This window comes from Columba livia, chromosome 1 (genome assembly GCF_036013475.1).
Source record: "Columba livia isolate bColLiv1 breed racing homer chromosome 1, bColLiv1.pat.W.v2, whole genome shotgun sequence".
Lineage (NCBI taxonomy): Eukaryota > Metazoa > Chordata > Aves > Columbiformes > Columbidae > Columba > Columba livia.
In genome coordinates this window covers 56,008,311-56,063,198 of record NC_088602.1, presented here as the reverse complement: position 1 = coordinate 56,063,198, position 54,888 = coordinate 56,008,311, and the positions used below count along the sequence as shown (strand labels likewise).

Genomic DNA, 54,888 nt, shown 5'->3' with positions numbered 1-54,888 from the left:
GCAGACAATGTTACATGGTGGTTTCTTATACTGAAAAATATGCCTTTTTTTTTTAGCAAGCCAGACCCACAGACTCCAAATGTCTCTGTAATGTAATGGTTTGCCATTGTTTTTCTGTGCCTTTCTTTGCATTGGCATGTGCTTTGTGATCCCATTCTCCTCTGACTCTGACACCTGGGGAAACACGGCAGCAGGAGGGAGGCACCACAGGCAGGATGCACAGACAGGGATGTGGCTACTGGGGCATCAGCATCTTGGGCTATACACAATGCAACAAGATGGAAGAGCATCAAGTGGCACGGCCTTTGTGTCAGGCCCCAGTAGGGCAAACTTTGGCCTTTTCAAGCAATTGCTAGGGAAAATCCTGTGGGAAAGGGTACTTGAAGGTAAAGGGACCCAAGATATTTGGTTAGCATTCAGGGACTGCTTCTACCAGGCTCAAGGTCAGAGCATCCTGACACATAGGAAGTCAAGGAAGGGAGCCGGGAGACCTGCATGGTTAAACAGGGAACTGCTGGGCAAACTGAAGTGGAAGAGGAGAGTTTATAGATCATGAAAGGAGGGGCTGGCCACTTGGGAAGAATATAAGGCTGTTGTCAGAGAATGTAGGGAGGCAACTAGGAAAGCTAAGGCCTCCTTAGAATTAAACCTTGCGAGAGTGGTCAAGGACAACAGGAAAAGCTTTTTCAAATACAAGGCAGATAAAACTAACACCAGAGACAATGTAGGCCCACTGATGAGTGAGGTGGGTTCCCTGGTGACAGAAGATACAGAGAAGGCAGAGTTACTGAATGCCTTCTTTGTCTCTATTGACTCTGCCGGAGGCTGTCCTGAAGAGCCCTGTACCCCTGACGCCCCAGAGGAAGTCAGGACAATGGAGGAGATTGCCTCGGTTGATGAGGACTGGGTTAGGGAGCAATTAGGCAATCTGGACATCCATAAATCCATGGGTCCGGATGTGACGCAACCACGGGTGCTGAGGGAGCTGGCTAAGCCATTGTTGGACCACTCTCCATCATCTTTGCCAAGTCTTGGGAAATGGAAGAGGTGCCTGAGGACTGGAGGAAAGCAAATGTCACTCCAGTCTTCAAAAAGGGCAAGAAGGAGGACCCGGGTAACTATAGACAGGTCAACCTCACCTCCATCCCTGGGAAACTGATGGAACAACTTATCCTTGGTGCCATATCAAGACATATCAAGGATAAGAGGGTCATTAGGGGCAGTCAACATGGTTTTGCCAAGGGGAAGTCATGATTAACCAACCTCATAGCCTTTTATGAGGACATAACCAGGTGGACAGATGATGGTAAAGCAGTGGATGTGGTCTATCCTGATTTCAGTAAAGCATTTAACATGGTCTTCCACAGCATCCTTGCAGCTAAACTGAGGAAGTGTGGTCTGGATGATCAGGTAGTGAGGTAGACTGTGAACTGGCTGAAGGAAAGAAGCCAGAGAGTTGTGGTCAATGGGGCAGAGTCTAGCTGGAGGCCTGTATCTAGTGGAGCTCCTCAAGGGCTGGTACTGGGACCAGTGTTATTCAATATATTCATCAGTGACTAAGATGAGGGAATAGAGTGTACTATCAGCAAGTTTGCTGATGACACTAAGCTGGGAGGAGTGGCTGACATGCCAGAGTCCAACTCCTGTCCCTGCACAGGACAACCCCGCAGTTCACCATGTGTCTGAGGGCATTGTCCAGTCTCTTCTTGAACACTGTCAGGCTTGGGGCCGTGACACCTCCCTGGGGAGCCTGTTCCAGTGCTCCACCACCCTCTGGGGGAAGAACTTTTTCCTCATGCCCAACCTAAACCTCCCTGGCACATCTTCCTGCTGTTCCCTTGGGTTCTGTCACTGGTCACCAGAGAGCAGAGATCAGCACCTGCCCTATCTACTCCCCTTGTGAGGAAGCTGCAGCTGCCAGGAGGTCTCCTCTTGGTCTCCTCTTCTCCAGGCTGAACAAATCAAGTGACCTTAGCTACTCCTCATATGGCTTATCCTCCAAACCCTTCACCAACGTAGTGACCCTCCTCTGGATACTCTCCAGTAGCTTTCTATCCTTTTAATACTGTGGTGCCCAGAACTGCACACCATACCAAATGAAACCTCTGTCCTCCAGCTCAGCCACTGCTGCTGATGGGCATTGGCAAGGGCACTGGCTGGCTGTGAGGGCTGTATGAAGGCAGGCATGGTGCACGCAGCCAGCACCGCACCAATCTGCTCACGAGAAACTTCTCTTTTAGTCAGCAGAACTAGCAGTCTGTCCTCTGGCTGGGTCCTCTGAGAAAGTTCCCAACAAGGAGATGGCTTTGGTGCTGGAGCCAGCTTGGAGCGGGTGCTGTACGGAGATCTGACTCAGACGCACAGGTCACCAGATACCCGCCAGCTGGCGGAGTATTTAGATCATTAATAATATCAGGATTAAAAGCAAAGCAGCAACTGCCTTTCCAGAATGAGCCAGGGCTCTCTGCCTTACTGCCTCTGAAAACAAGTTGCTTTTCCTTAAAGGATCCAGACCCATCAGGTTTTAGTGATCCTGGAAGGACTTAGGCTCTCCTTTATGTTCTGTTCATCACATTTGTACCATACCTGTGCTGTCACTGGGCAAGGAGGTCACCAGAAAGGGTCAGGTATTATTCCTGGCATCATCCTGTGATGCTCATTTGATTGACTCCACTGGACCATCCTACCCGAGGCAGAGCATTTGATGCACTTTGCCTTTTCCCCTGTTTTCAGCAGTGGCTACTAAAGTTTCAAAAGACATCGGTGTGGGCAACTCTGGAGTGTTTTAAGTGTTGCCATGCTTTTATTTTCTCCCTCCAACTTTCTTAACTGAATTATACTCTGAAGTGCTATGTTATATATTTTACCAAATTTGTGTGTTCTCACTATCTGTTTCAGCATTATCAGTTTCTTGACTGTGGTTACCATGTGCAATAAACTCCACTGCCTTGTATTTAATATGCCTTCAGATGTTTTCCCTTGTGGTGTTGCTATGAGAGGGTGCATGGACTCTGCTGTACAACTCGGTGGCTGTCACATCTTCCCCTCTTAGTCTCATCTTTAACTTGAACAATTCTCATTTTCTCACAGCTGACTGCAGAAGTTTTGTGTATTGCTAATCCTTCTCGTTCTTGTCTCTGGTTTGCTTTGCTATTTCTCATGTATGCTGGGAAATGGCATGTTATTCGTGCTCTACAGTATTTCAAGTGGTGGGTACAATAAATGTATAAAGCAGCTCAACACTTCATCAGTTCTCAGATTTTCTCTCTTTTGTGAGGCTAGGTTATTGAACATGACTAAATGCAATGATGCCTGCATCAAAGTGACTTGAATTAGTCTGGGACATAAGGTCTGTATATAATGAAAACTTTCAAATAATCCCTTTCCATGTGCATCTCAAAAAGGATTTCCACCCATCATTGTGCTAGGTATCTAGTTTTCCACCAGAGCCCCCAGGTCTTCCCTGGTATTTATGAAGCTAGCTGTATATTTTGCTAACAGCCAGTTCTGCCCCCGCACTGCTGTTCCAGGTAATTAACAGCTCTATTAATCACTGTTGCCAGTTTGGAAGAGCATAGTCGATTCCTCACCTCTCGCTGCATTAATATGAGCAATTTTCCCCTCTTCCTTTGTCTCCTGCCAGTTTCACTTGATAATCAGAAACACCTTTTGCCTGTTCTAGCCATTTTGGTGCCTTGAGTACCTTTAATAAGCCAGTGGGAATGACAGGTTTGACAGTGCCAGTGAGTTCTTCTGCTGGGTGCTTTTTGCTGACCAAGTCCCAAAGGTGTTTAAACTAAAGGAGGGGAGATTCAGGCTAGACATGAGAAACAAGTTTTTTACAATGTGGGTGGTAAAACACTGCCCCAGGTTGCCCAGAGGGGTGGTAGATGTCCCATCCCTGGAGACATTCAGGTCCAGGCTGGACAGGGCTCTGAGAAACCTGATCTAGTTGATGATGTCCTTGCTTATTGCAGGGGGGTTGGACTAGATGGCCTTTGAAGGTCCTTTCCAACACAAACTATTCTATGATCCTACAGCACCCAGGAAGGCAACCAGCAAGAAGGTTCACAAAACAGTGAATTTCAAACGTCTACAGCACAGGTATTGAAAGTGAATTTCAAATTAATGTCAAGCCCCAACAGAAGGAAGTTGATTCTAAAAGCTGTGCTCAGTGGGGGAATAGATACACCTGCAACCTTGTATCCCATCAACACCACCTCGGTGCTGTGAATCTCAATTAGCATCGGCAATGCCCACAGCAAACATTAAACGAACATCTTCTGGGCTGGAACAACTCATTCAAAAGCCATTGGGCGGGGAAAGATGAGAGCATGTTGTCACTAAAACTTATCAGCTGTCAAAACAGGAGATAGTGACAGAGTCTTGTGAGAGCTTTGATGAAAGCTGCTTTTAGCTTGAAAATATGAGGAGAAAAGGAATGTAGTGAAATAGAAAGCACAGCTCCTGTTGTCCACTTAGAGATACACCTGCTGACTCTGTTTGAGGAAAGATCAAACAGGGAGGCCATGTTTTGCTCCTTCCAGTTTCTCATAATGCCAATTTCTAGTAATTCCAGTTTTGGGCTGAGAGAGTTGGGGGTTGTTCAGCCTGGAGAAGAGAAGGCTCCAGGGGGACCTTATTGCAGCATTTCAGTACTTAAAAGGGACCTGTAAGAAAGATGAGGACAGACTTTTTAACAGGGCCTCTTATGATAGGACAAGGGGTAATGGTTTTAAACTAAAGGAGGGGAGATTCAGGCTAGACAGGAGGAATAACTTTTTTACAGTGAGGGTGGTGAAACACTGGCCCAGGTTGCCCAGAGAGGTGGTAGATGCCCCATCCCTGGAGACATTCAGGTCCAGGCTGGACGGAGCTCTGAGCAACCTGATCTAGTTGATGATGTCCCCGCTCATTGCAGGGGGTTGGACTAGATGACCTTCGAAGGTCCCTTCCAACCCAAATGATTCTATGATTCTATAATTATTGCCCGGGTGATGGGTGCAGACTTTGTGTGTGGCTGCAGAGGAACTTGTACCCACTTTCTCACCTGAAAAGTGAAGGTCTGTCTTCACTGAAGAAGAAGAAAGCGAGGACATACTGGCACACTTTTCAAAAGACGGGGTCACTTGCTTAGGCTTCAGGTACAAGAGCCTCCCTGACCACAACCTTCATTTAACAAGTCACAAACAAAGCTACATCTGGCAGATGAGACTTTCATCACAATGCGGCACATGTGCGTCCCACAAAAGGGCTGAGCGCTGTTGTGGATGGAGGAACAGAGCTCTGATCATTAATCTTCCACCAGCAGAAAGATGTCCCTCACAGCTATGGTTTGGTGAAGGGACAGTCCTAGTACCCCTGCTCCCAGCTCCACACCATGGCTGGAGGCCTCCATCCATGCACCAGATCTGCCGTGGTGCTCACCCACACCAGCCAGCTGGGACCTTGCAGCTCCTTGGGTGTTTTCTCCCCTTTATCTCTTTATCTTCTCTGCTCAGCCCAGGGGCAAACCTTTCCTTGGGAGAGTCAGCGACGTCACACCAGGCCTGGCTTGATAACATCTAAACTTTTTGATGGCCTCATCTGGGAAGACACTTTTGTGTCTGCCTACCTGCCCCTGGCCCAACTCAAAGGCATGTGGGTCCAAAGCGAGATTGATTATTTTTTTTCCCTTGGAGCCCATTTTAGGCAAACTGATTTTACTGGGAGATGTCAACTGGACTCAGCCTGTAAATTTTTTTCTGAAAAATTTGTTTTTAGGAGCTCTAAGAAAGTGTTTCCCTATAGGTATGTGCCAGTGGAAACTGCCTGTTTGAATTGCCTTACAAGGAGCCTTCAGAGCAGCTCTAAGACACAGGCACTTTTAATGGTGAGAACAGGCATTTCAGCTATCACTTCTGCTTTCCTCTTTAGGAAAGACCATCCAGAGAGTTTTTTTGGTGAGTTTTGTCGAATTGCCAATGTTTCTGCAGGGGAAGTTCACATGCTGACTCCTCCTGTAGCCATTTTCTTATCGCTGTCTCTCCAGTTACAAATTTCTCTATTAGCACAAGCAGTTACTATTACTACAAACTTTTCTCCACATTTCTTCTGGGTTTTGTGTGATGATCAAGTCTGTTTGTGGAATCACTCTTTCCTCAGTCCATTCAGGGCTTCCCCTGCACTCATAAGCCAGAGTGCACCATGCTTGTTGCTTAAATAGTTGGCTGTAGGAAGATCTACCTCCCAAAGGTAAGGGCTGGAGAGTCCCCAGAGGGGCTCACTATTCATCACCACGCTGCCAAACAAACTAGTAAGTTTGCTTTTATGTATGTAGCCTCTGAGATCAGGTTCACAAAGCATTGCTCTGTTTTTCATCTCCCCCACCACTTAAGGATCAGGATAAGTATTCGGCATCTAGAACCAAGACATGTGCAATAGATGAGTTCCCTCCTCACTTCCATCTTTCCCATCCACTAAGCCAGAACGTGAAGACCCCTCCCAAAAAAAAAACCATCTTGTCTTCCCTCTAGCCATTACAGTTGTGAGCAGAAATGTGCTATTACACAAAAATGCACCCTTCTCAGTTTAAACCAGTTCTCTTCAAATAACTCCTGCCAATTTACTAAGCCTGACCTTGTGTTCCCCTGGCATCACAAAAGTCTCTCTATTCAGGCCATCCCTTTCCAGCAGATTCCCCATTTGAGCGCTTGAAATGCTTTTTTTGTCTCTTTTGCCACATACAGCACTAAGAGGACTGGAGTAGAATTTATGTTTACACAGACTATTTTTATAAGCGCAAGACCTACAGAGCTACTTCTTCATCAGTTTTTTTGTATAAGAATGAGTAAAGCTCAAAGTTTTATATCAAACAAAACCAATACAAACCGCTGCCTTAAACTCTGTATTTGTTGATGCATTTAGAAACAGGGTGGTTCCAAAACCAATGGGTTCTGAAGTTCCTTTGGTTTCAGAGTTTAATTTTTATTGTCGCTCATTGTTACTACAGAGTAGTAACTCTCAGAGACAGGTGTTTCGGGATCTGTTGTGCCACAGAGCACTCCTTTGGGTGAATGTCTCTACAACTTCCTTTTCGTAAGTGTGAAAGGATGATATAACACATCCATTTTAATCAAGAGTTTAAAGATCATTGCCTGAGAGCATAACATACGTATGAACTCAGCAAAGAAAAAAAACAAAAAATCATGTTTTTTAAAACAAATTTCACTGCAAGAGATTGTTAGACCATTAAAACAAAGGACTGCTGATAAAGGTTACGTGCATGTCTGGGTAAATGGTAAATTACCGGTAAAGGGTCTGTGAAGTATCAGCAGAGGAAAGTATTTCTTATTCCCAGACTTGAACATAGTGAGCATACAAATATATGTCCCTGCCACAACAGGAAAAAGCTGGGAAGGACAAGTCATTTGAGATCCTCTGACCCTGAGGTCCCAAATTTAATTCACCTTTGAGGCATTCATCTAATGGAAAAGCAAGTGCTCGCTTTTTCCAACGGTTGTGCAGAAGAAAGCAGTTGGAAAAATCAGTCTTACCTAGAAACTAACTTTGCTTTAACTGAGGATCAACTCTTACCTCCTTCAAAACATTCAACAGACGTTGCAAGGTTATTTTATTTTTTACAGACTTTTAAGATAGGCCTTCAAAAGCCTGCTTTTACCATCAGCATCTGACTGGTCCTGGCAGAACATTTTAAATGCTGTTGTACTGTCATCACTGGATGAGGAGCCTTGCCAGGTTTCACTTGATTTGAATCCAGCTCTTCTGTAGGAGCCTCAGAAACCTGCCAGTCTTCATAGCTTTTCCATTAACTAAAGGAAAAGCTCCTGTCCCACGCTCTCAGTTAATTGCTTTGGTCAGTGTTAGAATAGCCCAAACTGAGTGTTTTGCCAGTGACAGCAGTAAGTTGTGCCTGGTGAGGGACAGGCAGGTAAAAAAGTACTCTGTCCTTTGAAGAACCTGAGATGTGCTAGTAGAGAGATGTTCAGAGAGGGAAAACATCCTACACGCTACCCTGACGCATGGCGTCCTATCACCTCCTGTGCCTTCAGTGACTTGCAGGTGGCCAAGTCCTCTTCTCATGCCCTGAACATATCCGAGTCGAGAACCGGCATCTGTGTCTCACTTGGTGTGTCTCTCTGGAGAGGGTCACAGAACCACAGGGTGTCAGGGATTGGAAGGGACGTCGAAAGATCATCTAGTCCAATCCCCCCACCAGAGCAGGAACACCTAGATGAGGTTACACAGGAATGTCTCCAGAGAAGGAGACTCCACAACCTCCCTGGGCAGCCTGTTCCAGTGCTCTGGCACCCTCACTGAGAAGAAGTTTCTTCTCAAATTTAAGTGGACCTTTTGTGTTCCGGTTTGAACCCATCACCCCTTGTCCTACCATTGGTTGTCACCGAGAAGAGCCTGGCTCCATCCTCATGACACTCACCCTTTATATATCTGTAAACATTAATAAGGTCACCCCTCAGTCTCCTTTTCTCCAAGCTAAAGAGACCCAGCTCCCTCAGCCTTTCCTGGGACTGCGACATACCATTCCCAGCACTTCAGTTCTGGCTTGGACACAGGGTGGACGTGCCAAGGGCCAGGGCCTGAGCCACCCTGCCAGGTGACGTGGTCTGAGTTCAACCATAGGTAGCAGCACCCGTGTTTTGTTTAGGCTGTCATCAAGATGGAGTGTAGGAGGCACATCCTGGAGAAAGCCAGCTAGAAATGCACCTGCAGTGCAGCATTCTGGGCATTTCATGGCACTAGAAACTAACAGGACATCACACTCTCGGGCATCAAGCTACTCTGCTCTTGGCACAACTCAGCAAAATTAATGCATCCAAGCATCCTAACAACTCTGACAGCACAGATGCTGAATTACTCCACAGATACACCTTTGGCAGGATGTTTATCTCAGCCAGTACACAGTTGCTTCATCAGTCGGGCAATAGCCCGAACTTTTGTGGAGTCTGTCCACAATGGGAGGTCTGCTCTAAGGGGATTAGAGGGAATCTCTACTTAATTAATCTAAGAGGGTTAATCTCAAAGATTATTTCTTAAACAGAGCAAAAAGAGCTAGCAGGTGATCTTTGGACCTGTCAGTTACTGTACGTATCAGACAACATGGCAGAAAACAGCACCGGTTAAGACTTTTGATCCATAAGAAATCCAGTAGCAGAGAGATTTCGGGACCATCCCGACTCACAGCTGGTCAGGAGCTGGCATAGACCATACCTCTCTCATGGGGTGGCAGAGCAGTGACCTCTGAAATCACAGCAGCCTGATTAGCCCAGCTTATCTGGAAACATCCTCTGTAGCAGCTTCTGAAGGCAGAGCAAGTATTCAACATGCTCTGGTCGTGGGGTTCCTGACCAACACCTTCAAGAGATGGGTGGCACCTCACCTTTCTTGTGATGGACAGCACCTGAAGGTTGCTTTTTATGGAAGACATAGGTTTAAGAGCCATTATGTGATCAGTTAAAGCAGCTGTGTATTTCTAAACATGCCTAAGCACCAGCTGTGGTCTGCAGGGAAGCTTTGCTAAAGAAGGTGAATCCAGCAGCTGCTGCCCTGCTAATCTTGCTTTTTTGGTACTCACAGCACCAGTGTTGGAACATGCTGCTCATCACCCAGTGCGTGCACCATGTGTCTGTCCTTACTGGGAGACTTGTATGGTTAGAGAACAGTGAACTTTCTTTTTTCTTGAACTTTTCTTATCATTACTACCATCCAGCCCAGAGCGATCACCTGCTTCCACCTCTTTTGTACTTGACCAGAGATCTTTACGGATTATTTTGAGACTGCCATACAAACTCAGTGAGCAGTCAGAACCCTTCCCCCCTCCCCCAAGTCTTTTTGCTACTATTTATTTAAATGTGTAGGTTTCTGGACACACATGAGTAAGAAAGAGTATCTGAAGCTTTTTTGTTGGAGTTACCAAGATGAGGATTCTGAATCGGGTTTGGATTATTTTCTATGCTGTTTGCTTTGTTTTTACTGTTGGGGGCTGGGGAGATGTGTGTGATTGTGTTTTAAACTTTAGACAAACATACCAAAATTTGGAACAGGAAAAGAAATTGAATGAGGAAGCTGCATTGCAAACTTTAAATAAGTCTGGCCTTCATAATTTATAAGGAAACAAACTAGCATTATAGTTTTAGTGATACATAGGCTCTGCACATTTCTGAGTCAGAATGTCTCCTGAGAGCAAGGGGTAAGCGGCTTCTGCCATGAACTATTGATTCAAGAACACAGTGGCTGCTACGTGCAAAGACCAGATTAATAAAAAATAAAGGCGAGGAGGGAGAAGAATCTCTCTTGTCTGATGTGAAACAAGCTGTCTTCCACGTAGAAAAAAGCTGAACATGAGAAGAAGATGCTCACCCAACAGCAGAGGTGACTTGCCTCAGGTGAAGAGCCATGTAGCTTGATGAGCAGTAAATCTCCTGTCACTATCCTTCCTTCACACTGACAAAATGTGAAGTTTTTATCAATATATGTTTCTGGACAAACCAACAAGCTCTGAAGCTGGGCCTGCCTGCTCCTGATGTGGAGAAAACACAGTTTTTTACTCCGCGTATTTCTTGTAACCATGACAAGCGACCTGGAAAATGAGCATTTTGCTTTAGATCTGAAGCAGAGATGAGAGCCCCCTCCCCACTGCCATCCCATACAGCTCGTCTCCAGGTGGATGTTGTCTTCCTGGATTAAGGATGTTCACCTGATAGGTTAACTCTCACTTCAAATAAGAGATTAGGGATCATCTGGGTAAATATCACGCATGTCACACACAGCACTCCCCTGTTGAAAAGGGGAACTGGTAGATAACACACTGTAAATGCACACCCACACTTCGTAGTCTCTGTTTGAATAAGCACGTTCCCAGAAATAACCACAACTGCCACCTTCATCAAGAAAGGGTGCTTGAGTTCACCTAATAAAGAGGTGCCAACTCTTACGAAGACTTCTGTAACGCCTTGAATCTTCACAGCCATTATCTCTCCCTGAAAAACCAGGCAGAAGTAGCAGAGTTTCTGGTTATCTCCCTCCATCTTAAAACACAAAGCTAAATATGAAATCAATACTGCATCTGACTCACTTTCAGGGTTGCCTTCCCCAAAACACATTTACAATAGAGCCAGACAGGAAAAACATAAACTTTAAGTAAAAAGCAGTTACAGAAATCCACAGCTCTGGAAAGAATCCTACCCTGTTACAGCAGCACCAGATACAACTCTTGAGGCTTCATGGATAATTTGAGAAGTGTATTAATAAATATTGCACTGAGAGTCCTCACCCATTTACTTTTTATCAATAGGGCACTTATGTGTCATCTGTTCTGCTTGCAGAATCCCATCTTCTTTGGATTAATAAATTACTTGTGTTCCTGTAATTAAAGTCTCACACAGCAAATGCCATAAAGGTTAACTTGTTATTGCCTTAAAGAAAGACTTCAAAGTGAAATTACGCTAACATTTTTGGAAAGCTTTTCCTGCGTCACTGCGCTGGTCATGAGCCGTCAGGCAGGTTGTGCTGTTCATGGGTTCATTGCAGTCCTTTGCTACTGGTGTTAATGGTCAGCCTCTGAGTCTGCTCCTGGAGGACCTGTCAGCAAAGCTGATTTCTGTTTCCTGAATAAGATACATCACGATCTACAGCTGGAAATCCTCGCTGCTAAACAGTCTCATCCTACTCTTTCCCATTTTGTTTCTCAGCTCCTACCCAGTGTGTACATATATACATATATACATGCACAAGGACTGTGCCTTGCACCCAGCAGTTACTGTATATGAACTGCAAAGGGCCAAAAGCATATCCGGTGGCAGCTGAAGAGATTGGATGCAGTCTTCTAGCCCTCTTCATACTGGATAAATAATCTTTTCAGAGGCCCATAACTTGGCCATGTCCTGAGATAGTGGGTTTTTTTTTGTTTGTTTGTTAATTTGTGTGTGTTTTCATAGAATCACAGAATCGATTGGGTTGGAAAAGATCTCAGAGATCATCAAGTCCAACCCTTGGTCCAACTCTAGTCCATTTACTAGATCATGGCACTAAGTGCCATGTCCAATCTCAGTTTAAAAACCTCCAGGGACGGCGAGTCCACCACCTCCCTGGGCAGGCCATTCCAATGCCTGACCACTCTCTGTAAAGAATTTATTTTTGTTTTTGTTTTGTCTTGGGTTTGTTTTTTTTTTTAGGGCAATTTCCCAATGATTCAAACCAAAAAGGTGCCAGGTTTTAACAGAAAGCTTTCAAGAATGTATATGTATCTGCCATTGTTTAACCATTAGAAGCAGCTGAACCATTAAAAAGGAGACCAACCAACCACCCCCAAACCTGGGACAGATAGATCACGCTGAAAAAAATGGAGACAGTTTGGAAAGCAATGAAAAGACCTGATCACCTTGTCTCATATTGGAAAGCGCCAGGTGACCTTCATTCAGTTTGATTATCTATTCCATCTGCAAGAACAGAAAAGGAAGAGTAAAAAGAAGCCACTGTAATAACCAGAGGAGCCGTAACCCAGAGTATATTCTCAGCTGTAGGATGAAAGCTGGTTTTGTTTTTCTGAACCATGTTGTACAACTGGAAAGCTGAGGTGCCATGTCTCAAGTACTTGGGGATGAGGCCTTTCAGTTATTAAACTGTACAGGGATTCTAAAAGAAGAAAAAAACACAATCCATATTTTTCAGAACCTTTCCCTTCAAAATATCCAGAAGCAGCTTTATACTTCTTTTCAACTAAAAGAAATATCTTGTCAAAGTCTGCTTCCAAGACCCAGTTCTCTGATTTACCTCCTAACTTCAGTTTGTAAGTGCTTCTGTGTAGGAATACTCTTAATTTTGGTCTGTGACAAACACTGTATTTCTCTCACTCAACATAATGTGCTCTCAGTCTACCTAGCGGTTGCTCTTGAACAGTCTTTCAGACTTCTATTCTCACCTCCTTACCTAGGTGCATCCCAAACCCTCTCCGCTCCTGCCAGTTAACCACCCCACTGTCCCATTCTTCAGGGAGATGCCTATGTGGTCGTCTGACCCCACAAACACTCCTAAGAGCAGCGAGCAGGCATCTTACCCAGTTGCCTACAGAAGTCATCACCGCACCGCAAAAAGTTTGAAACAAATCCTCAGTGCTGCCCAAACTATTTAATATTCAAGTCAAGCCAAAATGTGCAAGCTTGAAAGTACACAAAAAACCAAACCCACAAACAGTTCCAGCAGAGTGGGATGAAGATTTGCTGTTAGCAATTCTGGTATCACGTGGCGCCTGGTTCACAGCAACGTGTTGTTTCTTTTTCTTTTCCTTCCACCCACCTGCAATTGAGCCTGTAAATGCAAAGCCACCATCTGAACGTCTGTGTGGGGTCTGCCTTGTCCCTACCTCCCAGGGCAGCCCCAGCTCCTGAAGTGCCATCCGAAAATATTCAGAGACCATAGGATGAGTGTAATGACAGGAGCTGAAGCAAAAACAACAACGACATTATAAATGTTGAACTAACTCAATACTTTTTATCTCCAATGTGAGAAGGTAAGAAAAACATGTTGTGGTGACTAGATGACCAAAGGCCAAACCAGTACCAACTAGATTCAACATGCAGATGTATTCACACCGACCTCTTTACGAAGAAACACGCAGCTCAAAAATGTCTGCAAATTCAGTGACTGCCATCAGCACAGAAAAACAGAAAAGGCCCTTCTGCAGGTTTTATGGCAAAACAGGAATTATGCATAATAAGATGACTGACTAGGGCGCTAGAGCACCCAAACAGACCCAGTAGAATCTGGAAATTTCTGTTTGCTAAAAGAGAATGATCAAATAGATGCCTGCAAAGGGAAGACATGACTACATACCAAGTACACTCGTGTGAGCCAGACAGAGCAATAAAACCAATTGTCAGCAACTTCAGAATAATTATTCCTGCTCCCTGGAAGAGGATGATGTTTCAATGGAGAAGAAAGCACAAGGCAGCAGGTAAACAGCAAGGGAGAGAACGCTACTGAAGGGAACCTGGGATAGAAGATGTAGTCCAGAGACCACCTGGTCAAGCAACAGAAGTGAACAAAGACTGGTGATCCAGTAAGATTGATACCCATGGAGGATAACATTTATTTCCAAGTTTCCTGCAGTAACTACAACCAACCAACCAACAGTTTTCTGGTTGTTCAGTATTTGAAAAGAGCCCATGTTGCACACCAGCCTTTTTTTTTTTTTTTTTTAACTCTTCAAAAAACCCAATGAATTCCTGTTGTCCCACCACCTTCTGGGGTGAAACAAAAGGATATTACTAAATTAACAGGATTGCAAGAACCCATCAGCAAAAGTTCCCCTGGTGCTGGTCTATAGGATGAAAGGGCAAATCAAAACCACAAAATCAGCAGTATGTGTCAGCCTTGTACATCATCCATAGAACTAGGGGCTTTTAAGATGTGCCAGCCTCGGGCTTCTTTTTCCTTATGGCATGCACAACATAACAAGAGACGACCAAGCGCCCACCGTTACTGAAAACAGGGTGTTTTAGTGATACTGGTGTGACTAAAATGTAACTGCTGATCAGTGCAAATTAGCTAGAATAATCCTGTTAGCATTAGCTCAACTGCTCATTTATAAATCTCTACCACACTAATTGTATTTGAAGTTCTTTCTAACACTAGCTCCCTTTGTATGGTGCTGAAAGCCTGCAAAACACTCATCAATTGAACAGCTGATATAACAAACAATCCTTTCTGTAACCCTTTGCAAGCGCAGTATTACAGAAGTAGTTCTATGTATTAATTATACAATATATTGACCAAGTTTGTACATAATTTATTTTATTTTACAGTAAGCTTTATTCTCTAGGCATAGCAAGAGTCGTATCTCATCAAATACTAAGACTTACTGATTTTTGTCAAGGTATACCCCTCTATGAAGAGAAGTAAATGAGAAAAACCTTTGCTATGGTTCTTGATCAAGCTTATAACTTAAATCACAATCCAGAAAAAATGAAAGTATATTTGCTTTTCACTGGTTGCTATTTAATTTGTACCAGAAGAGTATTTTGGTGAGAAATACTTAGGTGAACCGCAAACAGTTGACAGTGTTGTTTGAAATTCTTGGGTAGCCCTAGACAGCTCTGGATGAACTTTTTGACGAAACCAAAATGGACAATACAGGAAATGCAAGGGAGGTTTCATTAAATAAATTTATTTGTTAAAATAATTTAACTCCAAATACAACTGCTGAGTTTGCATTGAGTTCTATGTACAATTCTTGTTTTACTTGAAACATCAAGGTTTAAACAACTGACATTGTTACAAAACAAATTGTTGCCCCATTTTAAGTTGCCAGTTGTATTACAGCTCGACAATTAACTGTGAAACACATTAATTCACCCCTGGGAAACTCCAAATCAACAGTGTTAAGCCTGATTTCAGAACCCACTTCAGTCTTTTCTTCAAACCCTGATCAAGAATTAACAGATGCACAACAATGCAGATAAAGCCTCCTGCAGTTGTCAAACATTTGCTTTTGTTGCGGAGTTTCACAATTAAAGCCTAACCAGTGCTTTGATGGCACACTGGTTAAAAAAAAAAAAAAAAAAAAAAAAAAAAAAAATTAAAAAAAAAAACATGCACAAAACCCCCCAACCAAATGGCTGACATCTTTAGGCAACATTCTATACAAGAAAGCAAATACCAGTAGTTTTCCCACAGAGAAGTAATGGCAACTGTAGCACTGGGGTTAGGGAGAGGCTAGAAACAGAACAGAAAGCGTCACCAAAAGTTTTGCTGATGCTCTGAAAGGGCAGGCCGGGAGAAACACATGACGGGGGGAAAAATCGAAACAAAACCCAATGCAATTATGTTTAATACTCTTGATCTGATCCTGGTTTGTTTGCTTTTGACTAGTTTTTCTGTGTATTTTTAACAGAAAGAGGAAACAGTTGCTCTCACTAGCATAGCTTAAAAGAATAAAAGTTGCAACTTTTTTAAAAAAAAAAAAAAAACAAAAAACAACACAACAAATTTGGAGAAATGCTGTCTTTGTAGAAAAGTACCAAGCTCTACAAGAACAGCCAAAGGAAGAGTGGGTCTTTGGAACAAATCATAATATTTTAAGGCATGTTATAAGAAACTTTCAAATGCTATAATTGGTATAATCCTACCAGGGTACAAATGAAACAGTGACCCAAGACCAATGACTCCTGGAGGGCAACCACACGGCTGCTCTATGGGTCACTGGCCTCCTTTTCCACTACCCCCAATAATTTGAAAAAATCTCTGCCGAGTGCAACTGTCATTGATTCAAGCTCCACTACCTTCACATTAGTGGAAATACAAATAGTGCATAACTACTCCCTCAGAACTATACAACGAAAAACAACACTTACGCTTTCCCCCCGCCGCGTTGTGTGGTAGCTTACTTACGGCCTATAGTTTTGAAAATGTAAGAGCGTAATGAAGAACAAGACTGGGAGATATTTCCATTAGTATTTTCTGTTTAAAAATTTACTGTGCAATTTTCTCTATATTAAAAGCCCATCTGTTTTGTATTCTGAACTTAATGTTAGTCTGTTCATATTGTACTTCATGCCATTTTCTTGGTTGATGAACAATCTGTGAGGTAAGATTTTAACATCTCTGTAAACAACATTGCATAACACGCACTTCCAACTCAGTTTCAAATTTGGGGTTGTTTTGGGGATTTTCTTTGAGTGCTTATGCAGTGGATCTCGCACTGACAAGCTGTTTTACAGATAGGTTGTACTTGCTCAATAAACCGTTTCCCAGTCTAGATATTTTATACATCAAAATATCATTAATTCTGCATCTTGCATCTTGATTAAGCGTGGTGGTTGACACACTAGGCGGGCGGAGGGGAAGAGAACATTCATACCATCTAGTTTAGGCATATCAGTTGTGTGACTCAGAGAACCGAAGTTAAAAGCCTAAGTTTGCTATATAGTCAACGGAAAGAGGTAGGTGCCTCTAAGGAGGGCGATTCAGAGCACCCAAAAAGGGCATTAAGATGCCAGAAATAAAGGGTGTGCCTATCTCCCTACGAGAACAACGTAGAGTAACGAAAGCTCTGCCAGGTAGGAGGGAAACGGGCTACACTGATGTTCTAGTAAGGCTTAATGTTTTGTGACATCTAATGCCCTTGGATACATTGGTTGTGGAAAGGTCTTGAAAGACTAAGGGCAGAGATGGCCCGTTCTCTTCCATTAATGTGATTTCCTTTAGCAATCATCCACTGAACGAGAATTCAAAATGTTAAGGATACTTAAGGATGAAAATCTGCGAGGCGTTTTGTACTCAAGTTTCCTTTGTGGCAGATGAGAGCGTTTTTAGGAAGTTCTGCAGATGGAGGCAAAACTCTCGAACCTAACTCCAATTACAGCATTTCTAAGGGCCATATACACACACATACACGCTCAACACACACACACCCCAGCACCTCGGTTTTCACTCATTTAAACACAAGGAACTACACTGTTACTGCACAAGATTGAAAAACTAATAAACACATGGTGTTATTTAGACCACAGGCTCAGTGACTCTGTATTTTTATGGCCAATTTTAGCTATAAAAGACCCAGCTCAAGACAATCTCTCCAGCATTTAAAATCTAAACATTGTGATTGAAAACTCTTCTATACTTTGATTGTAAGACTTCGGAATAGGTATTTCTGTGCCATTAGTCATGCAAATGATAAATACTTCACTGCTATGAAACTAGCAAGTCAGAGCTCGAGCATCCTTTCAAAACAAAATATTTGCTCCCACCATTTAACACTCCAATAATTGGGGCAACCTTTGAATAGTGTGTCAGGCAATTAAAGAGCCATTTCCACACTCACCTAAGGAATTACAACCGTAACTATTTCACCTCTGAACCAAATGATTTCACATGGTTATTCAGTGTAAGTTTTCAACATTAAAGCTATCAAATAGCAAACTTGATTTTCAAAGGTTAGTTAGGGATCACACCAGAGAACGTAGCCCTTCAAGGCAAGAAAAACTGTTGTCTTTAACAAACTTAAAAATGCAGGATGTTCATACTGTCCCACGAGGTTTCTGCAGAAGGGAATATATGGATGCAACATGGCTTAATTTTCCTTACAAGATGGTACTAGTTAATCTATTAAAGTGTTCCTTGTTAGTAAGGCTCAGCAATTTTTTTTCATCACAGTTGCTTCCTCCTGGTTCAGTAAAGTGATAAATAAAGATGCTTCCTGCTTTGTAAACAGAGGGTTTGTTTGGCTTTTTGCAGACCAAAACCTGAAGCGATCCTCCATTTCTGAGCAGCAAAATGAAAGATTTAAAACATTCCAATGCCAGACTCTTTCTTCACCTGTCATTTGTTTTCAGATCTTGCCCCTCATTTCACACACTGGTGCAATGTTTTCTATTTCAAGATGTGGGATAAAGTGTAGAAATAATAGCATCAATTTTGAGAAAAATCCAAAATAGATAGGTCTCTGGTAGCCTCTTACTCTAACACTGTCGGAAGTTCTGGTGAAATCAACATATTTGACTCAACAAACTTGGCCACAAGCAATAGGGCATGTCCTGAAGCATGGGAATTGGACACTGAAAGACTTGGCTCTTCTTCCACGCTTATGCCAGTTGTGAATGGTCTTCAGAGATATTCTCTCCACTGTGTTTGTTTCCCACCTCCAAAAGCTGTCCAGCTTCTTCGGAAATAGTTGCTGTGGTGCTGTCTGACGTGACAACACACATACGCTTGACCGGAACGACCCTGTAGATCAACTGGCTACGCCATAAAATCACAGGTGCTCAAAGGGAAAAACGGGTGAGATGTGGTCATTTAACCCAATTATATTCAGAGTCAGTGATTGACTTCCAATGCTCAGCTCTGAGTTAATGTTGCTACTTCACTACAGATGTATTTCAAGTGACCCACAAACCAGGAAGTGAAGTAGACGGTTTTACCACCTTACAAAACTTCTGCAAATCAAGTCCAGGTTAGGTCATTTTTAATGCTATTGTATATTACACGCAGAACAGCATGGATCATCTTTGTCTGGCTGTGCTGCATAGTTCATTTGTCTAACAATTTCTGCAAAGAGCTCATCCACCATTGTTTTACTTTTAGCAGAGGTCTCCATAAAGGGACAGCCCCATTCTTCAGCTAAGGCTCTGCCTTCACTCGATGATACTTCTCTCTCACTTTCCAGGTCCACTTTATTACCAACCAGAATTACTGGTACCTTCTCATACCTACAGTTCAAAAAAAAAAGAAAAAGAAAAAGGCAATTATATTTTAAAAACTGCAACATTCCAAATGTAAACATCTATTGTATTTGCAAACAGTAAAGGCCCAACAGGAAAGAGACATTTGGATGATTTGAAAATTTTATGTTGAAAAAATGATCTGCATATTTCACAACTTGTTGCTTATCTTGCCCTCCACTCTGAGCTTTCTTAAAGTTCTAGGGAATGCCGTCGCCTCTGAATTTTCCTTCCTGCCAGGAAATCTGCCAGGAACACTTCAACAATACAAAAACTAGGAATATAACAACATTTTTTGTGTTGGCAATTTCACTTAGGCTGTAAGAAAAGGATGGATGTCCAGCCCTCCCCTCAACATTAGGTCCCCCTCCTCCCTCAACAGGTATCATACTGTATTTCCTGCCGGTGATAAGGATGCACCACTCTCTCTTTCAAACGTACATTTATCTTTGCTTAATATATATGGGACTCTCAGAGGAGAAATAAAACGGAGAAAACCAAAGTGCCAGTAAACTCCTTTGAAATTTCAGGAAATGTAGCCTACTTCGAGTACTGTATATACCCAGAAATATTGTTTTATAAAACCATGTACTGGCTAACACAGAATATATAACTCTCCTTTGCAGCACTCATATCATTATGCCAGTTAAACAAGCCAAAAAGAAAAAAAATATTGCAGTCAATACTATCACAGTTCTGCCTCATAATCAACTTGGACAGCACAACAGATCATATAAGCTATGAAGGAATTTATTATTTTGCACCTCCTTGTGTGGGGAACCTTGCCCTGCCTTACTTTTTTTTCCATCCTCACGGGCATAAACCACAGAATCACAGAACCCTTCTTGAAAGACGCAACTAAGGTGTTCAGTCAAGTATTAAATTTACAGATTTGCCATAGTAGAGAAGAAAACATTGGGCCTGTTTCCAAAATACTCTTATGCGGGTTTTCTCGTGAAAGCAAAAAAGACTGAGAAAAAAAAAAAAATGATTACGGCTTCTAGTACTTTAAACTACACCAAGAGAAACAAGATGCTTTCCTCTTAATTTAAACCTGATTTTCTGCTTCACGTTAGCTTAGTAGTACTCTTTGAGTTCAGTCACTTGAGCAAGACTGAGCTGTGGGCAGATAACAGTCCCAGCTGAAGACGTCACTGTCCTTAAGCCACATACAACTCTTTCTCCATCACTCCTGCCCGCCCTCCCTGCCTCCCGGGAAGGGCAGCAGGGCAGCACTGGGACATGTCCCTCAGCTGGGTGAGAGAAACAATCAGCAGCTCGATCTCACCTACCAGTCATGATCAAACTCAGCTGTCAAGACTCAGCACTGGAACAGGGAACCTCTGCTTTCCCATTTGCTTTACTGTAGGGATGGTGGGCGCTCCCAGAGTCAGGATAAAAGGGCAAACACTTCTCCAGCAACTCTTATGTCACCCCAGCAGTATGAAAAATTGGTCCAACTATGTCATAAGATGCAGCTGAAATTCTAAACTTTGCTATGCCTCTTTACTAACTACAGGAATGTAATTTACTCCACAGTCTAGGGCTGCGGTCAATAATTGTTGAGAATTCCTCTCACTTTCACCATTTATCCTATCCTCGTTTACCATCTGAAGAGACACAATCCATTTCTTACCCTGTGGATATACAGTATTTAGCACAATGATACCTTTGGAACTCCTGCAAGAGCTAAGCTGCCATTAATTAAGTACCAAAATACACACAAGCATCTCGAAATCTGTCCTCCCGTGTTTAAACACACGATAGCACAGCCTTTAATTACATAAGATGGATGGCATTCAACAGATAAGACAGCAATTCAATATTTCTTTTTATCTTTATTGTTCAGATGCACGTGTCCTATTGTATTTGCTGTACAGCATTAAACACCCTTCAACAAAAGTGGAATCAGAGACACCTTTGCTGCACTTCTTGGTATCTGAGGGCCCCAAACCTCCCCCCGCTCCCCACCACATCCTCTAGGTAATCTCTCGTTTTCCCAATTTTACCAGTGGGAAAAATGGAGAAATTCAAAGCAGCCACTTGAGAAGCAGTCAGTGAAGAATTAGATGAGACATAATTAAAGCACAAGATGACCTCTCATCTCATTCTGCAAGATCACTCCAATTTGTTGAGAAACATATGAGGAAAAAAAAAAAAACCATACTTGTTGCAGATTTATAGCTAGTTCTACTGAAATATTCAAGTGCTTAAAAAAAAACCCTCTAAAAAAGCTGGGCAACTAAATGTCTGAGGATCTGTTTACTCCAAGTACTCGGCACCTGGGAAATGGAGTGGTAAAAATAATGAAGTTTTGTACGGCAGAGCAAAAAGAAGACACGATGAGCTGACAGGATAGATGTGAAAAGTCTAATTTAATTTATTTGCACAGGACCATCTAGGAACTATTAAGTGGAACAGACAGAAGCACTTTTCTGCATTGCTTTTTCCTGCTTTTGCCTCTTGCATTTACCCTATTCACTACTTACATTCACTACTTAAAATGAGACGGGAATCCTACTGTCAATAGCCTTATTCACCTTATAATCCAGATTCATCCAATAACCACTTTACAACATTAAGTTGCCTAGGAAAGTGTATTGGCAAAACTCTCATTATGGCATTTTATCAAATACCTCCTCACAGAGCAAAAATAAAGTGCAAAATACATCTTTGTATTACCTAAATTTTGATTAGTCAACTTTACAGAGAAAAGACTTTTTATATATGTATATTCTGTGTGACCATATTAAAAAATATATATATAAATATAAAATACAAAAATATATACTTATACCTGCCTAGAGTATATATAAAAACTGCCTGTATTATATATAAGTAGACATGCACATATATAATCATACAAATTGTCTTTCTACATAGAAAGGTCAGTAGCCATTATCTAGAATAATGGAGGTTGGACTATGGCAAATTGGAAAACAGTCCATGGATACTGAGCAGAATACAGGCTCCAGTACAAGCTTAGGAGCTCCAGTTCAGTATCAGAGCCCAGCCAAGCACTGGAGAGCCAAACCAGACAGATGTCTGCAAATTGTGGTCTCCAAACATCATGACCACCATGATGAGGGATTGACCATGTGTGAACTAACAGGCCTTTACAGAAGCTGTGTGGCTGCACATAGTAGGTTCCAGTGGGTCTTCATCCAAGGCCAGGCTGGACGGCACTCTGAGCAACCTGATCTAGTTGAAGGTGTCCCTGCTCATTGCAGGGGGTTGGACTAGATGACCTTTGAAGGTCCCTTCCAACTCAAACTATTCTGTGATTCTATGATTCAGAGTACCTAAGGGTCTCTACACCGTACTTCCCAGCTTTCAGGTTCGGGTAACACACCGTGGAAGCTGTAGCTCTCAACTAAAGCTCTACAAGCTCTGAAGTTCAAGCTGGCTCTCCACCCTTTACCTCCCAACACTGCCAGGATTTCCTGCCTCAGTTACTATCCTGAGCAAATTTATTTCTGATGAATATGAGGAAGATCCCTGGTCCAACGCTCTCCTTAGCACGGCTGCTGATCTTTTGCTGGAGGTGACTTCTGCCTGCTCCTGCAGGCTCCACTTGGTATCTGCAGAGCTTCAGACCAGCCAGATGTTGGCATAGCCACCGCTGAGGTGGTATGTATCAGCACAGGCCCACAACGGGGAAGGGTGATTTCTCATATGTGGTAGAATTACATTATTCTCGTTAAATTTGAAGCGAAGAACATATCTTCCCCACTTTTTTTTTTCACCCTGTTGAATTTCAGTGACAAAACAGGAAAAAAAGCTGCTTTACAAAAGAAACAAATGCCCAAGCAGCAATGCAGAACCCTTCCATACAATCAGAAAAATCAAATCCAGGAATTCACAAACCCTTCCAAAAGCTTCAAGTAGGGTCTAACCTACTCAAAAATCACTTTTAGCATAGCAAAAGATGCTAAACCCACTTACATCGAAGTCCCGAGAAACCAGACTGCTTCTGCCATTGCAGGATGCGTGCAAGGGCAGCTCAGCCCATGATGGGAGCTGGGCAGAGGTCTTGCCTTTCAGGGCAGCCCATCTCCCCCTGCCTGTCCCCTTAGCACTGGAGAAGTAGCACATTCTGCTCCTCCTTCCCAGGGGGGGAAAGTCCCACTTTTTCAGGACTGCTGAAAAGCTCTCAGCAGCACTGATCATTGCTAATGAAAAGCAGGAGGGCCACCTGAAAACAAGAGCTGCTGCCAGTTTCCTCTGTATCAGCGCAGCGCAGTGTGTGTTCCAGGGCAAAGATCACAGCAAAACCTGGAAGAAATAGACTCAAATGCAGCACGGGAAGGCTTGACTTCTCAAGACCTCTTCAGGAACAAATTTTTGCAAGACCAATTACACGTGTTTGCAGAATATGTTTAAAGAACAAAGTGCTTCACCCTGTTTAAATGATCTCACTATCTTAGGCTCCAAGGCAACAGGTACTGAGTGGAAACTCCTGAAGAGACAAAACGACAGCAGTAATTTATAGCCCCATGAAAGACACTGGTGCAGAGTCAAATACCATCATATCTGGGATATCGTTACTGGCAAGATACAGCCACTGCTCCATAAAAGACAACCAGCATGTATGTCCCAGTCCCAGAGAACTATTCAATGCTAAGCCCCAGCCTGCTATCCATCTTTAACAAGCTTCTGGGACTAATAGGCCACAGTAAATCCCTTTGGTTTCCTGAGGATGGAACACCATGGCCACATGGAATCAATAAATACGCAGACTTTAAATGTTTTATGTGGCCCAGCTATGCATCACTGACCACACAGCCTTACAAATCACACAGCGATAAATAGTTTCTCACACTGCATATACATCTTCCACATTTCTGTTTAGACTAATAGGTATACTTTGAATAACAACTTAAAACATTTAGAAAGCCTCAAGATTAACGGTATGTAAATGATATGCAGAGATTTTCACCTGTTAGGTTTTCTACCTCCAACCTTATTCAGAAACAGAGAAACATGGGCAGTACCTGACATTACATGTGAATCTCTTTTACAAGGTACTTCTCAGGTTTCTTGATAGAGCTGTCATTGGATAAAGATAAAAATCAAAAGATGATGTGCAGTGTATGTAATAAAGTAATATAATACAAATAAAATTTAAAAGTGTATATAGAAAAAATGAAGAAAAAATAAAGTGTGCCAAGGCAAATAAACTGATCTGCTTCCCTCAAAGTCTGCCAAAGATGGCCCAGTATCCCAAAACTGGGGGTGGGGGAGGAGAAGAGAGCTGGACCAGTATAGGAGAAGACATTAAAAAGTTCAGATGGGTTCCTGCTTTCTAATTCCACATTCTGGAAATGTTGCATCTTTTCTAGGATTTCTGACTGAGCTTAATATCAGAGCCAAAGAGGTTCAACCAAAATGCAGAAACTCTCTGTATAATAATAAAAAAGATAATTAAACATGTTCTTAAAGACTGTTTCTTATAGCTAGAAATGTATTGGAAAGATGTATGATTTCTAGCTTTACATGTTAAATACAGGGACCACAGAAATCTAAAAGGTATCTATCCATGATGACCACTCCTAATCACAAAAGGAGTCTCCAGTACTAAACCACCTTTATTACCTTCTTCTACATACAGGGTATCTTCCCTTCTCTTACTCTTTTTTTTAATGAATGTATTTCTGGCATTTTTGATAGTATTTCAAAAAGGAAAGTAATTTAAGGGATGAAGATATTAGGGACAATGATGATGCAAATACCAGAAGGTCAGTAAAAATAATTATCCTTCATTTTAGACTTAAAAAAAAAATGGGGTAAGAACGCTGCCAAAACTCACAGTAAAAGAATTCTGAGCAATATGAAATAAAGTACCAAAAATAACAGTTAAATGTATTAGATTGTTTACAAATTCATATGTAAATATTACTAAACATTATTTTGTAAAGTAACTTGCAAACTTTGACTGCCTACAGTTAAATGTGTCATAACTTCACGTTTCCTCATCTAGAGAAAAAACATATGCCAAACGTAATTATCAAGACTTTTTCTTACCCTGTTCACACAATTCCTTGGATGTTTAATGCCAAAACCTCAATAGTTAAAACTCGCATCAGCTTCAGAGGATAAGAAAAGACACAGGGTGTTCCCTCGTCTGATTCTGAGCCTCTCAAACACCAGGGGAAGATGAAGCAAAACCACAGAATTGTCAAGGGGAAAACAAACAAACAATCTTAACCCTTTGTTGAAAGCTTCCAATTCTTGAATCATAGCAGCACAAAAGAAATATAATGTACTTCTAAAGCAATTACTATGTCATCTTAATAAACTTGGGTAGAGAGGTCATTTCACTTTTTCCAAAGCCTGATATTCCTTGTATTTTGGTAGATTTAAAAAGTAACATTATCAGTTAAATCAACAGCAAGGGCTCAGTCTGCTGAGCTGTATCTTTTTCCATGGAGTACTGCAAACACATACCAACAAAGATGTGCCTATACCTGTATATATGTATAAAATATGTCAGGAGATACATAAATCTAAAAATAAGTAGGTTTCTTCAAAGTTTGAGCACTTTGCTCTCTAATGGAAATTATTATAGCTTCTCAGGTTAATCCATACAGAGCAGCTGTAAAAGCCCTACTGTTCTGATCCAAACAAGTCATTCCAGTTTACCTATTGCATTTAATATTCAGTTTTGTAAGCTATATTGTGTAAGGATTTAATTACTTGAGCAACAACTCCCAACTTAAAAAAAAAAAAAAAGAGTCTTAAAATCATTTTTATAAATGAGTAGATGTTAAAGAGCTTATTGGAAGTCCCACTGCAATTAGACGGCTGAGTCATGAATTATTTTGCTATAAAGAACAGCGTATGGCCTAATTGCAGGACTGGGCATCTAACATTTTATTCTAGGCTTTGACATAAACTCCTTAACAGCCTTTGGGAATCAGATGGATAGACTGAGGTATACAAAGTCAAGATAATTGCACTTACTCATAGGACAGCAAATTAAATAATAATTGTAAAACAACTTGAAGAATAATATTAGAATAATAAATAACCACAACACCATATCACTTTTGAGGAGGCTCCAGAAACTATCTTTGTTCTTGTGCATGAAGCTTTCTGGAAACAATGACCTCAACTTAAATAAAATACTTGAAAGCCAATTCAGTTCTGTGGTTGTTAGAGTCAGTATACACTTCCCAGTTTGGCTTCAAGGTCTAGGAAAAGTCTCAAATAACACCAGTTTTACTGAAATTGTTTGGCGGCCTCACCCTGGGTACTGTGCTTGTAAATAATCACAGGAAATAGTTGCAAAAGCCCAAGAAACAACAACAAAACCCAATGTAACAAAACAATATATATCTTTGCTTCCCAACTGTTACTATAAGCACTTTTAAGCCAAAGCACTCAAACACATTATTTCTAGGCAGCTTACAGACAAGAACTTCCATGGGACAAGAATGGTGGATGGTACTGATACACATATCCGAAGTCTATCTAGTAAACCTACATTCCTTTGCTGCAACAGAGGCAGCACGATGATGCATATCATTTCTGCACAAAGGACACCGAAATACTTGCCAGATTATTTCCAATCACTTGAGAGAAAAATTCTTATCTATAAAGGATCTCACAGGGCATCTCAAATAACAACAAACTCCGTCTACATGTACAACCTGCTTCTTCAAGTCACTGCAGATAAAGCCTAACTTCAGCTCTGTCACCTGCTTAAACGGTAAGACAGCAAATAGACCTGAAAATTCAACAGCCTGCCAACATGCCCTACGGGAGAAGAGTTCACTAGAGGGAAGCCCTAAAGAAAAATCCTTCATTACCAAGGGGAGAGGGAGACTTCTTCTCAGCAAGTTTGCAGAACTCCCTGAACATTTAAGCTACTCTACATCTAGTAACCAGTTCCCCTTGCAGAAAGGCGCTGGTATGGGGAGTGAGAGGCAAACAGCACTTGGACTGCTGGGGATGACAAGAAGGAGCCTGTGACAGGAACAACAGCAGTTCTCATCCACTGCCATGGCAGATGCTCAAAAGCCTTCACAAACAAGAGGCTGGATTTCACTTTAAACCGGACACCTCTCCCTTGCACGCATCACTACAATTCATATCTAACACTGAAGTCTATTATCAAGACTGAAAAGGCTCTAAGGGATATATAACATCTACCTGCTCAGCAGCAGGTTCTCTGTGAGTGTATCCCAACAATATTTTAATCTTTGAGTTCCCTCTCTATGCCAAACAAAATTCTTGTCTTATACAATCAAGCATCAACATAATCTTGGTGAAATTCTGAAGTGCTGGCCACATTTAGCAACTTAGAAACACTGGAATTTTCAAGTAAGAATTTTCTATTCCCTGGTATAACTTAAGAAGCAATAACCACAACTTCCAATTCTATGTAAAATGCAAGGCAATTGTTTTACCTGACTTCTTCCATTGTGACTGATGCTCTTGTTTCTAAAAGCAACAGGAAGATCAGAACATCCCACAAAACTGACGTGCTCACAGGTGCACTCTTTCATTAGTTGCTGTCTCTATACTCAGTTTTCATTGAAAGCCATCTACTTGTCAAGAAAATTCCGAACATATTATGAGGCACACTATGGTTGCTTAAGTACAAAGTTCTTTCTCAAAATTTCTAGACACTAAAGTCGAGCAGCTAGTTTTTCTGAAAATTGCTGCTACTAGCTGTAAGAAAAGCTCAACATCTTGAAAATTAGGCCCAATATTTAAGTATTTAAACTTGGGTCTGTAATTGAAAATTGTTCTTAATGACTTAGTTTTCTGACCTCAAATATTTTTTTAAGCCATATGCCATGCTGATCTATTAATGTTTGTACCAATAGAATGACCATGACTGGATATGTTAAAGTTTTCAGTACCTACCAAATGTACAACATATGGAAGATTGTGAAGTTAAAACATAAATAGATGATAGTCTCTAAAGTCTTAAAAGGAGACAGTTCTTTAAAATGAACATTTTTTCAGACATAAACACTTGTATTAAAACTTTATCCTCTGATACCTTGCAGAAAACACATTAAACTTCAAGTGAGAAGAGTGCTGACACATAGATTTCAGAGACGCAGGTTCAGTTCCATACCCTGCTACAGACTTCTTGCACGATTTCCAGCAAGTCCCTTGAACCCTGTACCTCTGTTCTCCATCTGAAGAAAACAGTTCTCAGATTTAACCTCAGAATGCCTACTAGCATGTAAACAACTCTGAGGCCTTCCATCCTTCATGATGAAGGCAACCTGAACATCCTGAAGGATGCACTAGCAGTTTTGCTCGCTCTTCAAGAGAAGAAAACATGCCAGATCCAAGCTGTTCTTAGCAGCAGGCTATGCAACACCACAAATCTTCAGGTCTTCTTTACAAGCATTGAGAATAGATACATTAGGGCAGATTCTGCACCAACATCAAGCTTGCAAGCAGAAAGAATAAAGCTATTAGACTACATGTGCCTCAGAGTAGGAGCAAGAACACCAGCGTGAGGGACAAAACCAAGGCTGTTACCTCACTTCAGCTCCCCTGGCTTGAGCAGAACCTGCAAGGGCTCACAATATTTTTGAACATATGCTGACATTGAGGGATTTCTTGCCCTCCTTGCTTTTCTGTACACAGCTTCTACACAGTCAAAAAGCCTGCCTATTCTGATGATGTGGGCTTGAATATGTCCTTTGGCAAAGGCAATGAGAAATGCAGATACCTATTAAAAGCAATATAAGCCTCCTGCACATCATAGAGCAAATCTATGAATTCTGTTTCATCTTTTAATTTATTACATTGTTGTACTCCATCAACTTAACAGTGACCCTAATACGCATTATCATTTATCTATCAATACATGCTTTGTCACAGGAAGTTTCTCTCAGAAGTATATCTGTTGACATGAAAACCTTTAGATTAATTACTGTAATATTTTGAAATATACTGTAAATTTACTGCACAAAGCAGCAAGAGAAGAAAAGTGACAAAACAAATTTGTACCAATTCAGATATACAAAAGTTTATGCCTGTGGCTGGGTTAACGAAAAATCTTTCAGACAAAGATATTGTAAATATTCTGTCTGTAGAAGCTGAAGCAGCATCCAGGCCTTCTATTAAGCACAGAATCTAGCAAGTAATTTATGAGGATGACAATTTATGAGGTCAAGTTTCTAATAGATTCAGTCAATGCTGACATCTAAAGCTCTAGTTTTTCCTTCTGCCTACAACTCTTCCCCTCACTATCCTTCAGTCCATAAATAGGGTTGAGCACGTGCCACAGTTTCTTCCACAACTAGAGCACTGACAGGGCATCTTTCCCACTGACAATTCAGCTAGAACTTAAATAGTTATTTAGATTTGTAATTTGTTCCAGACATCAAACCACAGAAGGCCTGGGATGGGAAAGGACCTTGGGAGGTCTCTAGTCCAACCCCCTGCTCATGGCAAGGTCAGCCAGAAGACCTTGACCATCTCACTTAGGGTCAGTGTTGCCAACCTCCAAGAACAGACCTCCCACGACCTCTTTGGGAACTTGTCCCAGTGTTCAGTTCAGTTTAACTTTGTCATGGAATTCAAAACTTACTGGCAGGTAAAAGAGGAAGATGAGACAAGAAGACAACTGAGTTGCATAAGCCTGGTTTCCATAGAAAATAGGCTGAGAAATAAATGCCAAAGCTACACAAATATTTATAGCTATTCAGTTATGTAGAAGAACTCATCATCATACTTACAGGACTCAAGATAGACATATATCCTAGCATTATGAAAGCAAAGTGAATTAACCAGCTTTTACAGAATTAACTAAAGCTCAAGCCTAAGTTAATGACAACTTCAATCTCTTTATCCTTGTTTATTTGAACTATAGAAAGCAAAACTTTTTAGTGGATACATAAAGTAAAAACTTTGGCTACCAAAAAATAGTCAAATGCATATGAACTTTAAAGGGCCAAAAGACTGTAGTCCTGTAAGGTATTATTCCACTCTTCAAAGTGAACATTCTCTTGCATTCCTTTAGCTAATTTATAATCACTAATAAAAATCCCACTGCAAAACTTATTTAAACTATGCTAATAGGATTTTCTCCAGCTCATTAAAATTACACTTTTACAGTCTTCAAGACCAGTCCTAACAATTAATTAAAAACCTTCTTAGCAGCATCACCTGCTTCCAAAGGATTAAAGTTTGGGAATGATCATGTCATGCCATCCAGTCAGAACCACACAAAAGCAGCAAATTCTTCTCCACATTGAAGAAAGAGCCTCCTTGCTCCAAGAAGACAGAGCTGCTGACTTTCAGCACTACCCAGATTGTAGCTCTGAAAAACGTATGCAAGCCTGAATCACAAAATTCACCTCTGACACTTTGATCGCAATTATCTGGTCTGTAGGACCGAGCATTATGTACAGATATGAACTGCATTTCCATAGTGGCTTTTATTTATTTGCTGCTTAAAAAATTTAACCTTTTGCAATGAGCTTAGCTTCAGGTCACTTAATACTCAAGTAAAAGAAAAATAATGGGATTAAGAGGTAAACAGTGTGGCATAAATTTTTCCTCTCTCATCCGTCACCGTGTAGAAGCTAAGGCAGATAGATACAAGAGCTTATATGATATCGCATAGCCTGATGAGAATTTGTGTGTCTAGTATGAAGCAGAGACTTCTTTGTTGCCCTAGTAACCAAAGAAGAACACAGCTTTATGTCCTTCAAGCTAATAAAAATATCCTACAATGCTTGTAAGAAATCTTTGTAAAAAATGCCCTATTGAGACAGATGTTCCTCACAACGGTACAATGAAGTAACAACTCTGAGTACTTCTTAAAAGATAGACTGTTTTACAGGAACTCTAAGGCAGTGGCCATGCTGGTATTGTGTATCAATTTAGGAGAAAATAATGCAAGTTCTATCATTTTCTCTTTTACTTTGGAAATAGTACTATGACTATAGTTCAAACCCTCTTTTGCCAAAATAAAATCTGACACTAGTGATGAACAACCAGATGTGAATCTGAAGGTCTTGACTAGTTTCATTAGCAGATACTCTCAAAGCCTCTTAATTCCTGCTGAATTGCTACCAGAACATTTGGCTTCTAACATGGGAAAAAATAAAAAACCCAAATTCTGCTAAGACTTCAGAAAGCTGGTCACCCTTATCTTACAGAATTATTTATCTAATTACCATAAGCCTGCTTTAAATAATTGGAATGTTTGGATGAACAGAATACCATGGTTTTCTTATCCACAGTTTTCAGTAGTTGTTACCATCTTCGACAACTCAACTTTATAACTCTAGAAATTTGATTCAAAAATAGCATATCAGCTAGTTAAACTGTTGCCATATCTAAATATGAATATATAAGAAAAAATAAGAGCTTGCAAAATCTTGTGGGTTTCTTTTTTCCTTTTTTTTCTTAATAAGTTTTTGATTGATCCATAACCTCTCTTCTATGTTGAGTATAAACTTCAGAAATAATTTTCTTAGGAACATTTTTCATTCTACCTACAACAGGTACCATTTACAGGAGAAAAAAAAAAACACACCAAAAATCAAACAAACAAAAACCACAACAAAACAAACAAACAAAACAAAAAAAGAATACACACAAAAAACTCCAAAACAAAATAAACAAAAAAAAAAACAAACTAAAAAACAAAAACCAAAACAAAACCAAAACAAATAAAAAAGCAAACAAACAAACAAAAACCCAAACAAACAAACAAAACCAAAAAACCCCAAACACGCCAGAAAACACCAGAATACTTCATTCTACATCAGTTTCCTGAATATATTGGAAGACCTGAAACTACAGTTTAGCTATTCTAGTATCCAGAACTTTCCTAGTAACAATTTGTTTACAAAATTATATCAGATATAGGGTAGCTAGTATTTAAAACAGTAAAATCTAAACATTATTCCTTACATGTGTATACTGCAAATCTAATATTTGAGTAACTATTATAAAGAAGCCAGCTAGAATGAGGAGCTCAGATAGACTCATCATCCAGATGTTGAGCTATTTATATTTTAACTTCTGCATAAATGTTAATTTATTTGGGTCTACTCTAGATTAAAAAAAAAAAAAAGCTCCCTTTTCTCAGAAGAGTTTTACTAACCTGACAGCCTTTTTTTGTCTATGAAGATGCTCTGTGGCACTCAGTCACCTCAAAGACCATTTTAATCTCGTATAAGTTAACCCTATCAGCTATTAGGCCATGCCTGCACCAGTCAGGACACCTCCAGGACTCCATCACCACACCTCTGTGGCTTTAGGCACCTGGTTGCTTTGGCCAGTGCCAAAGCTGTGCCAGCAGCAGAGTGGGTGTACCAGGGCTGGAGCCCACGGCTCCTAACCTGTCGGCATCCCCAGGGCACTGGAGCAGCTCCGCACTGGCATTTTGCTGGTGTCCACACACCGGCTGATGGCTTGTGCCGCCCAAAGAGACAGTTACTCAGCTAAGCGGATGGAAAGGAAGGGCTTTGCTAGCTGGTAGAGAAAGCAATACATGCATACATGAGCGAGAGAGAAAAGAAGAATCAAAACCTTCAGAACAAGAGGCTATAGGTCTGACTTTTTTTTTTTTTAGAGAGAGAAAAAACACAAAGAAGCCAGGACAACCTAAATAAGTTCTCTACAATGTTGCAACTTCCCACAAGGACACCAGTTTTAACATTGCCTAAATTATGTAGGAAACAAACCATGTGGCTTTACATTGTTTTAACTGAACTTGTTCAGAAAGACACTTAGCAACAAAAGTTTCATATATGGACAAAGGTCAATTTGAACTATTTTAAATAGAAGATGATTGCAGAACCTAGTGAAACCCACTCTTTTTTTTTTGTCCTGGCTCCTGACACCACCGGCTGGAAGACCAAAAAACCCACCTGCACATATACGCATACATTTGAGTAAAACATGTACGTTTTAGTTGTCTCTTTCTGAGTAAACTTATTTTCAAAAGTATTCAGGTAGGAAACAGTTTGTGAAAGATGCTAAACTATAATGTACTTTTCGTCTGAGAAACAAAACACCACTGCAATATTTAAATGTCTGTTTGTCACATTCTAGGTACAGAAAGGATGATAATTTGTACACTTAACCCTCAAAAGCAACAGTAATAATGGTAAGAAAATATTTGAGAAAGTTGGGCTTCTTTTAAGAAAGAGCCTATATTTAAAGGTACCACAAACCCTAATGTCCATTACACCCTCTTTGTTGAATCACTGATTGGTAACTAAAATTTCCTGAAAATAGCCCACTAATTATTTTTTCCACATTAACTTGTCCTATGCAGAAAGGCCATTTCAATTAATATGAAGGTGTGTGTGGGGGTGTGAAGCCCAGACTGTTCCCAGTCCTTTTAATCTAACCACATCTCTTGCTGACAGACAGTCTTTTCAAGGAAGGTGTTTTGATCATCTCTGGGAGAAGAATGTAGACTTCAATTACCAGCCCAATTATCCCAGCTAGGAAGGCAATACAAATGCTTAATTTTAGAGTAATAAAGGATTTTCAAGGTGTGCCTTTTCAGCTTTCATCCCAGATTGAGCTTTCCGTTGTCCCTCTCTGGCAGATGAAGTTACCATGATGGCAGTCACTATCTCTGACTAAAAACCATCTGGATGAGAATTTAACATAAGCTCAAGTTCTCTGATTTCACACCTTTAAGTGATTTGTTTTCTTTCTTGGATACACTCATCTCAAAAAGGATAATTTTTTGGTGTATTTTAGCCAAATACAGTTTACTAGGGTTAGAACAAGATAAAAAAAGCAATACCCTGCAATAAGCAGCAAATCATATTGAATGACCAAGTTGATGAGAATCCATGGAAAGAATACAGGGCAAACTTTGTTTTGTTTTGTTTTTCAAAGTTCTATTTTCTTCCCTATGTTGAGTCTACAAGGTAGCAATTATTCCCAGAGGGGATAACTTTGTAACCCCTGGGTTTTTTTCTCAATGTGTCTGTATCAGGACTAGAGATAGAGCAGTAAACCCTGCAATACATGATAAGCACCAGTCGTGGTTTAATCCAACCCAGCAATTCAAAACCACGATAGCTGTTCACTCACTCCCTCCCCACCCCCAAACAGGGGAGAGAATTGAAAGGGAAGGGAGAAACTCGTGGATTGAGATTAACACAGTTTAATAATACAATAAAATATTCATATACTGCTACCAATATATATAAAATGGAAAATGGAATATAAAAGATACTCAATGCAATTCCTCACAAACTCTGCCCACACCAAGCAGCCAGTTCCAGACAGCAGCACCTGGTCCCAAAGCCGATCCCAGGGAGAAAAGAGAGAAAAAGGCAGAAAGGACCGGAGGCTTCTGCAAACAGCAGGATGGTGAAAGGCCCAACTAAGGGAACTCACAAACAGAACTCCACCAAAACAGAGCAGAACTGGAACAGGTCTCCATCTCTCTCCCTGTCCTCCTAGTCAAAAGATCCCGAATCTCCTTAAATAGGAAGCATATTGATCAGTCTGGATGTCAGTCAAGCTCTGCCCCATCTCTGCCGCTCTTCCCAGCTGCCTCACACCTGTGGGCAGAGCACTCAGAACATCCCTGGCTCTCAGTCCAGAGCAATTAAAAACTAACTCCGTCTTGGGGTGTTAACATCTTGTTCTCAAACTAAATCCAACAATGACCGTACTAGCTACAAAACCCAGAAGTTTCTAACTGCATGGAGAAAATTAACTCACTCTCAGTCAAATCAGCACAGCACATCACCCTACTTCCCTCTCACATTCCAGGCGAATCCAGACCTTTTAAGTCAAAGTATCCCAACTCCAGCTTTCCATAAACTTATTTTTCTTTTCAGAACACAGTTATATTGTAAACTTTCATCGGTAAAAACTATATTATGTGGATTTGTTTAAGCAAAGGGTTACAAAAGCAGTGAGAGGAAGCAGTCAGGAGGAACCAGTCAGGAGGAACCACCTTTCCATCATCAGAGCAGACTACCATGCTGCTTACCATGAGCTTCTTGTGATACAATTTTTAGACAGAAAATAGTATTTTGAACATGCCTGCTATAGTTCAGTAGTGTGACTGAGGGCTCATATTGTCTGCAAGTGCCAGTCACTTCATTCCCTTGAGAAAGGCCCCTGCTTTTAGTTAAACATTCACATTATGTATCCTGTCCCTAAACCATTACAGCTGCCCAGTAGTTGAACTCTGGGCAATTACAAACGTAACCGACAGTGTAAATCAAAAAGATGGAAAGAACAGTAGCTGCCATTCATCAGGAAGCTGTCCACTATGGTTCCTGAAAACCGTCCACATACAGATGCAGAGCAAGCCCAGCAATCCTCCAATTACATGGTCAGCACAGAATCTGAGGCACGGGGCCTAGTGGAAACACAGTTATTTCCACAGTAACAACAGACCTTTAAGAACTGGCACTCAGAGTTGTAATAGGAAGAGCATTCCTTGCCAACAGTTGCTGACAGACTCATCAGCTGATGGGTAGCAAGCATCTGACTTTGGTTGCTATGAAATCTGGTTACAGAGAGCACTAGAAATAAAAGGGGTACAAGAGGTTTGACTAAAACTGCTAGATGGTAAACAGACTCATCAGAAATTTGCAGCAGCTACAAAATAAGACAGTGATACTTCAGTAAGCAACAAAGACTATACAACCCCAGATGGAAGAATGATCATAATGTACATAGTGCCAGACTAGAGGCAAGACCACTAGATATCCACTTACACAGCCCAGGCAAAAATATCATCTGATCCATAATGTTATATTTAAAGGCAACAGAGGGTTCTTCAACCTAATCCTGTCAAAACAGCCACTCATTAACCACAACAACAGGCAGCCTAGCTCCTCCACAATTTGAATCAAATTCGGGAATATTTGGATTGAGTGAAACTCCAGAATGTGCCATCATGACTAAATTTTACAGAACGCAGAGGATCAAGGAGCGGACAGCTACCTATTCTCACATAGCCAACTTATAACAGTTACTGGAGAAGGAGATGATACGAAGATAGCCTGCTGAGCATCTGCAGCATTTCGTGTTAAGTGAGGCTGCAGATATAAACTAAAAGAAACACAGAAGAGAGACCTATGAAGGCTAATTAAGTTTCTTCATGTTTAACATTAAAACTTTGTGGACTCTCAGCAAGCTGTCTTCATGTCATCTGTTTATTCAGTTTCCTCCTAGGAAAGAGTCTATCATCCCTCAGACAACTATTTGTATGAGGATAGCCACCTAAGCAGATTCTACTCCAAAAACAATATTACAATCAGCTATATAACGTAACCTGTGCATAAAACTAATTTTTTAGAGAAGAAAGCTATCTGAAGTTCAAGAATTGCCAAGATCATGCTGTGGATGATATGATCATCAAGTCTACATTCTACTCAACATTCTGTACTAACAAGATCCATACAAAGGCATTCAGGAATTTGCTGCTCAAAATGTAAGGAATGAAACTGATGTGAAAAAAGCAGGAGGTAAAGAGAGGAAAATGTTCTGATGGCAAATATTTCTGGACCTGAATGCAAAACCGAGGCGGGAAAATACACTGGGACTCCAGAAGGACTTAGGGAACTGTGTCCAAGAGACTGCTCCACAAAATTTCTGCCTACCCACTTAATTTCTTGACAGGCCACATCCATCTAAGGTTTTTGTCAAAACAAGGTAGCTGCCTGAAAGCCTACAGCTGGGCAAGCCCAGCTGAGCCATATATTGGAACTGCAACAGGGTCACACACCTAAGTTCTCTAGGGATTTACAGACGAGGCATGCAAGCAGCCAAGTCCCTCGAGAGCCCTAATTCACTAAACTTTGCTCTGTGAATCTAGCGACACACTCAATAGCAAACACAACAGACATCACTTCCATACAAAGTCATGGGAATAAAAGCAAGTGGTGGCAACACTGTTTCTTGCATTTAACATAGCAGTACAGCAACTGCAGCATCAATCAAGGAGGTGAAAGACCTGCACCATACACCTTCTTTAGTCATAGGAATTTCACATCTGCTTTTCCCAGAAGACTGCTCTAACCACTAAGCTGCAAGTGAGGTTGAAAAAATACTCTTCAGTCTTCCTGTAGAAGATGAGCCACTAGGAAGGCAAATACAAACACATGAAGGCAAATTCACAAATCCTGAGGGAACAACAACAGAAAAAGATCAGGTGTACAAGCTGAAGACAGATACCAGAGACTAAAAAGGCAAGGATTTCTCAGGACTGCTTATTCACTTTAGACAAAGAGGTCACTGCAAAAATGCAATATCCCATACAGTGAATGGTCACCAGAAGACTGCCCTAGTCCAGGTAACAACAGCATTTCTGAAAAAGTGAACTGTTACTCCATGATGACATAGTAGCTTCCATTTTTCGCCCATTCTCTCAGAACGTGTTTTGATCACTGAGAGGGTTTGCCTCTCAAAAGGAGAGAGAGAGTCTACATACATAAGAAAATAGTTAAAGTGGTTTGTTGCAACAGAACTACACACCTCAGAGCAAAGCAGATTCCTAAAGAACACAGAAAAGAAACACTAATCTATTTTGCAACACCCATTTATCATTTATTTCTCAATGAAATGCAAGAGAAAGCTGACACTGAAAAAAACCCACAAAACCAACCAAACAAAAAAACTAAACACATCTCCTCCAGTGCATTGCATGTTCAGAACATCAGTGCCAGGATTCCCCTACTGTGGAGAGCATCCTGCACACTTGGTGCAAAAATGAAACCAACTTCTCCTACCCCCACTGTATACTGAGAAGGTTATCTGTAAAAGAAGAACCCAAGCAGATCAAACAGACTGAAGTGCACTGACCCAAACACTCCCTTCCCCAAATCGATGAAAGCAATGGGAGAATTCATTCCAAATTATCGCTTGGATTTTGACTGTGGACTGCAGCACTAACCCAGCAGAAGGTGACTCATGCTTCTCTCTTCCAGGCATTGTAGGGAGTAACCTGCATGTCAGCTACCAAGAATCTAACCGCTCTGAGACCAGCAGACCAGCAAGATAGAGAGCCTGAATTTGATCAGACACTGAGAAGCACTCAGACTACATACTTTTTTGGGTTTTTTTTGGGGGGTGGGGTGGACAGGGGCAAGAAGGTGAGGATACAAAAGGCATCTGATAAAATGCTCCAGAACAAATAGTTCAAGGTGACCATTTTCTGCTCTCCAAATTATTTTGAAAAAGAAATGAAACCTCTGAAGTTAAGAAAAAAACACCTAAGCCACAAAATGCCACTGTTTAACTGGTTTTCAGCAGAATTAATGCAGCAGAGGAGGGGGAAATTTTGAATCTGGAGATAGAAGATTACCACTAGAAAAACCCTTTGCAACATCAAGTCCTTTTTGCCGTAGACAGTAATCCACAGACTGAAAGCACACCTTCTTTAAAAAAAGTGTACAAACAGCAGTACACAAATAAGGACTGCTGTCACATAGTTCAAAAAATACATGTCCAGGATTCCGCATGATGGCCAAGTGCAATTAAACACAAAAGTGAATAAAACAAACAAAACACTTTTTTTCCCCCCCCCACTCATTTATAACTTTTGGGGAAAATGGTATAAAACCCAAGTATTTCATGTTCATTGTTTTATTCTGGCAAATACAATGAGCTTCTAAAATTTAAAAAATGAAATCGAAAACATGGAAAGGAAATTTCAAAAGAAAAGCAGCTTTTAAGGAAAGACCTAATTTATGCATTTCTAGATAGATCTTGTAAAGTTCATGGCTTTTGCAAAAGAAAACAAGCATTCCAATTATTTGCACATTTATAAACCGTTTCAAGTAAGATTTTGTACAGCAGTTACAAAGACGTTATAGAAATGTGGGAAACTGCTACCAGATCTAACCAGATAAAATAGGTTGAGCAGCCCTGGCTTATCCTCTACACTGGAAAATATATTAGGAGTAAGAGGACAACCAGTACAAACATTCTCCCACCAAAACTTGCTCATGACAGAAAGCGCTCATACAGCTCAGAGATGATCTACGTGGCTATTTCTTGAAAGCATCTTTTCTTGCAATTAATCAGAAATCCAGGACTAAAGCTTTGCTTGACAGCATTCAGAGCACTTCAAGTTCAGTGCCCTTATACAATTCATTTCCAGTTCAAATTAAATTGTAGTTGAGTTGATACTCACATGGGAATCTCAAACGCTATTAATCTTTTAGTTAAGGTGGCTACCTGTTAACCAGAACAATAATGGGAAGTCACCAAGCCATTCTACAAAGTAAGAGATATTTTCTTTTACCCCAGACCACTATCCTAAGCTATTACGCTCTAATATTTTAAAATGCTTTAATGTTTGCCTCATTACCCTGACTTTTTGCAGACGATAATAACAGTCTTTCAAAAGACATTAAAGCTCTATCTACACAATGCAAGAGGTGTTTCAAAACAAGCTAATCAGCTCTGAACACACTAACTCCTTTCTTTTGTCCTTCACCTGATTGTTCACAGAGTCTAGGTCTAATAAAGACAAGAACTAAAATATTGTCACCTTTGCATTTGTAAAGAGTACAGCACCAAATAATTGTGCTAGCTCCATGACATTAATGTTGAGAAAGGATAACATGCTCATATCACACCTTAAATCCTAGTCTAGACAAGAGAATTAAAGACAACACAGCTGCTAAAATGCAACCTATTCACAAAGAAAGTGTTCGAGTTGCACTCATCATTGTAAACTGTACCTAGACCATCGTGTTTGCCTTAGCACAGCAAAAACTAAATACTAGTCCTGTACTGGAAACCTCTGGGAAAAAAAGAAAAACAAACAAGAAAGCCCACATAACAACACACTCCCCTCTTGCCCCCCCCCCAGGACCCCAAACAGACCAGCAGGAAGCTAATGAATATGAGAATATGAAGAAGCAGATAACTATAGTTCTTGTTACCTTAACAATCATGTAAATCTTTGTACAAGTCACTGCGTGCCAGGATAATTTAGCACTGCAGTCCCAATTGCTTCCCTATTCTTTCTCAAAACGTTATCATCGCATACCACCTACACAACGTACATGGAGAAAAAAAGGAGGGGAAAAAAAAAGATGGTTGAGCAATATTTCAGAAATGAAATAACCAATAACCTCAGGTTTGTTCTTAGGCACAAAAAATAAAAATCTGACACTGAATTATTAAGGGGAAAACTAGAAAAGGAATGGATTTAATGATTTTTAGGAGAGCCACCCACTCAGACATTTCAAATTCTATTCATCTAAAAACTTCCAATTGCCAAAGAACATCTATTTTTGAAATTTCAGTCCAAAAAGTATGCCTGCTAACGTAAGAATTTTAACAAAACATACTGCTACCCAGAATGTTTTATGTATGACCAAACAAAATTTGTTTCTATCCACAGACTACCCAACAGAAGTGTAGAGAATTGTGGTTATTTTGAAAGAAAAGATGCGAGTTACTGCCAACTGCGTTGGCTATAAAGAACGGTATTTAAAGAATTATTGTCCTCTAGGCAAAACAGAAATTCTAATGAGCAATGATTTTTTTTGATAAAATTTTCCAAATATTCATTGCAAAAATCTGTGTCAAAACAGCTTAATGAATAGCAAGACAGAAAACATTCCACCCCAAGCATTAATGTTATATTATTGTACTAAACTATGAAGCCACTAAAGTCACCATTATATTTGGTCTTTAACACATTAAATAGCATTTCTACAACACACACACGATCAAGCAACACTATACAACTGAAAACAAATTTAAGAAGTCTTGCCCCATACTATTCTACTATTTGACAATTGTAGCTATCTGTAATTATTCACACGCTTCTACAAAAACATGAGCTATAGCAGCAATTAAGATCTGAAAAGAGAAGATGATGCTAAGTGATATAGGCATCATTAAAAAAAAAAAGAGATGCTACACTCTAAACAAGCACGATCTAAGCTAAACACACATACAAAAGGAGCTTGCCTACCTGGCTTTTTCAATAAAAGTCCAAAGAACACCTAAAAAGCAGGAGGGGATAAAAAGATTTATTTTCAGTGCCCACATATGGAAACTATCATATCACTTTACCTTACAAAGGAAAATAAATAAATTTTGGAATGAAATACCTATACAATGAGCTGGAGGGAGGCAGGGGGGAAGCAGAAGAAAACAAAACCACTACATTAGAGGACTGGTTATAAGCATTGTCTCAAATTTTCATGGTTTCCACAGAAAGTAACTGAAAGTAGCAGAAATATTTTAGATTATCAAGAAAGCGAGAGTGAGGGTAAAAGAAAAAAAAGTTAAGAGAACTCTTCTGGTACGGTATTTAATTCAAAAGCTTCTACAGGAAAACATTAAATGTAATATTTTCTGAAGATGCATGAACACCATGAAATATCAGAGTTTAAGACTAAGCCAAGCAACTTTAAAATAATCTTCTATAGCTTAAAATTACACACTGTCAGAGACATTTTTTAGAGGATTGTCTCTGTACTAATTCCCCAGTTAGATGAAGAAACCTATTATTTTGTCTGACAGAATTAGTTCATTAGTTTCAAACTAAAACAAAGGTAGAATTTTTTTTTTCAGTGAATCTAAACTCTATAGAGCCAGAAAGAAGCACTGTAAATTTATTTCAAAAGTACAAGAGCACAAATAGAAACTAAAAATCTGAGTTTAAACACTTTTCACAGTAATGTCCTGTATCCTCTAAACTTACACTTTTTCTATTATAGACACTTCCTCAGGGACGGTCTATGTGTCAGTTCCCCAACAAGACACAGTAGATGGCCATACAGCTGAAGGCTCTAATGTTATACACAGAGTCAATTTGATATGACTGACTTCTTGCGTTTACCACTTCTCTATATCTGTACAGATGCTTAAAGTCTTTGCATTTTCTTCTTATAAATTGATAAGGTTCTCACCTGAGAAACAGCTATTCATAAGTGTACCTCCAAAAAACAACAGGAAAAGGCCAGTATAGCTCTTTTGTTGTACTTAAGTATTTTGACACGTGAGAATTGCATTCAGCTTCCTATGTTTTCTCTGAAATATGTATGAGTGTTTGACAGGATTTAAAATCTATTGATCTGTTCTTGCAATAAAGTGCTAAGTTTCATCTGATGGGTGCACAAGAGTGGCTGGCAGCTTGGATGGGGGCCATGCTTATTACCTGCCCTGCCTTTTTCATGTAAAAACGAGTATTTTAATCAATCCACTGCACTGAGTTTATTGAAAGAAAACAAAACTCTTGCTAAATAAGACTTCAGGATTTCAGTCTGTTCTTATTTCTACCATCTTTACATGGCTAGCACCTATGAAATTCCCTGGACATTTGTCAAGCTTTTGTATACAGTACTTCAGAAGGAATAGGACTTTCCAAGTGTCACTTCTACCAAATATTTAGATAATTCTTCCTGGAAAGTTGGAGCCGTATTAGTGGTTGAATGTCTAATAGCAGTGTTTATGAAGCATCATCTTAAGTGGTTCTCAAATCTTTTTTTTTTAATAAAAAAAATATGAGAAATACATAGAATTTCAGAAAACTGATAAATTTAAGTACTTAAATGAGTACTTAATACAGTGGAGAGCTGAAGAACTAACTAAACTATTTCATCTCCTCAAAACTCTATACTTATTCAAAGTCATCTGTATTACCATATTATCTAGTTTTAATGAGGATCTGGACCCCAGTGTGCTAAACAATCTTTGAATTAAAGCCATACTTTGTTTTCACAGTACTTGGAAAGCAACATTTTCAAACTAGACATTTGAGTAATTTGTAATTTCAAGTAGTTTTTCAGACTTAATCACCACTAGGTCACTAAATATATCAATTAACATTGACTCAAGATGCTGATTTCACAATTAATACATTTCAATAATTACCTCTCTTGTATGTTTTAAATTACCATACAGAATCCCTAGACTAGGAGGCAGACTTTGATCCTCATGATATACACCACCACAAGGAACAGAGACACATTTCTGTGATATTTCATAGCAATATACCTATATCCTTTAGTCAGCATTTTCAGCCAATCTGAATCAGTCTTTGCTTCATAGAGAAAAAGCAATGGATTAATGAAAAGATTTTTTTTTTCCACTACTTGGAAAAAAAGTATTTCTCAAAAGTACTATTTTTAATAGAATCTGTTAGATTCTCCAAAATATGAACACAACAGTCCCGCTTTTAAAGCGCTGGCCAAACATTTATAGAAACTATGGCAAGTGAAGAACTCTGAATTTACTTTGTGAGTTCTTTTTTACTTCTGTACTTTGGTTTTCTGCTTGAATAAAAATAATACTTTTCTGTTTCATGGGATTCTAATATATATATCTATATATCTCAAAGCCTGTAGGGCAGATTAAGAAATTATATTACTAAAGACTACATAAGCACCTAGAATACATACCCAATGAGGTTTAAATATATCTTCACGGGAGAAAAATATCTGCAAAATCATAGCCAAAATTAAAATTCAGTATGTTGTAAAAATCAGCATATTGTCTTCAGAGAGCTTTCTAATCACACAGAAGACAAACACAACAATGTTAGGAGTTACCCAACTAATTTTTCCATAAAACAAATTACATTTCTTAATCTGCATACTGACAAGTTATTTCTAAACCTTGATATTTAACTGGAGTGTATCCCTTTCAATCTGTTTTCGTTTGACAGCTTCTGTTCTTACTCCACCACAGACCTTCACCGGCATGGACCCACTCCGCCAGCTTAGCCTTGCTCTCACAAATAAAAGGTTTCTCCAGAAAACAGTTCATTTTGAAACTAGAGTGAGTTCTATCTGCAGCATAAACAACAGACAGTTCTTTGCTGTTGAGCTCGCCAAACCATTTTGGAGGGAGAGAAGGTCCTGGAGTTGCAGTACCTACAAATGCTCAGATAATGTTTTGTGTAATATCTCACCAGGAGGCAGTAAAGTGACACTTGGATCCCTTTATCCTTCTTGTATACAGAAAGTAACAACTATCCTTCAAGGCTACCATATAAAAATATTACGCTTATGTACACTCCATCTTCCTAACAGTACAAACCCCCAGCAGTTGCAAGAACCAGAAGAAATAAGGCTTAATGGACATATTTGGCACTAGTGGGATCCAGAAACCAGTACTAGGTGCCTGAAACGCTAAGATCATGGGGTTGGAATGACACATTTCAGATAAGCAGCCAGTTGTACAGTGAATAGGAGCTCCCAAACTGTTTACTAAGCTATCATCATCAGTGGTAACAGCTTCAAACAAGCACAGAGAGAGACACTCTCAAGTTCCTAAACCAGAGACTAACCCTATACATAACCCCTCTGTCCTCCTGCCTTCTGATTACACTCCTCACCCAGCAAAACAAGGCATCCACAGCTTCATTCTCCTAGGACACAGCCCCTTTCAGCGGGTTCCTCCCCCCCAAGTACTGATACTAAAGCACTAGTTTCAGATAAGTGGGGCTGGTTGCAGGCACTGCAAGAAGAGCTGATTGCAGAAGTGATTGCTTGGTACAACAAAAGCTTTAGCCAAGAGGCTGCTTGGATAGAAGTTGTTCTGAGATGCAGCATCTGGAGGAGGACCAGCAGCTGTGACTTTGTACCACTGAGATCCTTCATCCAATGCTGGCAGCAGGAACTTTGGCCCAGAGTACAAGTATTTGTGAAACCTCTTCCCAGAGCTGCTGGGGGTGCATCCATCCACTTTGAACTGACAGGGCTCCCTTACTGGGGAAAGCACCTTGACTCATTCTTAGAAAGATCTAGACAAAAATGGTTTATTTACCTTGAAACAAAAACTATGGTTTACATTTAAACCGTTTCCCAATAAAGAACTTCAATTACCTGTTTAAAAACTATGAAGGCATCCTTCACTCTGGTTAAAGCTCAGCACCATGCCTGAAAGGGATGCCAGGCTCCCACACTGCACAAGGAAGGTTGACTTTATGGTTTCACCATCAGCAGACTTCTCTGCAGACTGGGAGACCCAGATTTCAGTCCCACTCCTAAGTCTATTTATGCATTTTTAAATATTAAGTAGTATTTTAATAAGAACAGAAACTATACTGGCAAGAGTGATCTCAACCTCTCCTAACCACTAAGCTTCAGAGTGCAGTAAAGGTCCACTTGTTTCCTCTCTTTCATCCATGAACATGTCACTCATTCCTACAAAGTAACTCAACTTCATCAGGTGGAGTGAAGGACTCCCTCAGATTAGCTTGCCCTCGGTATGTGGTGGTTAGACCAGGGAAGCAGAAGACTCAGGCACCCATCTCTTAACCTAAAGAAGGAATTTCACATGGCTTTTCTACTTCCTGGGGGAGTAATTAGAATTACTCTCTAATTATGTAATAACACAGGCATTCTTTCATAAAAAAAAAAAAAAAAATAGCAAGGACAACATGTAAAATGCAGACGTATCTACCAGCTAGAGACCTGGTCAATTGGTTTTCAGGTACAATTAAAGTTCAGAGATTTTTAGATAATGGTTTTGTATCAATACAAGCATGTAGTTATTGTTCTTAGCTACTTCTCATCCAAAATCCCTAAGTAAATAGGACTACGATTATTTGTCTCCCAACATGGATTAAATGCATTTGTGTAACTGTAAATTGCAATTTAGAACTCCTTATACAGATACATATTATATCTGTAAATATGCATTCCTCCAGTTTAACTGGTAAAAAGGATGCAAGCTTAAGTCAACAGCACATTAGCTCTTAGACTGCCTGTGAACTTATGTCAAGTTCCAAAACATAACAACAACAACACTCACAAATATGAGCTAAGTTGACAAGGAAAGATCTGGTACACTTCCTGAAACTACGTCTCTAATACTGCAAGTCAACAGCATATCTCTTTAAACTACAACTCAATTAAAATTTTCAGGATTTCAGCTGTTTTTAGATTATTTTGCATCAGTAAAATTTAGGATTAAAATATTGCTTATATGTCTTCCACAAAAGCCAGAAGTTGAAGTCTTGCAGTAAAAGAAACAGCAGAAGAAAAACAAGAGCAACATCAAGACCCACTCTCAGCAGCGCTAAGTCAATCTGACTATGGAAGTACAAGTTGCTTTCTATTCTGTTTCACCTATCTACAGCTTGTCAGCTGGGGTCTGAATGAAGATCCTCCATTGCAAAGCACAATGCAACCTGCAAAAGCCACAGCTAGGCATTCAGAGACTACATGAATTTATATCACTGATTAAATACAGGAAAACCCAACTCAAAGCATTTATTAATTAATAAAGTCTACCCTAACTATTTAAAGAAAAAAATGTTCTTTATAAGGTGAGTGATAAGGATTGCAAGGATATGGAAAATGCATTTCCCATAATAAATTCAAAATAACTTCATTACTTCGGTCTTTAGAGCTCTCTAGTGAAAAAGTCAGGACACATTAAGAAACACCCACTATGAGAAAGTTGCAAGCCTCTAAAAATATCAGTCCTTTGTCTCCTCCCTCCCCCTTCCCCTACTCACCCTCCTCCCCAATTTCAAAATACATCTTCCCCAGGCCTTGGTCTGGAATGGTAGTTTCTGTGAACAGACCATACCCAACCATATGATTAGCCATTAGCACCTTTTATGCTCCACTTTACATCAAGATGCAAATCCAACCGCTGTGGTCCAACTAAGTTATTTACAAGTGTTCCCCTTTCAGATGTCCAAGCCAAAGCTGCAACCAGTTCTGCGACATAATTACAACCCCTCTCCACGGGCAATAACAGATCTCTGTCTGTGATGATCTGGCCAGAGGCATTTTCTCATCCACACTACAGTTCAAACGTTTGCTATGATTTCAAATGGTGCATCTACCCCTATTTCGGTGAGACTGGATTCATTTCAGCTGCTGACATCTAACTGATTGACACATATCTAAACAACGTGGTGGTCATAAAAACAAACTAGCAGTAGGCACCGGTGTTTCACCACTGTGGATTCACTCCTAATAGAGTGGCTGGCAATGCGGCCGTGGGAAATTTAAGAGAAACACCAACATAGATAAGGCCTAATGCTCCCAGCTGTCATCTCTTTACCAAGAAAGAGGCTTTGCATCCTGCACTTTTAAGACGAGAGAGAAGTTCACAGAAATACCTATGCAGGTATCCAAAAAGGCGGATCTCTATCTGCCTTTGAAGATGTGTGTGCTGCACGAAGACACCCAGGTGCTTCCCTTGCAAACCACCTACCAGAGGTCCACTAAGAAAGTACACTGGAGGACTGACCCGATGCAATATTGGGGCGAACAGCTTTTACAGTCCCCAGTTGCAGCCCTGACACAGCCCGCCGCCTGCCTGCCATATTTCACGCGGGAGCACCCCAAAAGCACCGCGTTGTAAATGCAAGCTGGGGGGAAGGGGGTAAGGGCGAGCAGCGGAAACCGGAGCCCCCTGCCCCCGCTCCGCCACCGCTGCGGCTGGCGGCCGGCCCCCGCCCGAGGGAGCCCGGGGCTGCGGGCGAGGCAGCGGCGGGGGCGCACACGGGGGTGCCCTCCCGCCCCGGGGCGCCGCCGGGGAAGGAGGGAAGGCGGAAGGCGCGCGAGGGAAGGAAGCCGCGGGGCAGGCACCCAGGCGGGCAGCGGGCAGGGCGTGGGCAGCCCCCGGGCCGGAGATCCGGGCACTGCGGGGCGGCCCGGCGCGGGGGAGGAGGGGACGGAAGGGGGGAACGGGCTGGCCCGCAGGCCCCAGGCGGGCCGGGCCGCAGGTGGGCGTCGGGCGCGGCCGTCGGAGGAGCGGCGGCCGCCGGGCAAGTCACCTCTTGACGCGGATGATCTGGTCGCGCATAGGTCGGATGTCCTGGAAGCTCTGCTGGTTGACCAGGCTGTAGACCAGGATGAAGCCCTGCCCGTTCTTGATGTAGAGGTCCCGCATGGAGGCGAACTGCTCGGTGCCCGCCGTGTCCAGGATCTCCAGGACGGAGGGGGAGGCGTCCACCTCGATCTCCTTGCGGTAGAAGTCCTCGATGGTGGGGTCGTACTTCTCGATGAAGGTGCCGGTCACGAACTGCACCGTGAGCGCCGACTTCCCCACCCCGCCCGAGCCCAGCACCACCACCTTGTACTCGCGCATCCTCCCGCCGCCGCCAGCGCGGACCGCCCGACCCGCACCTGCCGACGGCCCCTCCTCACCCCCCCGCCATGGGCCGCCCCGCCCCGCCCTGCCCTGCCCTGCCTTGCCCTGCCCTGCCCGCCGCCGCCCCCGCTCCGCTCCGCTCGCAGCCGCCCGCCCGGCGGATGCGCCCGGCCGCGGCGGCTCCTGGGCGGCGCTGCCGGCGGCGGGGCCGCGCTCACGGGCTGCGGCGCGGCTGAGGTGGGGCGTGGGCCCCGCCCCCTCCTTCCCCTGTCGCCACAGCAACAGCCAACCGGCCGGCACGCGCGGAGGGGCGAGGGGGGCGGGCGCTGGGGAGGAAGAAAGAGCGGGGAGGAGGGCGGGCGGTGCCTCGTCACGTGGCGCCTCCCCGCGTTGCCCCTCCCCCTACCCCGCCGGCAGGGCGCCGGCCAATCGGCTGGCGCGGCAACCGCACGTGATGCCGAGGGCAGCAGCGGCTCGGCGGCGGTCGCCCCGTCTCCTTCCGCCCCTCTAGCCCGCGCTGTCGCCGTGGAGACAGCGGCCCGCTCCCGCCCCTAACCACGGGCCCCGCAGGGCCAACCAGCGGCAGCGTAGCGGTCACGCGCCGGGCGGGATGAGCCAATGGGAGGGAGCGCGGGCGGGAGGGGCGAGCGGGGCTCGGCGGGCGGAAGTGGCCGTCAGGGGCGCGCGGCGGCGGTGCCGGGGTCGGTGTTGGGCAAGCGGCAGGAGGGCGGGGAGGCGCCCTCGCCCCGGGCTCCGGAAGCGGCCTGTAGGCCGGGGGGGGAGCTGGCGTGGCACCGGGGGGTGGAGGGTGATTGGGTGAGGCGGCGGCCCCTGCGCTGCCGTCCGTCCCGGTAGGTGGGCGGGAGTCGGGGAGGGGGAAAGGCCTTTCCGAGCTGCCCGAGGGGAAATCCCCGTGCAGGCTGCCCGGTTCCGCTTTCCGGTGTGCTGGGGGAGGGGGCTCTGGCGGGTTGAGTTTTTGCTGTTTTAAACCTGGCGGTTCTCCGGAGGCTTAAGGTGTCTATGGAGGACCCAATGCCACCGTGTTAATCCCTCGCCTGTAGACAAAATTAAATGCGATTCATAAAATCTAACGCACTGATCCTGTGAGTGTTCCCTTTGAATGCAACGTGATCGTCGCGCTGGCCTGTAATTGCAAGATATGCCGTTAGGTGTTTGTTACAATGAACGCCTGCCTCCTCATCCCCTTCTGACTGAGACTGGAGGCCAGGAAAGATGGTGGTACAGTCTAGGAAAAATACTCCCATGTAAATAGTAATGAAAATGAAGGTTACTGATAAAGAGATGTAAAGAACTCATCAGAGCCAGTATCAGTCTGGAAAGATGCTAACATTTGTATGCTTGTCTTTCTACTATGAGAAAGACCTTAACCTCCCCCACCACCCCCTTTTTTTTCCCCTCAAACATCCTTGATTTGAATGTTTTGATGTAGTGAGAAAAGACTTTATTTCCATTAGAAGCTTAAAGTTCAGCCAGAGCCATTAGTCTGCTGCTCAGATACTTTCTGAAAGCTGTCAGAAAAAGAGCTCACTTCTGGAGCTGCATTTCTTGTGTTGTTCTTCCACTTACATTGTCATGTCTTCATCTGTGGTAAAACCTAAACTGTCAGCCTGCTTTGCAGGCAAGTCCAGTTCTGCTTACTTGTTGACCTGTTTTCGCATTTCCAAACCTAACTAGGATTTTTTCAGTGGCAGTTATTTTTCTAGCATTTTGGAGCACATTTGTTCTCTATCTGGATCTTTTGGTTAAATGCTTGCCACATACAGTGCTTTAAGCTTTCTAGTGTTTTGCTTGGGGCCTTCTGCTTTTATAGTTTGACTTTTCCTCTGCGTGTTGGTTTTGAGGTTTTATTTGAACTGCAGAGCTTAAAAAAAATTTTATCTTAGTAGATGCTCATAGCTTGGGTCTGTCTAGAAGAAAGACCATTATTTGCTGGCTTCTTGCAATTCCCATGTAGTTAAAAACCACCAAAGCAAAGCCCAAACCCCACACATCTGTGTGATGCAAATATATTCGATACCAAAGAGGTACATGGAATTTTTTTACAGGACTGTCAGAATCAATTTGTAAATGTTGCAGAGCTTGGTCAGTCTAGTGAGAAATGAGTAATAATTTCAATGAATAATCTCATTTATTTTGGTGACTTGAGACCTTCAAGCAATAGAAATGAGCCTACAATAGCACTAAATGCAAGATGCTGCACGCATGGATTAATAAGTATTTGTCATATAAATCCAGGAATCCTCCAGAAGACTAATGGGAAAATACCTGGGTTTATTAGTCAGCTATGAAAGAAAGCTGACAATTTAATGCATTTGGGCAAAAACAAATGTGACTGGTGTGCACACAGTCAAGCTTCTGGGTGACGGCAGACATTACTGTGTCCAGTCCTGATAAAACATGTCCGGGAAAGAGAAGCTTGTACAGAAATATACCCAGGAGGGTCACTTGAAAAAAAACAAGGTTTATCTACAAGAGTACACTAGGAATATTTGTCTGATTAACGACAAATGTGGAGGAGGGTTATGACTAACCAATAAGCCAGGGTCGAGTCAAGTGAGTGGGCATTTAAGGTAATGAACAGTATTGACAGAGGACTGTGGATCTGAACTGATTATAATCTAGATGGAAAACTAAGAGCTGTCTCTTGAGGACTGAGGGTTTCACCTCCCATTAAGAACCGTGAAAGATTAACATGTCTAACAGGGTTTAAGATATATTGTGCTTTAGAACAGGAAGATGATGTGCAGTGATACAAAATAGATGTAAGTGATCTGTGTTGAAGGGAGGAGGTGTGGGCCTCCCTTCTTACTCATCCCAAGACTGGAACAATCTCCTTATATTCAGTACTTCTCAAAAAGAAGCTGTCAACTGCTGGTTCATGATGAGGATGATGATTAGAGTGAGAAGGCAACGGGTCAGAAAGAGGTAACAGGAATGCTCCCACTGGGAAGATTTACACCAGGTGTTGAGTCTCGTAGAGTGCTGAGTTAGGTGGGCAGCAAAGCGTTTTTTCGCTGAATGGCAACAGTGGGATGATGTGTACAGGGACCAAAGAAATATCTGTAAAACTGAAATATAGAGGGACAGTATATATAGCATGGAGGATGGAACAGAAAGGGTGAGACTGTCAGCTGAAGGAGATGCTGGATACTGAGAGTGAATGACTGCTCCGAAGGATCTCAGCCACTTCACTTGTGAGGCTGAACACCTTACCATTGCACTATTTTTCTAGCCTTCACCCTTGGTTGATTTTGACTCATGTGTGGAGAATGGCAATGTTGAAAATTCAGCTAATAAGTGCTACAGGCTCAGCCCTAAAAACAAATACAGTATCATCAGTTATGTGGAGTTATTTATAGTTAGGCGGAGAACACGGGGCTGTTTAGGTGCTACTGGTCTTTTTGTTACGCACCTTGCTAATACTTTTGCTATGTTCTACCAAAGAGTAGGGGGAAAAACAGAAGTAAATTTCAGAGGAAGAGAAACTTCCTGCCACAAAAGATTGAACTGGGCAAGGCTTGCCAGGCGAATATCTCAGCCCACAGCATCCTTTCCCAGCATGACTGCCTTGGCAGCTTCTCACAGGAGACTCGCGAGTCATCTAGTCCCTCTGTGCCGTACAGCTGGTTTTTGGCGGCTTCCTAGGATTTAGAGACTTCAGTTTCATTGCTCGTTCCTCAAGTCTTTTTATGTCTTATATTAAACTATCTAATTTCAGACTTTTGCAGCTTGCAGCTAGCCACAATGTCTTATGATAGGTTGGAGTTTCTCAGTAAATATTGAATTTTTATGTTACGCAGAAATCAACATACTGTTTTAGAAGTTTTTTGCTAGCTATTGTTGCCTCTGGCCACGTATTAGGGTACGTGTATGAAAGAGGTACAGTGCCTCTACTATCTATTTTCATTCCAAACCCAGGATTTGCTAATTCTTTGGTAGTATCAGTGGCAATATGTAAACTGGAGCAATATAAAAATGGAGAAATCCATAGCCCCTGCCCTCTGATAGCTGTTGATGGTCTCCTGACATCAAAGCACAGGCAAACGTGTGAAATAGAGCCTGTCTACTCTACAAACTGTTCTAGTGTATATTTATTTTCCATGGTCAAGAGCTCTTTTAAGTGCATGTCAGTAGAACAACAGTGATTTCCTGGCCTTCCTTACTGTCATGTTTTTAAATTAAGACTGTCAATGCAGTTCTGCCATCACATGAATTCCTCCTAACCTTGTGTAGTTATGGTATTTTAGGAAGTGTAGCCGGTGTTAAGGATTGAGATTATGTTTATTCTTTAATATTTCTTGCTAAATAATTGTCTTATTAGAACTGTCCATGAAGTTGTTAACAAATTCAGGATGCAACTAACTGGAGTGAAAGGTAACTGACTTTTCTTACCCTATCCTTAGCATTTTCAGGTGATCATAGTGTTAATTTCCCTTTTATCCCAGCAGTAATATTGTTGTATTTTTACTGACTGCAAAATTGTAGGTGTTTGACATACTTGTTCATGAAAACAGCAGCTTTCTAGAAGAGAACGGGAAGTATTTGGTTTGCTTGGCAAGGTTTTGGTATCGGGGGGGCTACAAAGGTTACTTCTGTGAGAAGATGCCAGAAGCTTCCCCCAAGTCCCATCGAGCCAAAGCCAGCCAGCTCCAAGTTGTACCCGCGGCTGGCCAAGGCCAAGCCCATCGGCGACAATGGTAGCACCTCTGGGATGACATCGTTAAGAGGGAAAAAAAAACCTGCTGAAGAACAGCAGTTGTAGGAGAGGAGTGAGAATATGTGAGAGAAACAACTCTGCATGCACCAAGGTCAGTGAAGAAGGATGGGCAGGAGGTGCTGCAGGCACCAGAGCGGAGATTCCCCTGCAGCCCGTGGTGCAGCCCATGGTGAGGCCACCTGTCCCTTGGCAGCCCATGGAGCTCCATGGTGGAGCAGAGATCCACCTGCAGCCTGTGGAGAACCCCACACCAGTGCAGGTGGATGCCTGAAGGAGGTTGTGACTCCATGGGGAGCCTGCACTGGAGCGGGCTCCTGGCAGGACCTGTGGCCCCATGGAGAGAGGAGCCCAGGCTGGAGCAGGTTTGCTGGCAGCACTTGTGACCCTGTGGGGGACCCACACTGAAGCAGTTAGTGAAGAACTACAGCCTGTGGGGAGGACTCACCTTGGAGAAGTTCATGGAGGATTGTGTCCTGTGGGAGGGACCCCACACTGGAGCAGGGGAAGAGTGTGAGGAATCCTCCCCTGAGGAGGAAGGAGTGACTGAGACAATGTGCGATGAACTGAACGCAAGCCCCGTTCCCTGTCCTCCTGCACTGCTGGTGGGGAGGAGGTGGAGAAAATCAGGAGGAAGGTTGAGCTTGGGAAGGTGTTTTAAGATTTGGTTCTATTTCTCATTATCCTACTCTGATTTGATTGGTAGTAAACTAAATTCATTTCCCCAAGTTGAGTCTGTTTTGCCTGTGACAGGAAGTGGTGGGTGACCTCTCCATGCCCTTATCTTGACCAACGAGCCTTTTGTCGTATTTTTGTCTCTCCTGTCCAGCTGAGGAATGGAGTGATAGTTCAGCTTTGGTGGGCACCTGTCATCCAGCCAGGGGAAACCCACCACACCACCCGAGTGCACTTGGAAAGGGAAGGAAGGTTGAACCTCCTTAGTCCTGTTTAACTGCAGTCGGGTGGCATCGCTGTTTGCCCAAGAGCCCGATTGGTGACAGCAAGCTCTGTCTCCAGCCTGACAGAGGGTGTGGAGTAGGATTTAACTTACTGCACTGGAAGAGCGTGTTATGAAAGCTAGTTTTCATTAACTTCACTGCTTGCATTTGGGTTTGCTGGTTTTTTGTTTTGTTTTGTTCTTAAGGAAATCTGAATGCTGGTTTTGAAGGTTTAGTAGATATGCTTTTGTTCTGTAGTGGTGAAGCTTAACGTGAATTCTGAATGAGATGTATCTGTGTTAAGCCTTACTGAAGTCAGAGGAGCTCTGTGCAGCTCTCCATAGACCTCACTATAAGATCAGAGTCAAAATTTTCAGTGGCAAATGGCAGTCATCAGTGTTTGCATTGCTTGGTATTAGCACTTCTTGAAGCCCATCCTGGGCTTAGCACCCTAAATTGTTAAACTAGAGTGTACAGGGGGCTGAAGCTCAGCTGATCCAGTGAATGTAGTAAGTGTGATGGTGATGAGCGTTGCCGTGCTTTAGTTCTGGTACCTGACTTTTGGGAAAACAATTCACAGAGCTGAGGTAAGCGCTAGGAAATTCTTGGCGAAACTGAAGACTTCAGCACTTGGATTCCCAGCAGTCAAGCATGCTGAGCAGGGAGATCTTAAAACCAGCTGATCAGAAATGTTGTGTGGGCAGCTCTTTTCTTCTTAGTTTAAATTGCTTGTAGCCTTCATTTGCACATTTTTAGAACTGGTGAGCCAAAATCTGGTATGGTCTCTTGCACTTTCTGTGATTCCACAGGGATGTAAGCAGACCCTGCCCCACTCTGCCCAGACCTACAGTGCCTGTCTCCTTTACACCCATCCTAGTGCTGCCTGCCTGTTCAGCTCACTAAATTTGTACAAAGCGAATCCAGACTAGAAATGCAAATTGTTTTATAATTGCTAGCTGCCAGGGACTCA

At 41.9% G+C, this 54,888-nt stretch overlaps 1 protein-coding gene across 1 annotated transcript; it reads right to left on the bottom strand.

Annotated features, from left to right (window-relative positions):
* Window positions 1-15,165: 15,165 nt before the first annotated feature.
* On the bottom strand, window positions 15,166-48,527 carry RAP2A (RAP2A, member of RAS oncogene family). The gene is made up of 2 exons (XM_065057283.1): window positions 47,929-48,527; window positions 15,166-19,220 (listed from the first exon to the last, which is right to left on the bottom strand). The coding sequence occupies exons 1-2, from the start codon at window positions 48,240-48,242 to the stop codon at window positions 18,983-18,985; spliced, it is 552 nt and encodes a 183-aa protein (XP_064913355.1). The 5' UTR covers window positions 48,243-48,527; the 3' UTR covers window positions 15,166-18,982.
* Between the last annotated feature and the right edge of the window lie 6,361 nt (window positions 48,528-54,888).

What these genes read in the sequence shown, in the direction of transcription:
- RAP2A (XM_065057283.1), bottom strand. Translation starts at nt 48,242, where the DNA reads ATGCGCGAGTACAAGGTGGTGGTGCTGGGCTCGGGCGGGGTGGGGAAG. An exon ending in CAGATCATCCGCGTCAAGAG is followed by an intron (nt 19,221 to 47,928) that starts GTGACTTGCCCG and finishes TTTGAACTGTAG; the next exon opens with GTATGAGAAGGTACCAGTAA.